The 71,186-nt window shown below is 47.8% G+C and overlaps 2 protein-coding genes across 2 annotated transcripts in view; both read left to right on the top strand.

Annotated features, from left to right (window-relative positions):
• The window catches only part of LOC311099900 (mitogen-activated protein kinase kinase kinase 7-like), a gene marked incomplete at both ends in the record, with an annotated part of 50,237 nt that extends 46,130 nt beyond the window's left edge, over window positions 1-4,107 (top strand). The window contains one exon of the mRNA XM_084140619.1: window positions 3,915-4,107. Within this exon, the coding sequence (XP_083996745.1) occupies window positions 3,915-4,107 (193 nt within the window). The remainder of the gene's footprint in view (window positions 1-3,914) is intronic.
• Window positions 4,108-28,139: 24,032 nt separating this feature from the next.
• LOC311099627 (transcription regulator protein BACH1-like) lies at window positions 28,140-59,394 on the top strand. Its single transcript, XM_084140348.1, has 5 exons — window positions 28,140-28,265; window positions 40,512-40,766; window positions 42,965-44,515; window positions 56,233-56,439; window positions 57,271-59,394. Exons 2-5 carry the CDS (start codon window positions 40,512-40,514, stop codon window positions 57,511-57,513), a joined length of 2,256 nt encoding a protein of 751 aa, XP_083996474.1. The 5' UTR covers window positions 28,140-28,265; the 3' UTR covers window positions 57,514-59,394.
• Window positions 59,395-71,186: the final 11,792 nt, after the last annotated feature.

The raw sequence follows: 71,186 nt of genomic DNA, 5'->3' as shown, positions 1-71,186 counted from the left end.
TGTCGTCCGCCATGCTATGTTTTGTTGTCTTTGCGCCTTTGCGCTGCTGCTGGCGCGGGGCGATGACGTCACGGATAGGCAGACTGAATCGAGTAATGTTTAAAGCCTTTATCATTAAAAGTGCTAAGAAAAAACATCCATATAAAGTCTGACGTGCTTAAATCCAATGGGTTATTTCCTAGTATCGATACAATCGATTTATTACATTTTAAAACGATGTTAGATTGATATATGTTGTCCAAAAGGCCAACTCGCCGAGCACAGATCGATGTAGTTGGATCATAGGAATATAAATCGATACATCGATGTAGTAGATGGATCGTTACACCCCTAGTCAAAATGCAACAATGTTGTAGAAGATGTATTTTCACTACCAAGCTCTGTACAGTCTGCCTCTTTAGGTTACAACAAGCTGTTAAAGGTTAATAATGACACCTGTGAAAACTTGAGAATTGTGGCAAAGGGATTTATTTACGCCTTGAGATAGATCAGAAGACAGGGTTTTATATTAGTTCAGATATTGGGCAAAATGCCAGAGAAGACAAGGGAAAAGGTATACACGTTTTTCATAGATTTTATTTCACTTCCCTAAGGTTACATAGGATGGGATTGTGTGTGTTGGCAATGTGAAGGGGCAAAAGGAACCCTCCTACATGCACTGTGGGTTAGCCTGGTTGTGCACCCCCTATGGGACAAAGCCTTACAGTGCATGGCAGATGGCGTGTGATCCCAGGTACCTAGGTCACCAAGACTGTGTCTGTTGAGTGACAAGTCTGAAATAACAGGGATTAACCAGACAGAATGTAAAATATAATGTTGAGGTATTGTGTTATGGCTGGTCTGAAACATTGTGTCTGTGTTAAGGCTGGTCTGAAACATTGTGTCTGTGTTAAGGCGGGTCTGAAACATTGTGTCTGTGTTAAGGCTGGTCTGAAATATTGTGTCTGTGTTAAGGCTGGTCTGAAACATCGTGTCTGTGTTAAGGCTGGTCTGAAACATTGTGTCTGTGTTAAGGCTGGTCTGAAACATTGTGTCTGTGTTAAGGCTGGTCTGAAACATTGTGTCTGTGTTAAGGCTGGTCTGAAACATTGTGTCTGTGTTAAGGCTGGTCTGAAACATTGTGTCAGTGTTAAGGCTGGTCTGAAACATTGTGTCTGCGTTAAGGCTGGTCTGAAACATTCTGTCTGTGTTAAGGCTGGTCTGAAACATTGTGTCTGTGTTAAGGCTGGTCTGAAACATTGTGTCTGTGTTAAGGCTGGTCTGAAACATTGTGTCAGTGTTAAGGCTGGTCTGAAACATTGTGTCTGTGTTAAGGCTGGTCTGAAACATTGTGTCAGTGTTAAGGCTGGTTTGAAACATTGTGTCTGTGTTAAGGCTGGTCCTGAAACATTGTGTCTGTGTTAAGGCTGGTCTGAAACATTGTGTCTGTGTTAAGGCTGGTCTGAAACATTCTGTCTGTGTTAAGGCTGGTCTGAAACATTGTGTCTGTGTTAAGGCTGGTCTGAAACATTGTGTCTGCGTTAAGGCTGGTCTGAGCCAGTGTTCACGGAGTGGATGAATATGTTGTTAAAAACAACATGATATAAAATCATGTTAGCAAAGAGACTCCAAAAAGATACGGGAACGATTCCTGTGTTTCCTTAAGGGCACATTAAAGACTATCATGGCCATGAAATAGCAGATAATTTATCTGGAAAAAATATCCCTATGTATTTGTGTTTTTTGTTTTGTTTAATGAGTTGGTTGTTTTCTGTTAAAGTGAAATACATTTCCCCCAAAATACAAAATACCATTTTGTTTATAGCGGTTCACAATTTTGTGGCCCCCTCACCTTACATTGGTATCAAAAGTCTGATGGCACTATGGTGTGATAAGAGCATCTGCTAAATTAACTACACTGAGTATACCAAACGTTAGGAACACCTTCCTAATATTGAGTTGCACCCCCCTCTTTTGCCCTCAGAACAGCCTCAATTCATCGGGGCATGGACTCTACAAGGTGTCGAAAGCATTCCACAAGGATGCTGGCCCCATGTTGACTCCAATGCTTCCCACAGTTGTGTCAAGTTGGCTGAATGTCCTTTGGGTGGTGGACCATTCTTGATACACGTAGGAAATTGTTTTGGGTGAAAAACCCAGCAGCGTTGCAGTTCTTGACACAAACCGGTGCGCCTGGCACCTACTACCATACCCCGTTCAAAGGCACTTAAATATTTTGTCTTACCCATTCACCCTCCGAATGGCACACATACACAATCCATGTCTCAATTGTCTCAAGGCTTCAAAAAAAATCCTTCTTTAACCCGTCTCCTCCCCCTTCATCTACACTGACCTGAAGTGGATTTAACAAGTGACATCAATAAGGGATCATAGCTTTTCACCTGGATTCACCGGGTCAGTCAGTGTGTTCCAGAAGCTCTTATCCAGAGAGACAGTTCATTCAACTAAGGCAGATAAACAACAATATATCACTGTCATAGCAAGTAAGAAGGTTCTGTAACGGTAACTGAGAATGTCGTTGCTGTTCGGCCAGCTACGTGTATTTTAATTAAATACAGTACTTTGCAAAAGTATTGTATATTTAATTTTTTATACATTGGTCTTTGGGGTATTTAGTCATTTACACCCATCCCTGAGTATAGTACAGTACAACGCTATGGCGTGTACAACACAATGTTTAGTACCAACCACATAGTCGTATCAATCTGGTTCACCCCATGGTGAGATCTACAATGCAACTCCTCTTGGGGATATTACAGTACAGTAATACTTTTGATTACACAAGAAGTGATGGGAGGGAGATGATACATCATGCATGACTTGTCTGAAAGACTGGTTAACTGTTAGTACCCCCCCCCGTGCACACAGTTAGACTGGTCCCAGATCTGTATGTAGTTTAACTCTCTATGACAATGCCGAAGTGATTACAGGTTACAGAAAGGGGGAAGAGAGAGAGAGAGAGAGAGAGAGAGAGAGAGAGAGAGAGAGAGAGAGAGAGAGAGAGAGAGAGAGAGAGAGAGAGAGAGAGAGAGAGAGAGAGAGAGAGAGAGAGAGAGAGAGAGAGAGAGAGAGAGAGAGAGAGAGAGAGAGAGAGAGAGAGAGAGAGAGAGAGAGAGAGACAGAGACAGAGACAGAGACAGAGACAGAGACAGAGACAGACAGACAGACAGACAGACAGACAGACAGAGAGACAGAGAGAGAGAGAGAGAGAGAGAGAGAGGGCCGAGCGTTAAGGATTGCAACACCCGCTCCGCCTCACATGTCGACACAGAAAACACCTACACACGTTATGTTCTTCAAATTAATTTATATTCAAAGTCCTATTTTCCTAACCTTAAACCTAACCCCTTACCCTAATTCTAACCCTAATTGTATACCTAACCCTAAGCTTAAAATAGCCTTTGTCCTCATGGGGAGAAGTTTCTTTGTTTTACTTTCCTTGTGGGGACTTTTGGGGATTTTAGGTCCCCACAAGGAAATAAGAACCAACCAACCCACACACACACACACACACACACACCCCACTACCACAGTCCAAAGGCCATAGTTTGTTTAGAGAGTGAGATGGCGGTCTGCCAGATCAGGTCACAACCCGCTTGGCTACCAGACGACTTACTTTTATTAGGCTAACCTTCATTTAAACCAGGAAGTCCCGTTCACATAAACATCTGGCATTGGAGGCACTTCCAGTTGCTTTCCAAATGGCACCCTATTCCCTACGAAGTGCCCTACTTTAGACGAAGACCTAATGGCACCCTATTCCCTACGAAGTGCCCTACTTTAGACGAAGACCTAATGGCACCCTATTCCCTACGAAGTGCCCTACTTTTGCCCATGGCCCCACATTTTAATCTGTGAATTCACCTGGTTTCACCACCACCTTTAACCTTTAACCCTCCCCCCCTCCTCTCCAGGCGTGAACTGCTGGCAGAGCTGGTGGAGGAGGAGTTTGTTGCCGTGGAGATGGTCTGTCTGGAGGATGAGTTCCGTGTCCTGTCGGAGGAGAACGCCACGCTGCTCAACGTCCACACTGAGCGCGCTCAGCAGCTGGAGACGCTCAGCTCCACCAATCAGAATCAGACAAGCCAGGACAGCTCCGCCACGTGACCCCTGAATTCGACTTGACCCCAAGAGAGACGATGACCTCGCTCGAGACCTTCCAACTGACGCTACGGCCCGTATTCCAAAAGTGCTGATCTTGGATCTTCTGTTCATATATTAATATTTATTATGATCTAAAATGCCAAACTGATCCTAAATCAGCACTCTTTTTGGATATGGACCCTGATAACATTACTACCGGTAGCTGTCAAGTCCTTGTTTCCTCTGTCCTTGTTTCCTCTGTCCTTGTTTCCTATGACTTTGTTTCCTCTGTCATTGTTTCCTTATCTCCTTTCTAAGAGCATTGGAGAAGAGGATACAAGGTCCCTCGCTTGGACCTTCTCTTCCAATGCACTTTGAGGGGAACTAAGGACCAGGGTTGGGGCCAAATTCCATTTCAATCCCAGTCAGTTCAGGAAGTACACTGAAATTCTAACTCAAATTCTCTTCATTGCGTTTCAATGAGCAAAATCTGGAATCGGAATTTGGTTTTCTTTCTGAATTGAAATGGAATTAACCCCAACCCTGCTAAGGAAACAAGGACAGAGGAAGCAAGGACTTAGTAGTAGTAGTAGGCTCTGTGAGTCTCTGGGCTTGTGGAGACATACAGGTGGTGTGATGTGGTCCAAAATGATTTCAGGGGGGCTCCCCCCCCCCCCCTCTCCCCCTTTCCTCTCCCCTCTCTTCCTCATCCTCCTCCCCTCCATGCAAGGACCTAAGGGATCCTGTCCTTGTTATTAAAAGGAGGAGTGGGCTAGTCAGAATGACAATGTGCTGGTTTTTATGGTAGTTCCCTGTAGAGCGTCTGCTAAATGACGTAAATGTAAATGTAAATGTAGTAACTGCTACTAGCTGTGGTGAGGAAAACACTAATGACAATGACGCACTCTGTATGTGGCACAATAAAGTTCTCTATTATGAATAAATAAATACATTTTATGTGGGTGTCCGTCAGCATGATCATTCAGTTTCATTTCCTGTAGAATGTCTGCTTATTATGACCTCACTACATGGCAACACTTCACTACCATGGAATAAGGAACTGTCCATTTCGCAATGACATTTAATCACTCCAGGATTGTGAAACCAACCATCATCTGTTAGTATTATTTATGACTCTCTCTCTCTCTCTCTCCCCTATTGACTCTCACTTTCTCTCTCTCTCTCCCTCACTATTCCCCCCCTCTCTCTTGCTTTGCCTCTCTCTCTCTCTCTCTCTCTCTCTCTCTCTCTCTCTATCTCTCTCTCTCTCTCTCTCTCTGTCTCTTTCTCTCTCTCTCTCTCTCTCTCTCTTTACCCCTCTCTCTCGCTCTCTCTCTCTCTCATCAACTCATATGGTTGTAGCACTCAAGTACACCAAGCCTGCCATACCTTGGGTATCTTCTAACTCCCCAGGTGAATAACTGTATAATGCCAGTGGAGGAAGGGACCGTAGCAGGTGAATAACTGTATAATGTAAATAATTATTTTAAGAATGTGAAATGTCAGAATAAGAGTAGAGAGAATTATTTATTTCAGCTTTTGGAAATTGCTCCCAAGGATGAACCAGACTTGTGGAGGTCTACCATTTTTTTTCTGAGGTCTTGGCTGATTTCTTTTGATTTTCCCATGATGTCTGTCACGCTCGTCGAACAGAGAGGACCAACGCGCAGCGTTGCGGGTGAACATATTTATATTTATTGACTAGATCACACGATCAAAACAAAGAACGAAACGTGAAGTCCTTCGATACACAAACCGAAAGGAACAAGAAACCACAACACAAAGTGAAAAGACCGATAGTTAAATATGGCTCCCAATCAGAGACAACCAGCTGACACTTGTTGCCTCTGATTGGGAGTCACTCAGGCCAACATAGATATACAAAACATAGACTTACACACCCTGGCTCAACATAACATAGTCCCCAGAGCCAGGGCGTGACAATGTCAAGCAAAGAGGCACTGCGTTTGAAGGTAGGCCTTGAAAATACATCCACAGGTACACCTCCAATTGACTCAAATTATGTCAATTAGCCTATCAGAAGCTTCTAAAGCCATGACATCATTTTCCTGAATTTTCCAAGGCAATTTTTAAAGGCACAGTCAACAGTGTATGTAAATTTCTGACCCACTGGAATTGTGAAATAATCTGTCTGTAAACAATTGTTGGAAAAATTACTTGTTTCATGCACAAAGTAGATGTTCTAACCGACTTGCCAAAACTATAGTTTGTTAACAAGAAATTTGTGGAGTGGTTGAAAAACGAGTTTTAATGACTCCAACCTAAGTGTGTGTAAACTTCCGACTTCAACTGTAAATCTGTCTCGGACAAGGTGACTTTTATCAATATATTTGCCTCTATTTACTCTCAGATTTGAAAATACTAATTAGCATCAAAGTTCTACATATCTACAAATCCCTGCAAGCTCCTGCATGAGAGAGAGTTGAAAACAACAGGTCTGGGACCGGTCAGGCTGTCACGGTTGCGGCCGAGGCGGCTCCTTCTCCTTGTTCGGGCAGGCTTCGGCGGTCGTCGTCTCCGGAGTACTAGCTGCCACCGTTCGATGCTTCATGTTTGATTGGTTTTGTCTGTTTGTCACACCTGTTTATTGTTTAGTGTTCATTAGGCACCCTATTTAGTTCTCTTGTGTTTGGTCAGGTGTTGTGTGTAATTGTTCTACTGTCACGTGTTGTTGTTTGGTCCTCTGTATTGTGCTCTCTTATTTTCGTGTTGTGTAAGAGAGTCCTGCACGTTGTGCGTACTTACTTTGGACAGTCTAGTGTGCGTTTGTTTTCGCCTGTGGCCTGTTGCCGTGTTTGGCGTGTACTACGGACTTCACTAAAGACATTTGGCTTTGAATCTCTGTGTCCTGCGTGTGATTCCACGTTCCACTACACTCCACCTTGACAGAATTACACACCATCTTATGGAATCAGCAGGAGCACCCGCACCCCCCGAGATCATGGAGGAGCGCCTTCGTGGTCAGGAGGATCGCATCAACCAAATCGGGCACGCCCTAGACCGAGTGATGAACACCCTCCATCGATGGGAGACCAGCGGGGTACCCACACCCCCACCTACCGCACCATCACCATCGGTCAGCCCGCCCGTCCAACTACCGGAACCCAGTGGAATTCGGCTCTCACTCCCGAGGGCGTACGACGGCACCGCTGCCCTCGGGACACGAGAGCGTTTCCGCCCTCATCTCCTGTCTCACCGGCAAGGCGTTGGAGTGGGCCAACGCCGAGTGGAGGAGGATAGACGCCGCAACGATCACCTACGCGGAGTTCTCCCGCCGCTTCCGTGCTGTGTTCGACCATCCACCAGAGGGGAAGGCGGCGGGGGAGCGTCTATTCTACCTCCGGCAGGGGATGAGGAGCGCACAGGAATTTGCGCTGGAGTTCCGGACTCTAGCGGCAGATGCAGGGTGGAATGAGCGGGCCCTCATAGACCACTTCCGTTGTAGCCTGGTCTCACCTCTCGGCGGATTTTGTTACCGACCTTCCCTCCTCACAGGGGAATACCACCATCCTGGTCGTTGTGGATCGGTTCTCGAAGGCCTGTCGTCTCCTTCCCATGCCGGGTCTTCCTACTGCCCTACAGACCGATGAGGCTCTATTTACTCACGTCTTCCGGCATTACGGGGTACCCGAGGATATAGTGTCTGATCGAGGCCCCCAGTTTACCTCCAGAGTCTGGAGAGCGTTTATGGAACGGTTGGGGGTTTCGGTGAGCCTTACCTCGGGTTACCACCCGGAGAGTAATGGGCAGGTCAAACGTGTCAACCAGGATGTGGGTAGGTTTCTGAGGTCATATTGCCAGGGCCGGCTGGAGGAGTGGGCGAGATATGTGCCCTGGGCCGAGATGGCACAGAACTCTCTCCGCCACTCCTCCACTAAACTAACCCCTTTCCAGTGTGTGTTAGGGTACCAGCCGGTTCTGGCACCTTGGCATGAGAGCCAGATCGAGGCCCCTGCGGTGGATGAGTGGGTGCGGCGCTCGGAGGAGATGTGGAACGCTGCACACGTCCATCTGCAGCGAGCCATCCGTCGACAGAAGACGAGCGCCGACCTCCACCGCAGTGAGGGGCCAGTGTACGCACCTGGAGATCGAGTCTGGCTCTCAACCAGAAACCTGCCCCTCCGCCTGCCCTGCCGGAAGCTGGGTCGGCGGTTTGTGGGGCCTTTTAAAGTCCTGAGGAGATTGAACGAGGTGTGTTACAGGTTACAACTGCCCATTGATTACAAAAATATTAACCCCTCGTTCCATGTGTCTCTCCTCAGGCCGGTGGTAGCTGGTCCACTCCAGGAGTTTGAGATAGAGGAGACTCCTCCGCCCCATTTGGACATCGAGGGGGCTCCGGCGTACACTGTTCGGGCCATCCTAGATTCGAGACGCCGGATGGGGGGTCTCCAATATCTCGTGGAGTGGGAGGGGTACGGCCCGGAGGAGCGGTTCTGGGTGCCGAGGAGGGACATCCTGGACCCGTCTCTTCTGACCGAATTCCATCGTGGTCATCCTACGCGCCCTGCTCCGCGTCCTCCTGGTCGTCCCCGAGGCCGGGGGCGGCGCACGACTGGAGCCGCGCGTCAAGGGGGGGGGGTACTGTCACGGTTTCGGCCGAGGCGGCTCCTTCTCCTTGTTCGGGCAGGCTTCGGCGGTCGTTGTCTCCGGAGTACTAGCTGCCACCGTTCGATGCTTCATGTTTGATTGGTTTTGTCTGTTTGTCACACCTGTTTATTGTTTAGTGTTCATTAGGCACCCTATTTAGTTCTCTTGTGTTTGGTCAGGTGTTGTGTGTAATTGTTCTACTGTCACGTGTTGTTGTTTGGTCCTCTGTATTGTGCTCTCTTATTTTCGTGTTGTGTAAGAGAGTCCTGCACGTTGTGCGTACTTACTTTGGACAGTCTAGTGCAGGGGTGTCAAACTCATTTTAGCTCAGGGGCCACATGGAGGAAAATCTATTCCCAAGTGGGCCGGACCGGAAAAATCATGGTATATATAACTTAAAAACAACAACTTCAGATTGTTTTCTTTGTTTTAATACGATCAACATACAACATAAAGCTGGAGCCTGAGGACAGTGTGTCCAAAATAGTACAAGCACAACATCACTATTAATCATAAAACACGTCAAGTTTATTTGAAAATTCTAAAGAAAAAGAACACACAAACACACAATGCCTCAGTGATTAACAGAACTGTTTCACAGATCACAGAACTATATCAGGGTGTCATTTCTCAGGCAGAAATGTAGATAAAAATAATGAAATCCTGTTCCCCAAACAAGTGCAAGAACCACAGAGTCAAGAACAGGTTAAATATACAAATAAAATAAAATCAATTAAAAACAATAGCACATCAACATAAAAACATATAAACATAAAGCTGGAGCCTGAGGACAGTGTCCAAAAGCACAACATCACTATTAATCATAAAACACCTCAAGTTATTTGAAGTTCTGAGGACAAAGAACACACAAACACACAATGACTCAGTGATTCACAGAAGTATATCACAGATCACAGAACTATATCAGGGTGTCATTTCTCAGGCAGAAATGTAGATAAAAATAATGAAATCCTGTTCCCCAAACAAGTGCAAGAACCACAGAGTCAAGAATAGGTTAAATATACAAATAAAATAAAATCAATTAAAAACAATAGCACATCAACATAAAAACATATAAACATAAATCTGAAAGCGTTGCTCAAACAGTCCAGTTATTTTATCTTTGAACCGCTTCATGTCTGCCACATGTTGGGTCGCGCACACATTTTTCAGACAGGGGAAGTGAGCTGCATCACCACCGGCAAGTTGCGTCTCCCACAATGACAGCTTCAACTTGAAAGAACGTATGCTGTCATAATGCTGCGTGACAACTTTGTTGCACCCTTGCAGCTGTTTGTTCAAGTTATTCAGGTGCTCTGTAACATCCACCATAAATGCAAGGTCCGGCATCCATTCTGCGGAATGAAATTCTAACACTGGTTTGCCCTTTTCTTCCATGAACTGTTCAATTTCTTCTCGTAAATCAAAGAAACGCCTCAGCACAGCACCTCGGCTTAACCATCTTACCTCAGTGTGGTATGGCAGGCCATAGATGTGGTCTTTCTCTCTGAGAAGGCTGTCAAACTGACGGTGATTCAGGCTTCTGGATCGGATGAAATTAACAGTTTGGATGACCACCTTCATGACGTTATCCATCTTTAATGACTTGCAACACAAAGCCTCCTCGTGCAAAATACAGTGAAAAGTCAAAAAATCACGTCCTCCATTTGCAGATTGCACTTTCTCTCTGAACTTTGTCACAACGCCTGCTTTTTTCCCGATCATTGAGGGCGCACCATCTGTAGCCAGGCTGACAGTGCGGGACCAGTCCACTCCGACCCTGTCCAGCGCGCCGACGAGTGCGGTAAAAATATCAGCTGCTGTCGTTGTATCTGTCATCGGCACCAACTCCACGAACTCCTCGTGACGGTCAATGTGTCATCAACTCCGCGGAGGAAAAAATGGCCAGTTGTGCAACATCTGTAATGTCCGTGCTTTCATCAATTGCAACCGAAAACGCAATAAATGACTTTACTTTTTGCTTCAACTGGCTGTCCAAATCCACTGAAAGATCGGAAATCCTGTCTGCAACTGTGTTTCTTGTCAGGCTGATATTTGCAAAAGCCTGCCGCTTTTCAGGCCACACAATCTCCGCTGCCTTCATCATGCATGTTTTAACAAATTCACCCTCACTAAATGGTTTGAAGCCACTGCGATTTCATTAGCAATGAGGTAGCTAGCTTTCACTGCAGCGTCACTGATGTCTCGGCTGTGAGTAAACACAGACTGCTGTTTCTTCAGACCCGCCAACAGTTCATTTACCTTCTCTCATCTCCGCTATCCTTGAAAGTTGTCATATTTGTCGGCATGAAGACTCACATAGTGGCGACGAAGGTTATATTCTTTCAGCACTGCAACATGCTCTGAACACACCAAACATACAGCTTTCCCATTCAATTCCGTGATTAAATAGGATGACAATTTTTCTTGGAACACTCTGCACTCTGCGTCCACTTTTCTCTTTTTTGACAGAGACATATTGGGGCAATGAGGGTGCCAAAGCACATAATGTTAAAAGTAGAAGCCGTAATAAATATCGCGGGCAAAACAAAGTAGCTCATTGGCTGCACGTGCTTGACCTACTTGCTCTGCCCCGGTATAAACAGTTTGCTTGCTTAACACAATTGCTATTGCGCCATCCAGTGGACGCAATTGGAACAGCATTTTATTTTATTGAATTATTATTTTTTTTTATCATCTCGCGGGCCGGATTAAACCCGTTTGCGGGCCTGATCCGGCCCGCGGGCCGTACGTTTGACACCCCTGGTCTAGTGTGCGTTTGTTTTCGCCTGTGGCCTGTTGCCGTGTTTGGCGTGTACTACGGACTTCACTAAAGACATTTGGCTTTGAATCTCTGTGTCCTGCGTGTGATTCCACGTTCCACTACACTCCACCTTGACACAGGCTTCCATAAACGCAAGCAGAAGAGTTGAAACTGGAGCAGCAGCACAACCAGGTGGACTGGGGACAGCAAGGAGTCATCAGGCCAGGTTGAACTAAATGTAATTAAAATTAGATAGTTATTCCAGAGATTCTTACCTTTGCCTCGATTCAGCAGTCTCATCCAGAGCATCATGGCGTTTGTAGTTCTGTATGATAGCCGCATTTCTTTTTTTTTTTTTGGGGGGGGGGGGGGGGGGGGGGGTAAATACAGGCAAATATATTGATAAAAGTCTCCTTGTCCGAGAGAGATTTACACGGTTATCAAAACGTCACGCCAGTGTAAGCCTACACAAAACACAGCCCTTATTTAAAGTGTTTCTAAAATCCCCTATGAAAAACATGAATGGTGGAAAAACTATTGGAACATTTCCCTGTTTGACCGCTAGGTTTTATGGGTACTCATATTGTGGTACTCTGTATTCATTTGCAGAGAAAAACAATTATTCATTTGTTTGATAAGATTACAGATTTTCTCAGGAGAGCCCATTTCAAATTCAGGGACCCCCCATTTGGTCCTGACCCCAGGTTTGCTAAACACCCATCAATAACGACCAACCATGGCACTAATTGCCTGGATGTGGACATGTTTGAGCAGCAATACACTGCCAACATTTAGCTACTTTGCTTGCAAAGTATTACAGCTTGCTAATAATGATTAGCTAAATTACTGTATGGAGAAGAAACTAGCTACACTAACGATGTTTGCTATTATTAGCTAATGTTATAAAGGCTAGCCAACATAGCTAGCTAACAATGTTGATGACAGGATAACAGCTAGTTAATAACAATAGCTAGCTAGCTTGAAGATAATGAACATAGCATGTAATTTAGCAACACATGTTAGCCAGCCAGTTAACTAGCTAGCTAGTACATTATCTTCAAGCTCCAGACAATCCCCGTCATCGTCATCCTCATCATCGGTGTCTGCGCTATCCAGGACCACCGATAGATGGGTTGTTGGTCAAACGCCTAACACACTGTCCAGAACATAAAAAAGTGGACATGCAACCCTTCCATTCCCGCTCCGATTGTTATCGTCTTTTGCCTTCTTGTACACCCATTGAATTGTTGAATCTTTCGCTGGCACTGGAGCGCCGTATCCTTTCCCCTCCATCTTCCTGGCGATGCCCTCATATATGGCCATTTTCGGTAACTACTGTCAAGTAGTGTCTGACAACAAGGTTTGGTCTCCAACTTTGTCCAAGGTCTCCTACCATTGTCGTCCATTTTATTAGCTAGCTAGCGGCCTTTCAAGCAGAGAGGCGATCTTTCCTTCAAGTGCAACAGTAAAGTTGGTGGCAGAAAAGAAAACGGAAGTTGTCACATGACACGTTACACACTCTTGGACCTGTCAGTAGCCTGACTGCATCCAGACGGAGGAAAAATCTGTCCCTGACCAGCCAGATCTGAACACAATCAGACCACAATGCAACTTTTGTGCATCTAGACCTGTCTTTTCAATGCGATCATCGCAGAAGTCGCATGTGTACAAAACATTATGCAAAAGGCAGTGGCGGCTGGCCGATAGAGGGCGCTAGGGCGCCGCCCCCTTAAATAAAATTATTTAAAAAAATAAAATAAAAAATAAATAAAAATAATAATAATAATAATAAAAACATCAGTATGTCAATATTTGTGTGTTTGAAATATGGAATGCACACAGTAATATGTGTAAGATATGATAGAAAATCATATTCGCAACCTTTCCTCTGCCTGTCAAACGCCTCGTCAGCTCTGGGCGATACAGAAAGTGCCCCGAGGAGGCGGGTCTACGTAGCAGTTAAGCCAATTGCTAATTTAAGATATGAATGTATGACATAAAATGTAGCCAATCAGCGATCTTAAATCGAATCCAAGGAGGGCGATTATTTTATCGCCCCAAGCTCGCCCCTGATAAAATAAGGACCGAGCTCCAGTGGCGCCATTTTTACTAGACGACAATGGCGAGCGCAAACGTTACTCCTCCAAGACCCAACCCTAACTCGGTGAAATCTCTCCTCCAAGATCCGTTTGAGAGGAGAACTTTGTCAGAGAAAGTTCGGGTGAAAGAGCTGGGCCCAGATCAACCTGACCTCTCAATCAGACAGCAGGCTAGCGAGAAAGGGAAGCAGTATATGCGCGGCTTCTCCCGTAGCTGGTACACCAGGAAGGCTTGGCTAGCTGGGTGCACTGATGCTAATGCTTTATTTTGCTTTCCGTGCTTGCTTTTTAAAACGACGGGGTCAGATTCAGCATGGACAGGTACCGGAGTGAGGGATATGAAGCACCTGTCAGAGAAGGTAAAGAAACATGAGAACACCAGGGCACACATGGACAACTCTGTAAAGCTAGCTGTATTAGGAAGGGTGAACATTGCTACGCAGCTGGATGACGGCCACAGGATTGCGGTGAGGAAACACAATGAGGAGGTGGATAAAAACAGGCACATTCTATCCAAAATTATCGATTGTGTGAAGTTCTGTGGGGCTTTTGAGTTGGCCTTGCGTGGGCACGAGGAGACTGACTCCTCGGACAACCCCGGCATTTTCCGGGGCTTAGTGGATTTTGTTGCCTCCCTCGACAGTGTGCTGGAGGAGCACCTGAAGACAGCTACCGTTTTTAAGGGCACGTCAAAGACGATACAGAACGAGCTGTTGGACTGTATGCTGTCAGTGCTTAAAGAGTGCTGATTTTATCGCCATTCAAGCTGACGAGACGACTGACGTTTCCACCCACTGCCAGTTGGTGCTTGTGATACGCTACATCGATGCTAAAAGTAACGTCCAAGAGCGTTTTTTCGAGTTCATTTTGATCGAGAACGCAACCGCCAACACCATCGCTACAGCGCTGCTGGAGAGGCTCAGCACCATACTCTCACATGGACAAAAGGCCAAACTTATTGCCCAGGCTTACGACGGAGCAAGTGTGATGAGGGGAGCCACCGGCGGAGTGCAGCGTAAAATAGTGGATGTGTACGAAAATGCGCACTACGTCCACTGCTATGCACATCAGCTGAACCTCATCATGCAGCAGGCTACTTCACGCATCCCCAGGATCGGCACTTTCTTTTCCGACCTTGCAGGATTTTCTGCTTTCTTCTCCAGGTCTCCCAAGCGAACCACCGTGCTTGACGAAGTGGTTGCGCATAGACTCCCCAGAGCCTCTACAACACGGTGGAACTTCCACAGTCGCGCTGTAAACACTGTGTACGAGTACAGGGATGACCTCCTAACGTGTTTCCAGACCATCAGAGACTCTGGGAACTTTGATGCCCCGACTGTCAGAGAGGCGGGGGGCTTTGTGAGGATGCTCGAAGACGAGGCTTTCTGTTTTTTCCTGGCACTGTTCCACAAGATCATGCCAAATGTGGACATGCTTTTCAGCCAGCTGCAGAAGAGGAACATCGACCCTGTCTTCATTAAAGCACTTGTCCAGAGGTTCACAGACAGCATGCTAACAATCAGGTAAATAACTATATTTACTATTGGCTGATAAAGATGTTGTTAGAAAGATGAATAGTTCACTTACAACAGTTTAAAAGCCTAAATGTGTCTGGTCATCAAAGTGAGTGATTATCATAGAGCCGTCACAATTATATTTGTTTTAGTATTTTAAAAGGAAAGAGAAGACACAATCAGACGTTGATAATAATGCAGGAAAGTACTACACAGTTTGTAATAATTATTCAGGTGTCCACCAGGTCAATTTCTAGAAGAGGCCTAGTTGTTATTGAAGATTAACTTTATTGCTAAGTGCACAGCAGAACAAAATGATGTTGCATCCCTCTCACAAATGTAATAGAAAAAGGCTTTAAAACGTAATAACATCAGTTAATTATGTACATCACAGGTTAAAAGCAGTTACTAGACATAGTTTGTGTGTATATACACACTATCTGTCTGTCTGTCTGTCTGTCTGTCTGTCTATATATATATATATATATATATATATATATATATATATATATATATATATATAAAAGTCACTGGTTGTGTGTTGAGGGGGAATTACAGTGAGTTAAGAAGTCTGATTGCAAGTTATCAAATTAAACTTAATTTTTTGGACCCAGGGCCTCAATTCCCTCTTTGTGTGGGGACACAAATCTGACGAGCAGCAACAGCCCATCAAGCGACGGAGGATGCTGGGACCAGGAGAACAACAGAGGTTGGCTATAGAGGTAAGTTGTGATGTAATTGTCAGTGTTTCCCCCTAGAACTTTTTTCAGGCCTGGTAGTATGTAGCCAAAACCCTGAACAATCAGCACCTTGGTAATCATATACTTGAGTTGGACATAGGCATGTGTCAGTCAGGATCACTTGCATCAAAATAGCTTAATTGCAAATTAAAGCTGATGATGTATCTTTTACAGGTATGTGATACCATCCTGAGTCATGCCAAAGAGAGGTTCTCCTTCACCCAGCACCTCATCAGCGCAACACTATTGCACGGAGAGTTGTTCCCACAACACAGTGTGAAGTTCCCCGATACAGCGCTTGAAACAACCGTGGAGGCGTACCCCATGTTGAACAAGGCCAAGCTCAAAACCGAACTGTCCCTCATCTATGAGAACAGTGAGTTCAAGGCTTGTAGTGGTGCAGTGCCCCTGTACCAGTTCTTCATGGAGAACAACCTTCAGAGCACTTTCACAGAGACTGCCAGCCTCCTCAAGATCCTCATCACCACACCCATGACAACTGCTGAGTCAGAAAGGTGCTTCTCTACACTGAAAAGGATCAAGACCTTCCTGAGAAACAGCATGACACAGGATCGCCTGAACGCTCTGGCCATGCTCTCCATGGAGAAGAAACTTGTCAGGGACATTCCTGACTTTAATCAAAGGGTCATTGAGAGGTTTGCCACTCAGAAGGACAGACGGGCAAAATTCCTGTACAAATAAGATGACAGACACACACACACAGAGCAGCTCTGGCCGCATGTTTCTTTGTATATAGTTGACCTTAGCATAAAAAATCCAGTTATATATGGTACTCTAGAAAGTCTTAATAGTGTCTTTGCTAATATTACTGTATATATGTTGTTTTGTATCAATTAATTGTTGCAGTTCTGGAGCACATTAACAATTAGTCACATTTAGTATGATCATAAAATACTGTATGCTATTCTTCCAGTCAAAGGTTTGAGTTCATCCACTTGATATCCATTTCTATATTATACATCCTTTTATACAGTGTAAGATTTCCTATAAACTTTATAATAATTTCATGTTATTGTCCACTTTCCACTCTGTTCTGACAGCATGCCTGTTGCGTTGCCTGTTTACTACCAATGGTGAAAAGTTCACTTTAAATGCAAATGAAAGGCTTGGGTTTGTGTAATATGTTTTTGTGTAAGAATGCCTCAACTTTTTAATATTGGCATTAAATAATTACTGAATGTTTCACTGAGCACTGCTGTCCTGCAGTTTGTGTTAAAATATATCGCGATGGTTACAGGAAAAAAAAAGTATGGCACAGCCCCACCGAGAATATTTTTCACCAGCCGCCACTGGCAAAAGGTATAAGAGAGGTGTGCAACTCAATATTAGGAAGGTGTTCTTAATGTTTTGTACACTCAGTGTAAGCGTGTATGGCCTAAATGACGTTTAAATCCTCTCTGTTAAACACACACACACACACACACACACACACACATACACATACACACACACACACACACACACACACACACACATACACACACACACACACATACACACACACACACACACACACACACACACACACACACACACACACATACACACACACACACACACACACTCACTCACACACACACACACACACACACACACACACACACACATACACACTTGATCAAAGGAACTCCATTCACAAAATCCATGTCAAACACTAACTAGTATGCCCTGAAATCTTAGAGAGAAATAGTAATGGTGCCTTTTTGTAGGCACTAACTCCGCCATGGTTCGCTGGACAATGGACTACAAAGGGAAACCCAGCTGCGGGCTGCCCAGTGACGCGAGCCTACCAGACGGGCTAAATGCCTTTTAATGCTCGCTTCGAGGCAAGCAACACTGAAGCATGCATGAGAGCACCAGCTGTCCCGGACGACTGTGTGACCACGCTCTCCATAGCCGATGTGAGCAAGACCTTTAAACAGGTCAACATTCACAAGGCCGCAGGGCCAGACGGATTACCAGGACGTGTACTCCGAGCATGCGCTGACCAACTGGCAAGTGTCTTCACTGACATTTTCAACCGGTCCCTGACTGAGTATGTAATACCTACATGTTTCAAGCAGACCACCATAGTCCCTGTGCCCAAGAACACTAAGGTAACCTGCCTAAATGATTACAGACCCGTAGCACTCACGTCAGTAGCCATGAAGTGCTTTGAAAGGCTGGTCATGGCTCACATCAACACCAACATCCCGGAAACCCTAGACCCACTCCAATTCGCATACCGCCCCAACAGATCCACAGATGACGCAATCTCAATCGCACTCCACACTGCCCTTTCCCACCTGGACAAAAGGAACACCTATGTGAGAATGCCATTCATTGACTACAGCTCAGCGTTCAACACCATAGTGCCCACAAAGCTAATCACTAAGCTAAGGACCCTGGGACTAAACACCTCTCTCTGCAACTGGACCCTGGACTTCCTGACGGGCCGCACCCAGGTGGTAAGGGTAGGCGTGCTCAGTCCCCTCCTGTACTCCCTGTTCCCCCATGACTGCGTGGCCAAGCACGACTCCAACACCATCATTAAGTTTGCTGACGACACAACGGTGGTAGGCCTGATCACCGACAACGTTGAGACAGCCTTATAGGAAGGAAGTCAGAGACCTGGCCGTGTGGTGCCAGGACAACAACCTCTCCCTCAACATGAGCAAGGCAAAGGAGCTGATTGTGGACTACAGGAAAAGGAGGGCCGAACAGGCCCCCATTAGCATCGGCGGGGCTGTAGTGGAGCAGGTTGAGAGCTTCAAGTTCCTTGGTGTCCACATCACCAACAAACTATCATGGTCCGAACACACCAAGACAGTCGTGAAGAGGGCACGACAAAGCCTTTCCCCCTCAGGAGACTGAAAAGATTTGGCATAAGTCCCCAGATCCTCAAAAAGTTATACAGCTGCACCATCGAGAGCATCCTGACTGGTTGCATCACTGCCTGGTAACTGCTCGGCATCCGACCGTAAGGCGCTACAAAGGGTAGTGCGTACGGCCCAGTACATCACTGGGGCCAAGCTTTCCGGCCATCCAGGACCTATATACTAGGCGGTGTCAGAGGAAGGCCCAAAAAATGTCAAAGGCTCCAGTCACCCAAGTCATAGACTGTTCTCTCTGCTACCGCATGGCAAGTGGTACCGGAGCGCCAAGTCTAGGTCCAAAAGGCTTCTTAACAGCTTCAACCCCCAAGCCATAAGACTACTGAACAGCTAATCAAATGGCTACCCGGACTATTTGCATTGCTAGGCTAGCAGGCCAAGGGCTAGTAGGCCTTAGGCTATAGGGAATAGCACACAGTAGTATGAACAGTAAGGGCAAGTTAGCATCAGTGTTGGCAGCTACAAAGGCTAACATGCTAACAAGTGGCCATGTTGGATGTGGCTATGACCATATCAGGAAGTGACCGGGCTGTGAGGATGTCACTGGTCGGCCATTTTAGGAAAGGATATACAATGACATGACTGGCAGCCATCTTGGCCATATGGGTAGATTTTCCCTCATGGCTGAACACAAAGGTAAACAGAACTATGCCAAAGGGCAGACTGTGTGAAGTATGTAACATTGGATTACAGAAGGAGGCATTCCTGACATAGACAGATGTTAAGGAAGGAAGCATATAGCATATACTAACAAAGCAATAACAGAATATAATATGTATACAGACCAAATACACACAAACCCCTAACAAAAATCCACTTACTGATTGACGCACTAACACATGGTTGGGGAAGTCAAGGGAAGGCTTGTCCGTTCAGGAAAGATGACGAGATGTAGTGACTCAATCACGGACACGCTTACTGACAGTTGTGGCTGCTTTCGCGTGATGTATTGTTGTCTCTACCTTCTTGCCCTTTGTGCTGTTGTCTGTGCCCAATAATGTTTGTACCATGTCTTGTGCTGCTACCATGTTGTGCTGCTGCCATGTTGTGTTGCTACCATGTTGTTTTCATGTTGGGTTGCTACCATGATGTGTTGTCGTGTGTTGCTGCCATGGTATGTTGTTGTCTTAGGCCTCTCTTTATGTAATGTTGTGTTGTCTCTCTTGTTGTGATGTGTGTTTGGTCTTATATTTATAAATATACAGTACCAGTCCAAAAGTTTGGACACACCTACTCATTCAAGGGTTTTTCTTTATTTTTACTATTTTTTACATTGTAGAATAATAGTGAAGACATCAAAACTATGAAATAACACATATGGAATCATGTAGTAACCAAATAAGTGTTAAAAAAATCAAAATACATTTTATATTTGAGATTCTTCAAATAGCCACCCTTTGCCTTGTTGACAGCTTTGCACACTCTTGGCATTCTCTCAACCAGCTTCATGAGGTAGTCACCTGGAATGCATTTCAATTAACAATTCTTCAAAGTTAATTTGTGGAATTTATTTCCTTCTTAATGCGTCTGAGCCATTCAGTTGTGTTGTGACAAGTATATCTGACCAAATTATGAAAGACAAGCATTGTAATTTTGAATTCTGTAAAGTGAGTGCGGAAGAGGTGAAAGAAGTATTGCTGTTTATCAACAATGACAAGCCACCGGGGTCTGACAACTTGGATGGAAAATTACTGAGGATAATAGCGGACGATATTGCCACTCCTATTTGCCATATTGTCAATTTAAGCCTACTAGAATGTGTGTGCCCTCAGGTCTGGAGGGAAGCAAAAGTCATTCCGCTACCTAAAAATAGTAAAGCCCCCTTTACTGGCTCAAATAGCTGACCAATTAGCCTGTTACCAACCCTAAGTAAACTATTGGAAAAATGTGTTTTGGACCAGATACAATGCTATTTTACAGTAAACAAATTGACAACAAACTTTCAGCATGCTTATAGAGAAGGACATTCAACAAGCACAGCACTTACACAAATGACTGATGATTGGCTGAGAGAAATTGATGATAAAAAGATTGTGGGGGCTGTTTTGTTAGACTTCAGTGCGGCTTTTGACATTATCGATCATAGTCTGCTGCTGGAAAAACATACGTGTTATGGCTTTACTCCACCTGCCATATTGTGAATACAGAGTTACCTGTCTAACAGACACAGAGGGTGTTCTTTAATGGAAGCCTCTCCAACATAATCCAGGTAGAATCAGGAATTCCCCAGGGCAGCTGTCTAGGCCCATTACTTTTTTCAATCTTTACTAATGACCTGCCACTGGCTTTGAGTAAAGCCAGAATGTCTATGTATGAAGATGACTCAACACTATACACGTCAGCTACTACAGCGACTGAAATGACTGCAACACTTAAGAAAGAGTTGCAGTTAGTTTCAGAGTGGGTGGCAAGGAATAAGTTAGTCGTAAATATTTCAAAACTAAAAGAATGGTATTTGGGACAAATCATTCACTAAACCCTAAACCTCAACTAAATCTTGTAATAAATAATGTGGAAATTGAGGTGACTAAACTGCTTGGAGTAACCCTGGATTGTTATCTGTCATGGTCAAAACATATTGAAGCAACAGTAGCTAAGATGGGGAGAAGTCTGTCCATAATAAAGCGCTGCTCTACCTTCTTAACAACACTACCAACAAGGCAGGTCCTACAGGCCCTAGTTTTGTCGCACCTTGACTACTGTTCAGTCGTGTGTTCAGGTGCCACAAAAAAGGACTTAGGAAAATTGCAATTGGCTCAGAACAGGGCAGCATGGCTGGCCATTGGATGTACACAGAGAGCTAATATTAAGTGGAGGAGAGATTGGCTTCATCACTATTTGTGTTAACGACAGGTGTTGACGTGTTGGGTGCACCGAGCTGTCTGTTTGAGCTACTGGCGAACAGCTCGGTCACCCATGCATACCCCCACAAGACATGCCACCAGAGGTCTCTTCACAGTCCCCAAGTCCAGAACAGACTATGGGAGGTGCACAGTACTACATAGAGCCATGACTACATGGAACTCTATTCCACATCAGGTAACTGATGCAAGTAGTAAAATTTGATTTAAAAAAAACGGATGAAAAAACACCTTATGGAACAGCGGGGACTGTGAAGCAACACAAACATAGGCGCAGACACATGTATACACACACACACACACACACGATAACATGTGCACTATACACACACACGTACACATGGATTTTTATACCGTAGAGATGTGGTAGTAGAGTAGGGGATATATATATATATATACACTACCCGTCAAAAGTTTACTGTTTACTTTAAGGTACTGTATATATTGTAATGTACTTTAACACATTTATGTTGTGCATTATGAAGGCTTTATGAAGCCTTTATAAGCTGAACGTCATTTAAAGCGGGACAGGTGACTATTTTTACTTATTTATCTTTAAAAGGTTCAATATCAGGGGATATCTATATCTACATATTTCAGGATATCTGACATTTTATTAGATATAAGGAGTAGACATGTTCCAGTTACGTATGTTCTTAATTTCATATACGAAGCTAGGATATTCTCCGTAATAGGACAGTTTCTACATGCATCCAATCCGGACCTCTGAAATCTCCCTGCTACCAGGGAGATATCTGGGGTGAGATACGTTCAAGACACGCACCTGATGAAATATTCTAACTCCAGAAAGGGTACGTGTTAACATGCTGACATACACTCACCTGGACATTTTATCAGGTACACCCCCCTGTTCACGAAAATGGATCGCCCCTACAGACGGTGAGTCATGTGGCTTGCTATATCAAGCAGACAGGCATGGAGGCATTCAGTTACTTTTCAATTGAACGTTAGAATGGGCAAAACGAGTGACCTAAGCGACTTTGAGCGTGGTATGATCGTCGGTGCCAGGCGCGCCGGATCCAGTATCTCAGAAACAGCCGCCCTCCTGGGCTTTCCACGCATGACAGTGTCTGGGGTTTACCGAGAATGGAGCGACAAACAAAAAAAACATCCAGTCAGCGGCAGTCCTGTGGGCGAAAACAGCTCTTTGATGAGAGGTCGAAGGAGAATGGCAACAATCGTGCAAGCTAACAGGCGAGCCACAAACGGCTAAATAACTGCACAGTACAACAGTGTGCAGAACGGCATCTCGGAAAGCACAACTCTGCTATCTGTAGTCATTACCTGATCATTTATGTATTTGTATATTTAACAAATCCATAATTTCAATAGATATCCTTACATGAAATGTAATATTCATCCTCGTATGTCTGATCGAAAATTGGCTAAATCTGCGCCCAAATAATTTTACCCGTTCAGGCCCCGAAAAATCATTGTGCTTCTTCACATGAAGGTGACATATCTTTGCATACATTTGCACCACATTCAGTAGTAGGCTATACAAGGCACGGAAATGCAAACTTCGTCATATTTAATCCAAGTTGCTATTTCCAAAGCATATCTTTGCTATTTCTGTTTAGAAAATGCAGCATAGCAAATCCCCAATCGCAACCCGTTTTCTGGAAAGATGCAAAAGTAGGCCAGTGTGCACGCAATTTTTATTTTTTATTCATTTAACTGAAAATAAAAGTTGCCCACCTTAAATACCCCCCCCCCCCCTAGTTCTAGTTACTAAGATACATTAAACATCTGAAATGAGTTACTCACCTTAGCGTTAACTTCTTTCAGGTAACGGTATTTTCTTCTCACGTCTCAGTTTCTCCAGTTGTCAGAGCGACCACACCGTTTACACACTAATTTGTGGCTCCAGAAAATGTCATTCTTGTTGCTAGGCTACCAGTTACAGTGCTTTTTGCTTGCGGTTTGTGCACACCTTTATCCAGAGGGAATACAAAAATTATAATGTCTGAAAGAACGATATGGATTTAATATTTGTCAAATTATTGAGCATTTCCTCAACTCAAATAATCAGAAATTGTCCTTATTTAGCATATCAAAATACATATCTAGATCCTGATATGGACCTCAGTCAAGAGCATATGCATTGTATGTGCTGATAAAATATACTATGTAGGCCTACTGTCAGTATTTGTCATCAAATAGAGAAAATAAGATGTCCACATAGGCCTATCTCAGGATATCTAATGAGTCAATATCCGGCCATACCATGCATGAAAGAAAAATATGTACAGTGCATTCGGAAAGTATTCAGACCCCTTGACTTTTTCCACAATTTGTTACGTTGTTTGCAAACTTATAAAAAATAAAAAACTGAAATACCTTTTATTTACATAACTATTTAGACCCTTTTCTATGAGACCCGAAATTGAGCTCAGGTGCATCCTGTTTCTATTGATCATCCTTGAGATGTTTCTACAACTTGATTGGAGTCCACCTGTGGTAAATTCAATTGATTGGACATGATTTGGAAAGGCTCACACCTGTCTACATCAGGTCCCACAGTTGACAGTGCATGTCAGAGAAAAAACCAAGCCATGAGGTCGAAGGAATTGTCCGTAGAGCTCTGAGACAGGATTGTGTCGAGGCACAGATCTGGGGAAGGGTACCAAACATTTCTGCAGCACTGAAGGTCCCCAAAAACACAGTGGCTTCCATCATTCTTAAATGGAAGAAGTTTGGAACTACCAAGACTCTTCCTAGAGCTGTCCGCCCGTCCAAACTGAGCAATCAAGGGGAAGGGCCTTGGTCAGGGAGGTGAACAAGAACCCGATGGTCACTCTGACAGAGCTCCAGTTCCTCTGTGGAGATGGGAGAACCTTCCAGAAGGATAACCATCTCTGCAGCACTCCACCAATCAGGACTTTATAGTAGAGTAGCCAGACGGAAGCCGCTCCTCAGTAAAAGGCACATGACAGCCCGCTTGGAGTTAGTCAAAAGGCACCTAAAGGACTCTCAGACCATGAGAAACAAGATTTTCTGGTCTGATGAAACCAACATTAAACTCTTTGGCCTGAATGCCAAGCGTCACGTCTGGAGGAAACCTGGCACCATTCCTACGGTGAAGCATGGTGGTGGCAGCATCATGCTGTGGAGATGTTTTTCAGGGGCAGGGACTGGGAGACTAGTCAGGATCGAGGGAAAGTACAGAGAGATCCTTGATGAAAACCTGCTCCAGAGTGCTCAGGACCTCAGACTGGGGCAAAGGTTCACCTTCCAACAGGACAACGACCCTAAGCACACAGCCAAGACAACGCAGGAGTGGCTTCGGGACAAGTCTCTGAATGTCCTTGAGTGGCCCAGCCAGAGCCCGGACTTGAACCCGATCTAACATCTCTGGAGAGACCTGAAAATAGCTGTGCAGTCCCATCCAACCTGACAAAGCTTGAGAGGATCTGCAGAGAGGAATGGGAGAAACTCCCCAAATACAGGTGTGCCAAGCTTGTAGCGTCATATCCAAGAAGACTCAAGGCTGTAATCGCTGCCAAAGGTGCTTCAACAAAGTACTGAGTAAAGGGTCTGAATACTTATATAAATGTGTAATTTCAGTTTTGTATTGTTAATACATTTGCAAACATTTCTAAAAACCTGTTTTTGCTTTGTCGTCATTGGGAATTGTGTGTAGATTGATGAGGTAAAAAACAATGTAATCCATTTTAGAATAAGGCTGTAACGTAACAAAATGTGGAAAGAGTCAAGGGGTCTGAATACGTTCCGAATGCACTGTAAATATCTCCTGTGAATCGATAAAAAGGCAGACACATTTTGAGGATTGATCGAAAATATCCACATTTATTTAATGGTCCTTTATCTGGCTTCCGTACGTTGGTGTTTTTGGTGGGCTGTGGAAGCAGAGTGCTTGTGGTAAATGGTCTTGGCCCGTCTGCGGTGTACGGCCAGCTGGATAAGACTGCCATATGTGTATGGCTCGTAGACCTTAACCACCAACCGTTTGGACCTCTTGGAGAAGATGTGTTACCATTTTACACAGTGTGAAAGGGAGGTAGGGCAACATGCCTTTGTTGGTAATGCTGTCAACCCACTGGGACCTAAGTGTTTAGAGACAGACAGGCGTATTGTTTAGGGACAATGAGTGACATTGGGAGCTGCTTTTGAGAGAAAAGCTCAGTCAATAAAGTCAATGGGCTGGGGGGGGGGGGGGCAGCAGAATGTGTGAAAAGTCTTAACTCATTTTCATGCTTGTTTGCACAGCCAGGCACACGACACCAGAGGGGCATGATGACAAACGCTTAAAAAAGAAATGCCCAGTGAAGTTCTGAGATGACTGTGTGTTGGTCAACAACGGCATGAAGCAGGTGTGTTGGCACGCCGCTTCTACCTAGCGGGGCGGTATCTGCATTCACTATGAATGCTGGACTTTGTGGATCACTATGAGCCGACGAATTCACAGGGAAGTTGAAACTTTTTTTCCGCGATTCTACCAGTGAAATGAAAAAAATGTGTTCGTTCTAGTTTGTGGTTTGGATAATGTTGATGTTCATGACGAAAACATAATGTTGTTAATATAGTAATGACTTAATGCTGTGGCAGAGCCAGGGTGAAATTCCCCTTTAAAAGCCAGCAGCAGTCCTTTGCAACACAGTCACCCTCCACAGTCACCCTTTGGTTAGTAGAGACCCTACTGCAGGGTTCTTCAATTCCGGTCCTGGAGGGCCGAAACACCTCTGTTTTTCATCCTCTCCTTCTAATCAGGGGCTAATTCAGACCTGGGACACCAGGTGAGTGCAATTAACTACCAGGTAGAAATAAAAAAACAGAAGTGATTCGGCCCTCCAGGACCGGAATTGAAGAACCCTGCGCCTACTGAGTATTTTCCCACACCACTTTAGCTGAGACATGTAGAAAAGTTATCTACAGGGCAAGATTTTTTATTTTATTTATTTTATTTCACCTTTATTTAACCAGTTGAGAACAAGTTCTCATTTACAACTGCGACCTGGCCAAGATAAAGCAAAGCAGTGCGATAAAAACAACAACAACACAGAGTTACATATGGGGTAAACAAAACGTACAGTCAATAACACAATAGAAAATCTATATACAGTGTGTGCAAATGTAGTAAATTATGGAGGTAAGGCAATAAATAGGCCATAGTGCAAAATAATTACAATTACAATTTAGTATTAACACTGGAGTGATAGATGTGTAGAAGATGATGTGCAAATAGAGATACTGGGGTGCAAATGAGCAAAATAAATAACAATGTAAATAACAATATGGGGATGAGGTAGTTGGGTGGGCTAATTACAGATGGTCTGTGTACAGGTGCAGTGATCGGTAAGGTGCTCTGACAACTGATGCTTAAAGTTAGTGAGGGAGATAAGAGTCTCCAGCTTCAGAGATTTTTGCAATTCGTTCCAGTCATTGGCAGCAGAGAACTGGAAGGAATGGCGACCAAAGGAGGTGTTGGCTTTGGGGATGACCAGTGAGATATACCTGCTGGAGCGCATACTACGGGTGGGTGTTGCTATGGTGACCAATGAGCTAAGATAAGGCGGGGATTTGCCTAACAGTGATTTATAGATGACCTGGAGCCAGTGGGTTTGGCGACTAATATGTAGTGAGGGCCAGCCAACGAGAGCGTACAGGTCACAGTGGTGGGTAGTGTATGGGGCTTTGGTGACAAAACGGATGACACTGTGATAGACTACATCCAATTTGCTGAGTAGAGTGTTGGAAGCTATTTTGTAAATGACATCGCCGAAGTCAAGGATCGGTAGGATAGTCAGTTTTACGAGGGCATGTTTAGCAGCATGAGTGAAGGAGGCTTTGTTTGCGAAATAGGAAGCCGATTCTAGATTTAACTTTGGATTGGAGATGCTTAATGTGAGTCTGGAAGGAGAGTTAACGGTCTAACCAGACACCTAGGTATTTGTAGTTGTCCATATATTCTAAGTCAGACCCGCCGAGAGTAGGGATTCTAGTCGGGCGGGCGGGTGCAATTAGCGTTGGATTGAAGAGCATGCATTTAGTTTTACTAGTGTTTAAGAGCAGTTGGAGGCCACGGAAGGAGCTCGTTTGGAGGTTTGGCATTGAAGCTCGTTTGGAGGTTTGTTAACACACTGCGTAGAGGTGGATCTGAGAGTCACCAGCAGCAAGAGCGACATCATTGATATACACAGAGAATAGAGTCAGGCCGAGAATTGAACCCTGTGGCACCCCCATAGAGACTGCCAGAGGTCCAGACAACAGGCCCTCCCTCAAAATACCAGTGCCAACATAGTATTTTTTCCATTATTGGTCTTAATTTGTATTTCTTAAACCATCATATTTAAAATATTAATTTTCTGAAATTACTTATTTCCTTTTCTTGTTGGCACAATAAAAGTGGCTATTGATTCAAATTAATTATATTTTGAATGAGTTATCCACGTTGCAGTATTTTGAAATGCAACCTTTTATTTTGAAGGTTTCTTCATTACCATACAAAGTGACGTCATCATTTGTGCTTCTTGGCAGAATACTAGTTTGAAAAGTCATATGACTGTGGTTCCGCATAATTGGCTACAGGCATCAACAACAGTCGACGTTGCCTTCGGGAGGTTTAATCTGAGTTTGGAGTTCTCACACTGAATATGTCAGCCTCATAAACCTGTTTAGGATTTCAGCTCGTCGTCGTCCTAGGATAACCAATGTCAGGTTAGTTCTATTTATAGTTGTAGTTGTACTTTTGTTTTGGGAAACACGTGATGCGTCGGATCTCGTATCGCACAAAGTTTATTTGTTTTGGAGGTTGGTTGATATGTCCGTTTTTAGGCGATACAATCTTACACATTTGTTGTGTTTGCCTTAGTATTAACAATGTCCATTATTGGAAATATCACTTAAATTATGTGACAACGTGCTACGGTAAGACTAGTTAACATGATTTCTAGTTTTGAAACATATGCCAGACAGGCTAGACAGAGGGTGTGACCAACTCACGACGTTTTACAAATTTGTTGATTTGACAAAAACGGCTAACACCTGTGTAAAAATTATTCTTTATTCCCATACGTGTCAAATGAAAGCTAAGAGTATATTTGAGAAATTAAGGCATGTTACATTTAAGTCATTTAGCAGACGCTCTTATCCAGAGCGACTTACAGTTAGTGAGTGCATACATACATTTTTCATACTGGCCCCGCATATACACACACACACGTTTAATTTTTCAACAATTTTCCATCCTAAAAATGTAGAATAAGCAAAGGCTTTGATTTTTGGTCAAACAGATTGAAAAAGGGGTCTTAGACAACATCTACCTTAAAAAAGGTATTAGAAATACATCAAAACACAATGTTGAAGTAAAGCCCCCTGCCAACTAATATCAACACACATATTTAGTTTTTGGAGAAATTATTTGACTCCCTCCAGTTAAATGTCACCGCTTGTAACGCCAGGGTAGTGGGTTCGATCCCCGGGACCACCCATACGTAAAAATGTATGCGCACATGACTAAGTCGTTTTGGATAAACGCGTCTGCTAAATGGCTTATTATTATTATTATTATTATTATTATTATTATTATTCTGGCTCTTATTGACCCCCTTTCCATTTACTGTAACAAGCAGACAGACCACCTGACAGCCATTGAAAAATAGTTGAGATTTGGTCAGTCCGCCCTGGCCGGACAAAATCTGAACCAATCATAGACATTACAGTAGAGTACTAGGGTAGAGTTTAAAATCTGAACCAATCACAGTAGAGTTTTAAAAAGAGTAATAGACAGGGTAAAGTGACGAGGCATCAGGATAGATAATAATAAGGTATTTGAGGTAGATATGTACATGAAGGCAGGGTAAAGTGACTAGGCATCAGGATAGATAATAATAAGGTATTTGAGGTAGATATGTACATGAAGGCAGGGTAAAGTGACTAGGCATCAGGATAGATAATAATAAGGTATTTGAGGTAGATATGTACATGAAGGCAGGGTAAAGTGACCCAGCATCAGGATATATAATAATAAGGTATTTGAGGTAGATATGTACATGAAGGCAGGGTAAAGTGACTAGGCATCAGGATAGATAATAATAAGGTATTTGAGGTAGATATGTACATGAAGGCAGGGTAAAGTGACTAGGCATCAGGATAGATAATAATAAGGTATTTGAGGTAGATATGTACATGAAGGCAGGGTAAAGTGACTAGGCATCAGGATAGATAATAATAAGGTATTTGAGGTAGATATGTACATGAAGGCAGGGTAAAGTGACTAGGCATCAGGATAGATAATAATACGGTATTTGAGGTAGATATGTACATGAAGGCAGGGTAAAGTGACTAGGCATCAGGATAGATAATAATAAGGTAGTTGAGGTAGATATGTACAGTTAAAGTCGGAAGTTTACATACACTTAAGTTTGAGTCATTTAAACTCGTTTATCAACCACTCCACACATGTATTGTTAAGTCGGTTAGGACATGTACTTTGTGCTTGACACAAGTAATTTTTCCAACAATTGTTTACAGACAGATTATTTCACTGTATCACAATTCCAGTAGGTCAGAAGTTTACATACACAAAGTTCACTGTGCCTTTAAACAGCTTGGAAAATTCCAGAAAATGTCATGGCTTTAGAAGCTTCTGATAGGCTAATTGACATCATTTGAGTCAATTGGAGGTGTACCTGTGGATGTATTTCAAGGCCTACCTTCAAACTCAGTGCCTCTTTGCTTGACATCATGGGAAAATCAAAAGAAATCAGCCAAGACCTCAGGAAAACAATTGTAGACCTCCACAAGTCTGGTTCATCCTTGGGAGCAATTTCCAAATGCCTGAAGGTACCATGTTCATCTGTACAAACAATAGTAAGCAAGTATAAACACCATGGGACCACGCAGCCGTCATACCGCTCAGGAAGGAGACGCGTTCTGTCTCCTAGAGATGAACGTACTTTGGTGCGAAAAGTGCAAATCAATCCCAGAACAACAGCAAAGGACCTTGTGAAGATGCTGGAGGAAACAGGTACAAAAGTATCTATATCCACAGTAAAACAAGTCCTATATCGACATAACCTGAAAGGCCGCTCAGCAAGGAAGAAGCCACTGCTCCAAAACCGCCATAAAAAAGCCAAACTACGGTTTGCAACTGCACATGGGGACAAATATCGTACTTTTTGGAGAAATGTCCTCTGGTCTGATGAAACAAAAATAGAACTGTTTGGCCATAATGACCATCGTTATGTTTGGTGGAAAAAGGGGGTCGCTTGCAAGCCGAAGAACACCATCCCAACTGTGAAGCACGGTGGTGGCAGCATCATGCTGTGGGGGTGCTCTGCTGCAGGAGGGACTGGTGCACTTTACAAAATAGATGGCATCATGAGGAAGGAAAATTATGTGGATATATTGAAGCAACATCTCAAGACATCAGTCAGGAAGTTAAAGCTTGGTCGCAAATGGGTCTTCCAAATGGACAATGACCCCAAGCATACTTACAAAGTTGTGGCAAAATGGCTTAAGGACAACAAAGTCAAGGTATTGGAGTAGCCATCACAAAGCCCTGACCTCAATCCTATAGAACATTTGTGGGCAGTACTGAAAAAGCGTGTGCGAGCAAGGAGGCTTACAAACCTGACTCAGTTACACCAGCTCTGTCAGGAGGAATGGGCCAAAATTCACCCAACTTATTTTGGGATGCTTGTGGAAGGCTACCCGAAACGTTTGACCCAAGTTAAACAATTTAAAGGCAATGCTACCAAATACTAATTGAGTGTAACTTCTGACCCACTGGGAATGTGATGAAATAAATAAAAAGCTGAAATAAAATCATTCTACTACTATTCTGACATGTCACATTCTTAAAATAAAGTGGTGATCCTAACTGACCTTACAGGGAATTTTTACTAGGATTAAATGTCAGGAATTGTGAAAAACTGAGTTTAAATCTATTTGGCTAAGGTGTATGTAAACTTCCGACTTCAACTGTACATGAAGGCAGGGTAAAGTGACTAGGCATCAGGATATATAAGAGTAAAATTAACAGAGTAGCAAATGATGAGTCTAGACTAGAGTAATGTACTGGGCATATTTACTACATTTACATTTTAGTCATTTAGCAGACGCTTTTATCCAGAGCGACTTACAGTTAGTGCATACATTATTTTTATATTTTTCATACTGGCCCCCCATGGGAATCGAACCCACAACCCTGGCGTTGCAAACGCCATGCTCTACCAACTGAGCTACATCCCTGCCGGCCATTCCCTCCCCTACCCTGGACGACGCTGGGCCAATTGTGCGCCGCCCCATGGTTCTCCCGGTCGCGGCCGGCTACGACAGAGTATTCGAACTGGATTCGAACCAGGATCTCTAGTGGCACAGCCTTAGACCACTGCGCCACTCGGGACTCTGCTTTACCCTACTGTCCAAACTTATTAAACAGACGTCTATGACTGGTTCAGATGTGGTCTGGCCCGGACCAACCAAATGTGGTCATGTTGGGGGCGGAGCTCATTAGAATAAATACCCAAATATGCAAAATAAGGATATTGCCTATTCATGATACATCACCATGACGATAATGGCATTCCTATCCATAAATGATGCATTTCAGTATAGTACGGATTACATTTAAGTCATTTAGCAGATGCTCTTATCAAGAGTGACTTACAGTCAGTGCATTCATCGTAAGATAGCTGGGTGGGCCAACCACATATCACAGTAAGTACATTTTCCCCTCAAAGTAGCTATCAGCAGAGTCAGAGCAAGTAAGAGGGGAGAAAAAAAAGGCAAGAGAGAGTGCTAGTTCATGAAAAGGTACATTATTTTATTTTTGGGGGTGCTGTGGGATTATTTAAGATACTCTGAAGGAGTGTAGGGTTTTAGGAAGATGGGCAGGGACTCTGCTGTCCTAGCTTCAGGGGGAAGTTGGTTCCACCATTTTGGGGTGCCAGGACAGAGAAGAGCTTGGACTGAGCTGCCCTCCCGTTGGGGTGAGAGGGCCAAGAGACCGGAGGTGGCAAAACAGAGTATTTGGGTTGGGGTGTAGGGTTTAAGGATAGCCCAAGTTCCTCTTGCTGCTCCGTAGGAATGTATCATGGCCTTGTAGTGGATGCGAGCTTTGATTTGAAAGCCAGTGGAGTGTGCAGAGGAGCGGCGGTGACGCGGGAGAATTTGGGAAGGTTGAACACCAGGTGGGTTGAAGCGTTCTGGGTAAGTTGCAAGTGTTGGATGGCACAAGCAGGAGCCCAGCCAACAGATAGGCTAAGACTGGAGGAGATGACAAGTGCCTGGATAAGACCTGCGCCGCTTGCTGTGTGAGGATGTTGTAGAGCACGAACCTGCAGGAGCGAGTGTTTGCAGGAGCGAGTGTTTGCAGAGAACAACAGGGTGTTGTCCAGGATCACACCAAGGTTCTTTGCACTCTGGGAGGGGGGGCCACAGTGGCGTTGTCAACCATGATGGAGAGGTCTTGGAGCGGGCAGGCCTTCCTCGGGAGGAAGAGCAGCACCGTCTTGTCGAGGTTGAGCGCGTGGTGGTGGGCTGACATCCAACGGAGATATCTGCCAGGCATGCAGAGATGCGTGTCGCCATCTGGGTGTCAGAAGAGGGGAGAAGGAGAAAAGTAGTTGTGTCATCCGCATAGCAATGATAGGAGAGACCATGTGAGGATATGATGGAGCTGAGTGACTTGGTGTATAGAGAGAAGAGGAGAGGACATAGAACCGAGCCCTGGGGGACACCAGTAGTGAGAGGACGTGGTGCAGACAAAGATCCTCTCCAAGTCACCTGGTAGGAGCGGCCTGCCAGGTAGCATGCAATCCAAGAGTGTGCAGAGCCTGAGACGCCCAGCCCTGAGAGGATGGTGTCACAGTGTCGAAGGCAGCGGATAGATTTAGGAGGATGAGAACAGAGGAGAAAGAGTCAGCTTTGGCAGTGCAGAGAGCCTCTGTGATACAAAGGAGAACAGTCTCGGTTGAGTGACCTGTCTTGAAGCCCGACTGGTTCTGAGAGAGATAACGAGAGAGTTGGTCAGAGACAGCACACAAGTGTTTTTGGAAAGAAAAGGAGGGATACAGGTCTGTAGTTTGACGTCAGAGGGGTTGAGTGTTGGTTTCTTGAGGGGAGCGACTGGTCATTTTGAAGTCTGAGGGGACGCAGCCAGTGGTCAGGGAGGATTAGTGGGATAAGGCCTCCAGAGATAGGATGGGGTCGAGCGGGCATGTTGTCGGGCGGCCAGACCTCACTAGTCGCAGGATTTCATCTGGAAAGAGAGGGGAGAAAGAGGTCAAGGCATAGGGTAGTTCTGTGTGAGTGGGACCAGTGGACTCAATAGGCTGAGTGAATGAAAAGCGGATGTCGTCAACCTTTTTTTCAAAGTTGTCCGCAAAGTTGTCCGCAGAGGGGGTGGTGGATTAAAGAGGTAGGAGAAGGTGGAAAATAGTTTTCTAGGGTTAGCTTAGAGTGCTTAGCTTTACATTTAGAGTGATAGAAAGTGGCTTTAGCAGCAGATAGAGGAAGAGAAGGTAGAGAGGAAGAGAAGGTAGAGAGGGAGTGAAAGTATGATAGTTCCTACGGAAGTTTCGCTCTGCTGCCCGCAGCCCTTTTCTGTTAGCTCTTCAATGAGTCACTCAGCACAAGGGGAGGGCTGAGCCGGCCAGGAGGAAAGGGAACAGTGCGTGTCATAGATGCAGAAAGAGGAGAGTCAGAGGTCGAATCAGGAGACACGATGGAGAAGGATTTAGCAGAAGAGAGGGATGATAGAAGGGGAGAGAGTAGTGGGAGAGAGAGAGCAAAGATTGCGACGGCGCATGACTATCTGGGTAGGGGCTGAGTGGCTAGGGTTGGAGAAGAGGGAGACAAATGGAAACAAAGTAGTGATCAGTGACAGAGGGGGATTGCAGTGAGATTAGTAGGCGAACAGCCATCTAGTAAAGATTAGGTCATGCCTATTGCCTGCCTTGTGAGTGGGAGGGGACTGGGAAAGGGTGAGGTCAAGAGACGAGGGGAAAGAAAGAGGTGGAAATAAATTAATTGAAATCAGATGTCGGGAGGTTGAAGTCGCGAAGTACATTGTCAGGAAATGTGCTTATCAAGGTGTCAAGCTCATTGAGGAACTTTAAGGGCACCTGGTGGGTGATAGACAATGTTAAGCTTGAGTGGACAAGTGACAGCATGGAATTCAAATGACGAGATGGACAGTTGGGTGAGGGATAGAAGAGAAACTCTCCACTTAGGAGAAATGAGTAGCCCTGTGCCACCACCGAGACGACCAGATACTCCGACTAAGAGAGAACACGTAGGCGGATGAACAAAGAACAGCTGGAGTAGCAGTGTTCTCTGGGGTGATCCATCAGGGCCGCCAAAAAGTCTAGGGACTGAAAGGCAGCGTTGGTTGGAGATGAACTTGACCGCATTCTTGATCGGCAGTTCCAAACGCTGCCGGAGACCAGGAATTCCACATGGGGTTGTGCGTGGAGGGTACACTAAGTTAGAAGGGTTGCAGCCAAGGGGTGGGGAGCGTCTGTAAAGCCTACTGGGAGAGGAGAGAGAACAGGTACAGAAAACACACACACACACACACAGTTGACAAAGCTACAAAAGAGCAAAATGGGGTCATCAGAAAATAACTAGGGAAGATACTCAAGTCAGAGGCTTCCTTTATTTACTTCCTCCAATCTCTCCGCAGAACAATTCAGCATAATTTTGTCGACGAGGCTGACAAGCTAAAAAAAAAAAAAAAGAGCAAAATGGGGTCATCAAAATCAAAATGGCTGACACGGCCGCCGCTGAGAAACCAGGGGATACTGAAGTACTAATACTAATTGCTAATTGCCTAGCAGAGGTGAAGAGCACGCCTCCCTGTACTAATTGCTAATTGCCTAGCAGAGGTGGAGAGCACGCCTCCCTGTACTAGTTGCTAATTGCCTAGCAGAGGTGGAGAGCATGCCTCCCTGTACTAATTGCTAATTGCCTAGCAGAGGTGGAGAGCACGCCTCCCTGTACTAATTGCTAATTGCCTAGCAGAGGTGGAGAGCACGCCTCCCTGTACTAATTGCTAATTGCCTAGCAGAGGTGGAGAGCACGCCTCCCTGTACTAATTGCTAATTGCCTAGCAGAGGTGGAGAGCACGCCTCCCTGTACTAATTGCTAATTGCCTAGCAGAGGTGGAGAGCACGCCTCCCTGTACTAGTTGCTAATTGCCTAGCAGAGGTGGAGAGCACGCCTCCCTGTACTAATTGCTAATTGCCTAGCAGAGTTGGAGAGCACGCCTCCCTGTACTAATTGCTAATTGCCTAGCAGAGTTGGAGAGCACGCCTCCCTGTACTAATTGCTAATTGCCTAGCAGAGTTGGAGAGCACGCCTCCCTGTACTAATTGCTAATTGCCTAGCAGAGGTGGAGAGCACGCCTCCCTGTACTAATTGCTAATTGCCTAGCAGAGGTGGAGAGCACGCCTCCCTGTACTAATTGCTAATTGCCTAGCAGAGTTGGAGAGCACGCCTCCCTGTACTAATTGCTAATTGCCTAGCAGAGTTGGAGAGCACGCCTCCCTGTACTAATTGCTGATCGCCTAGGAGAGGTGAAGAGCACGCCTCCCTGTACTAATTGCTGATCGCCTAGGAGAGGTGAAACCACTCCCACTCCCAATATAGACACTGATTACCAAAACAAGTCACAAATTGCCCTGCCCCTTAATCCTGGTTGATGTGTCAACAATCATCTGCAAGTTATGAGCAGTCAGCAGTTCACACACCAAGTAGGCTACTGGGAAGACAGGAAGCACTTAAAGTAGATGGCCCTAGTTAGCAACAAGACAGCACTAGACAATAACAGATTAAGACAAATGATGCATATCACTCCTGGAGATATCAGGAGTCGTCTAGCTATAGATTGAAGCTCCCATGTAATTCCGTTACCGTATGAAAATCCACTTCACCTACTGTAGTTCAATAACCAAAATATATATTTTTAACTGAAGGTCTCATATCATAGCTGACACCCCCATACTTTCTGCAGACGTCTTTTTAATCTTAATTCGTAGCAGATATTTAACAGTTTCTTGAAAAGACGTGGTCGCATTAAAAACGTAGGGAGATTTTACCGTAATTCTGTTATCAAACTTTGCATCTGCATTGCCATTTTAAATGTGTTTTTGTGAAATGTTCTGTGTAAATTGTTCAAAAGTAGTCCATAGAGTGCATAGAGTTGGTTTGTTAAACTTTGAAATCAATGGTTTTTTGTCTGGCGTACATTTTTAAATGGACAAATCTGAGTCAAAAGCGTAATTCCGTTGTAGTGGTATTGTTAGAGATGGTAAAGATAAAGATTGTTGTTGTGTCGCCAGGCAGGTATTACCCTGCCGATAGAAGAAGAAGATGGAGTGAGTACCACTAACAGACACACATCAGCAGAACAGACAGACTACAGTGTAGCCTGTTGGCCAGATAGCCAGTGGAGACTAGTGTGTAGCCTGTTGGCCAGATAGCCATTGGAGACTAGAGTGTAGCCTGTTGGCCTGATAGCCAGTGGAGACTAGAATGTAGCCTGTTTACCAGATAGCCAGTGGAGACTAGAGTGTAGCCTGTTGGCCAGATAGCCAGTGGAGACTAGAGTGTAGCCAGATAGCCAGTGGAGACTAGTGTAGCCTGTTGGCCAGATAGCCAGTGGAGACTAGAGTGTAGCCTGTTGGCCAGATAGCCAGTGGAGACTAGTGTGTAGCCTGTTGGCCAGATAGCCAGTGGAGACTAGTGTAGCCTGTTGGCCAGATAGCCAGTGGAGACTAGAGTGTAGCCTGTTGGCCAGATAGCCAGTGGAGACTAGAGTGTAGCCTGTTGGCCAGATAGCCATTGGAGACTAGAGTGTAGCCTGTTGGCCAGATAGCCAGTGGAGACTAGTGTAGCCTGTTGGCCAGATAGCCAGTGGAGACTAGAGGGTAGCCAGATAGCCAGTGGAGACTAGAGTGTAGCCTGTTGGCCTGATAGCCAGTGGAGACTAGAGTGTAGCCTGTTGGCCAGATAGCCAGTGGAGACTAGTGTAGCCTGTTGGCCAGATAGCCAGTGGAGACTAGAGGGTAGCCAGATAGCCAGTGGAGACTAGAGTGTAGCCTGTTGGCCAGATAGCCAGTGGAGACTAGAGTGTAGCCTGTTGGCCAGATAGCCAGTGGAGACTAGTGTGTAGCCTGTTGGCCAGATAGCCAGTGGAGACTAGAGTGTAGCCTGTTGGCCAGATAACCAGTGGAGACTAGTGTAGCCTGTTGGCCAGATAGCCAGTGGAGACTAGAGGGTAGCCAGATAGCCAGTGGAGACTAGAGTGTAGCCTGTTGGCCTGATAGCCAGTGGAGACTAGAGTGTAGCCTGTTTACCAGATAGCCAGTGGAGACTAGTGTAGCCTGTTGGCCAGATAGCCAGTGGAGACTAGAGTGTAGCCTGTTGGCCAGATAGCCAGTGGAGACTAGAGGGTAGCCAGATAGCCAGTGGAGACTAGAGTGTAGCCTGTTGGCCTGATAGCCAGTGGAGACTAGAGTGTAGCCTGTTTACCAGATAGCCAGTGGAGACTAGTGTAGCCTGTTGGCCAGATAGCCAGTGGAGACTAGAGTGTAGCCTGTTGGCCTGATAGCCAGTGGAGACTAGAGGGTAGCCAGATAGCCAGTGGAGACTAGAGTGTAGCCTGTTGGCCTGATAGCCAGTGGAGACTAGAGTGTAGCCTGTTGGCCAGATAACCAGTGGAGACTAGTGTAGCCTGTTGGCCAGATAGCCAGTGGAGACTAGAGGGTAGCCAGATAGCCAGTGGAGACTAGAGTGTAGCCTGTTGGCCTGATAGCCAGTGGAGACTAGAGTGTAGCCTGTTGACCAGATAGCCAGTGGAGACTAGTGTAGCCTGTTGGCCAGATAGCCAGTGGAGACTAGAGTGTAGCCTGTTGGCCAGATAGCCAGTGGAGACTAGAGTGTAGCCTGTTGGCCAGATAGCCAGTGGAGACTAGAGTGTAGCCTGTTGGCCAGATAGCCAGTGGAGACTAGAGTGTAGCCTGTTGGCCAGATAACCAGTGGAGACTAGTGTGTAGCCTGTTGGCCAGATAGCCAGTGGAGACTAGAGTGTAGCCTGTTGGCCAGATAGCCAGTGGAGACTAGTGTGTAGCCTGTTGGCCAGATAGCCAGTGGAGACTAGTGTGTAGCCTGTTGGCCAGATAGCCAGTGGAGACTAGAATGTAGCCTGTTGGCCAGATAGCCAGTGGAGACTAGAATGTAGCCTGTTGGCCAGATAGCCAGTGGAGACTCGAATGTAGCCTGTTGGCCAGATAGCCAGTGGAGACTCGAATGTAGCCTGTTGGCCAGATAGCCAGTGGAGACTCGAATGTAGCCTGTTGGCCAGATAGCCAGTGGAGACTAGAGTATAGCCTGTTGGCCAGATAGCCATTGGAGACTAGAGTGTAGCCTGTTGGCCAGATAGCCATTGGAGACTAGAGTGTAGCCAGATAGCCAGTGGAGACTAGTGTGTAGCCTGTTGGCCAGATAGCCAGTGGAGACTAGAATGCAGCCTGTTGGCCAGATAGCCAGTGGAGACTAGAATGCAGCCTGTTGGCCAGATAGCCAGTGGAGACTAGAATGTAGCCTGTTGGCCAGATAGCCAGTGGAGACTAGAATGCAGCCTGTTGGCCAGATAGCCATTGGAGACTAGAGTGTAGCCAGATAACCTGTCTCTCCACTGGCTAACACACATATAACCACTAGTCATAGCACAGGGTAACCCAACCAAAAATACCTCATACAATAATAATGATTAGAGGGAATCAACAAATGATTTGCAATAATCTGTATTCATGTCCAGCTGGAGGAGTGAAGGTGTGGGTGTAGACAAAAAACAAAAATCCTTAAAAATGGGCCAGAAAACCATAGTCACGGGAGGGGGAGAGAGAGGGGGAGAGAGAGGGGGAGAGAGAGGGGGAGAGAGAGAGAGAGAGAGGGAGAGAGGGAGAGAGGGAGAGAGGGAGAGAGAGAGAGAGAGAGAGAGAGAGAGAGAGAGAGAGATGCTGAATAATGACATTGAGATGTCGTCAACGCGTTTCCAGAGTCCGATGGCGGCGAGCTTTACACCACTCCAACCAACACTTGGCATTGCGCATGGTGATCCTAGGCTTGTGTGCGGCTGCTCTGCCATGGAAACCCATTTCATGAAGCTCCTGATGAAAACTTATTGTGCTGACGTTGCTTCCAGAGGCAGTTTGGAACTCGGTAGTGAGTGTTGCAACCGAGGACAGACGATTTTTACACGCTACGCACTTCAGAACTCGGCGGTCCCGTTCTGTGAGCTTGTGTGGCCTACCACTTCGTGGCTGAGCCGTTGTTGCTCCTTGACGTTTCCACTTCACAATAACAGCACTTACTACTTTTTTTACATAAATACATTGTAATTTTAAGCTTTTAAACTGCAACATTTTCTCTGCCTCATGGGGAAAAATGTGTAGAATTGCAGGATATTAGCTTGGAAGCAGCATGTACTGCAGACGTCGTAAAACTCCTTGGAGGTCATTTTTATCTCACTTGTGTTGCTCAATAATAGGTTGGGCTACAGCTGTTTGACTGACACCACTGCAACGGTACCCCCCTGTATATATAGCCTCCCTACTGTCACTTTATTTTACTGTATATATAGCCTCCCTACTGTCACTTTATTTTACTTCTGCTCTTTTTTTCTCAACACTTTTTTTGTTGTTGTTTTATTCTTACTTTTTTTGTTTAAAATAAATGCACTGTTGGTTAAGGGCTGTAAGTAAGCATTTCACTGTAATGTCTGCACCTGTTGTATTCGGCGCATGTGACCAATAAAATTTGATTTGATTTGATTTTAAGGCAGTAGTATAAGATTGTCATAATCTTTTCTCTCTGTCTGTCTGTCTCTGTCTCTGTCTCTGTCTCTGTCTCTGTGTGTGTGTGTGTGTATGTTTTTGTGTGTATCTTCCACAGATGTCCGTCGCCATGTCTAGTCTGGAGAGCCCACGGTCCTCTGTCTTTACCTTTGAGTCCTCAGTGCACAGCTGCCACGTGCTGCGTTGCCTGGACGACCAGCGGAGGCGTGACCTGCTGTGTGACATCACTGTGGTGGCCGAGGGGAGGAGTTTCAGGGCCCACCGCTCTGTGCTGGCCTCCTGCAGCGACTATTTCACCCACAGGGTCTCCTCCCACGCGCCACAGGGACTTGTCATCACCCTGCCTCAGGAGGTGAGAAGGGACCAAAAGCCTAGGACTTAGGAAGGAAGCTACAGTCCAGGACCACATTAGTCCACATAGGCCAGGATGATTCAAATCTTACTCTACGAGGTCCGGAGCACTGCTGGTTTCTGCTCTACCTGATAATTAATTGTGTCCCAGGTCTAAATCAGTCCCTGATTTAAAGGGAAATAATGAAAAATCAACAGTGGAACTGGCTTCCAGATCTGAATTTGACTGGTTTAGGTGTTAGCCCACTGAGCTAATGCCTATTTAACACAAGTATTAGTATTTGTATTTATTACGGATCCCCATTAGTTTCTGCCAAGGCAGCAGCTACTCTTCCTGGGGTCCAGCAACATTAAGGCAGTTATATAACATTTTACAAACATTACAATATATTAATTACAGATTTCACAACACACTAAGTGTGTGCCCTCAGGCCCCTACTCTACTACCACATATCTATAACACAAAATCCATGTGTATGTGTGTGTATAGTGTGTATGTTATTGTGTGTGTGTGTGCATGTGTCTGTGCCTATGTTTGTGTTGCTTCACAGTCCCCGCTGTTCCATAAGGTGTTTTTGTATCTGCTTCAATATGCTTTGACCATGACAGTTTACAATCCAGGGTTACTCCAAGCAGTTTAGTCTCCTCAACTTGCTCAATTTCCACATTATTCATTATAAGATTTAGTTGAGGTTTAGGGTTTAGTGAATGATTTGTCCCAAATACAGTGCTTTTAGTTTTGGAAATATTTATGACTAACTTATTTCTTGTCACCCATTCTGAAACTGACTTCAGCTCTTTGTTAAGTGTTGCAGTCATTTCAGTCGCTGTAGTAGCTGATGTGTATAGTGTTGAGTCATCCGCATACATAGACACTCTGGCTTTACTCAAAGCCAGTGGCAGGTCATTAGTAAAGATTGAAAAAAGTAAGGGGCCTAGACAGCCGCCCTGGGGAATTCCTGACTCTACCTGGATTATGTTGGAGAGGCTTCCATTAAAGAACACCCTCTGTGTTCTTTTGGATAGGTAACTATCGATCCACAATATAGCAGGCGATGTAAAGCCATAACACAAGTTTTTCCAGTAGACTATGAGCGATAATGATTGATAATGTCATCAGTCATTTGTGTAAGTGCCGTACATGTTAAGTGTCCTTCCCTATAAGCGTGCTGAAAGTCTGTTGTTTAATTTGTTTACTGTGAAATAGCATTGTATCCGGTCAAACACCATTTATTCCAAAAGTTTACTAAAGGTTGGTAACAGGCTGATTGGTTGGCTGTTTGAGCCAGTAAAGGTTGCTTCGCTATTCTTGGGTAGCGGAATGACTTTAGCTTCCCTCCAGGCTTAAGGACACACACTGTCCTGTAGGCTTAGATTGAAGATATGGCGAATAGGATCGGCAATATAGTCTGTTATCATCCTCAGTAATTTTCCATCCAGGTTGTCAGACCCAGGTGGCTTGTCAATGTTGATAGACAACAATACTTTTTCACCTCTTTTTCACTTACTTTACGGAATTCAAAATGACAACGCTTGTCTTTCATAATTTGGTCAGTTATACTTGGATGTGTAGTGTCTACGTTTGTTGCTGGCATGTCATGCCTAAGTTTGCTAATCTTGCCATTGAAAAAAATCATTCAAAGTAGTTGGCAGGCAACTGGCAGGCAGCTGAGTGGTTGGCAGGCTACTGGCAGGCAGCTGAGTGGTTGGCAGCGTACTGGCAGGCAGCTGAGTGGTTGGCAGGCTACTGGCAGGCAGCTGAGTGGTTGGCAGGCTACTGGCAGGCAGCTGAGTGGTTGGCAGGCTACTGGCAGGCAGCTGAGTGGTTGGCAGGCTACTGAGTGGTTGGCAGGCTACTGAGTAGTTGGCAGGCTACTGGCAGGCAGCTGAGTGGTTGGCAGGCTACTGGCAGGCAGCTGAGTGGTTGGCAGGCTACTGGCAGGCAGCTGAGTGGTTGGCAGGCTACTGGCAGGCAGCTGAGTGGTTGGCAGGCTACTGGCAGGCAGCTGAGTGGTTGGCAGGCTACTGAATGTTCTTTCATCACGTGAGTATAGTTTGTCTAAGAGATGAGATGAACTCTGTCAGATAGGAATGATATATACTGAGTCAACAGTAGTGTTGAGTGTGGTGAAATATAGGCTGGACTGCTGTGTCATAACCATCCTGTCCTTTTTGTCTGTTTCTCTGTCCTTCTCTAAGGTGACGGTGAGTGGCTTTGAGCCTCTGCTGCAGTTTGCCTACACATCCAAGCTGCTCTTCAGTAAAGCTGACGTCATGGAGATCCGACACTGTGCCTCTGTTCTGGGTTTTAGGGATCTGGACTCGGCCTGTTTTGACTTCCTGTTGCCCAAGTTCTTCAGCAGCAGCACGTCCTCCTTCCAGAGGAAGACCTGCTGTAAGACACGGTGCAGGACACAGTCCCCCAGGGCAGAGCTTAGCGACATAGACACTAACAAGGATGTCTTAGATGATGACAAAGGGGTCAAGAAGGTGGTTTCTGATTCGCCCGTTGAACAGGATGTGGGTGGCCAACCGGCAAATGACGAGACGGGAAGCGAAAGCAAAAATCCCGCCCATCCTCCTGAAGCCAATATGCAATCAGATGGCCAGACTGACTACTCCCTGCAGTGGCCCAAGTACCGTAAATTCCAGCAGGCTTGTGGGAAGGTGAGGTTGTGTCTGGAGGTCTGTGTCCCAGAAACAAACCCTGATTCCTCAGTGGTGACGGAGGAGGGCTACCCTCTACACTTTCCCCAGTCCTGTCCACCCTGCTCCAGTGGTGGCGGCTTTAGGGAGGGTTCTGCCGTGGAAACTTCTGGAGAAAAAAACTCCTCACTTCTCTCACAGACTGACCAGGAAAGAGAGGTGGAGGAGAAGATAGGAGAGGAGGGTGATGAGGGGAAGTGGGATGAGAGAAGTAGCGAGGCAGATGAAGAGAACCTAGAGGGGTATGAGACGATAGGAGAGGGGGAGAGGGCTTCTGGAGTCGACTGGCTTAGCTCCCTTCTTCCTCTCATGGAGGTGTCCAGAGGTAGGCCTGTCAACTGTGAAGAGAGCCCAGGGTTGGGTGACGGGACAGCGGGTACACCACCACACCGATGCCCCCTGGAGGTACCTGGGCTGGGCAAGCATAGCCCTGGAGTTGTGGGGGGAGGGGTTTGTGTTCTAGGGAGTAGAGGTCACCATGAAGGGATAAATCCAGCTATCTCCAGCCAGCCACAGACAGAACAGGAGCAGGGAGGGAGAGCGAGGAGAAAGGTGGAGAGAGGGAGAGAACATGGAGGTAGCGAATGCGGAGAGGGAGAGAGGAGAGAGCGAGGACGGGAAGAGAGGAGCAGTGTGGAAAGAGAGGTGGCTGAACACTTGGCCCATGGCCTCTGGTCAGAGCTCTCCTCTCCTCCTCCTCCTCCCCTCCTCCAGGACTTCCTCCCTGGGACTGAGCCTGGGAACCTCCGGAGCAGCAGCCCCCCCTTGGACAGACTCAACCAGCTGGACATCAGCTCCAGTACTGGGGACTGTCCCTTCCTCCACGGCCTGGACAGGGGGACAAAAAGAGGGACGGACAGAGGGACAGGGAAGGGGACGGACAGGGGGACAAAGAGGGGGACTGGGCTGGGGTGTGAGGGGTCATCCCAGTCAGAGAAGAGTCCCTGTGTGTCCTCCATGACCTCTGGAGACGATGGAGACTCAGACTGCTTCGACACGGAGGGAGACAGTGAGTCCTGTTCCTACAGCCAGAGGGTCAAGGAGGTGAGTCCTGTTCTATAGAGAGAGGGCTGGGGAGAGGGCTGGGCTGGGTTGGAGAGGGGGCTGGGTTGGAGAGAGGGCTGGGCTGGGTCAAGGAGGTGAGTTACTAGAGGGAGACCGTGAGTCCTGTTCTATAGAGAGAGGGCTAGAGAGAGGGCTGGGGAGAGGGCTGGGCTGGGTTGGAGAGGGGGCTGGGTTGGAGAGAGGGCTGGGCTGGGTCAAGGAGGTGAGTTACTAGAGGGAGACCGTGAGTCCTGTTCTATAGAGAGAGGGCTGGGGAGAGGGCTGGGCTGGGTTGGAGAGGGTGCTGGGTTGGAGAGAGGGCTGGGCTGGGTCAAGGAGGTGAGTTACTAGAGGGAGACCGTGAGTCCTGTTCTATAGAGAGAGTGCTGGGGAGAGGGCTGGGCTGGGTTGGAGAGGGGGCTGGGTTTGGTTGGAGAGGGGGCTGGGCTGGGTTGGAGAGAGGGCTGGGCTGGGTTGGAGAGAGAGAGCTGGGCTGGGCTGGGTTGGAGAGGGGGCTGGGTTGGGTTGGAGAGGGGGCTGGGCTGGGTTGGAGAGAGAGAGCTGGGCTGGGCTGGGTTGGAGAGAGAGAGCTGGGCTGGGTTGGAGAGGGGGCTGGGCTGGGTTGGAGAGGGGGCTGGGTTGGAGAGGGGGCTGGGTTGGAGAGGGGGCTGGGTTGGAGAGGGGGCTGGGTTGGAGAGAGAGCTGGGCTGGGTCAAGGAGGTGAGTTACTAGAGGGAGACACTGAGTCCTGTTCTATAGAGAGAGGGCTGGGGAGAGGGCTGGGTTGGAGAGGGGGCTGGGTTGGAGAGAGAGCTGGGCTGGGTCAAGGAGGTGAGTTACTAGAGGGAGACACTGAGTCCTGTTCTATAGAGAGATGGCTGGGCTGGGTTGGAGAGGGGGCTGGGTTAGAGAGAGAGCTGGGCTGGGTTGGAGAGAGAGCTGGGCTGGGTTGGAGAGAGGGCTGGGTTGGAGAGAGAGCTGGGCTGGGTCAAGGAGGTGAGTTACTAGAGGGAGACCGTGAGTCCTGTTCTATAGAGAGAGTGCTGGGGAGAGGGCTGGGCTGGGTTGGAGAGGGGGCTGGGTTTGGTTGGAGAGGGGGCTGGGCTGGGTTGGGTTGGAGAGAGGGCTGGGTTGGAGAGAGAGAGAGAGCTGGGCTGGGTTGGAGAGGGGGCTGGGCTGGGTTGGAGAGGGGGCTGGGTTGGAGAGGGGGCTGGGCTGGGTCAAGGAGGTGAGTTACTAGAGGGAGACCGTGAGTCCTGTTCTATAGAGAGAGGGCTGGGGAGAGGGCTGGGCTGGGTTGGAGAGGGGGATGGGTTGGAGAGAGGGCTGGGCTGGGTTGGAGAGAGGGCTGGGCTGGGTTGGAGAGGGGGCTGGGCTGGGTTGGAGAGAGGGCTGGGCTGGGTTGGAGAGAGGGCTGGGCTGGGTTGGAGAGGGGGCTGGGCAGGGTTGGAGAGGGGGCTGGGTTGGAGAGAGAGAGCTGGGCTGGGTTGGAGAGAGAACTGGGCTGGGTTGGAGAGAGGGCTGGGCTGGGTTGGAGAGAGGGCTGGGTTGGGTTGGAGAGAGAGAGGGCTGGGCTGGGTTGGAGAGAGGGCTGGGTTGGGTTGGAGAGAGGGCTGGGTTGGAGAGAGAGAGCTGGGCTGGGTTGGAGAGAGGGCTGGGTTGGGTTGGAGAGAGGGCTGGGCTGGGTTGGAGAGAGAGAGCTGGGCTGTGTTGGAGAGAGAGAGCTGGGCTGGGTTGGAGAGAGAGAGCTGGGCTGGGTTGGAGAGGGGGCTGGGCTGGGTTGGAGAAAGGGCTGGGCTGGGTTGGAGAGAGGGCTGGGTTGGGTTGGAAAGAAGGCTGGGTTGGGTTGGAGAGAGGGCTGGGTTGGGTTGGAGAGAAGGCTGGGTTGGGTTGGAGAGAGGGCTGGGTTGGGTTGGAGAGAGAGCTGGGCTGGGTTGGAGAGAGAGCTGGGTTGGGGACAGGGCTGGGCTGGGTTGGAGAGAGGCCTGGGCTGGGTTGGAGAAAGGGCTGGGTTGGAGAGAGAGCTGGGCTGGGTTGGAGAAAGGGCTGGGCTGGGTTGGAGAGAAGGCTGGGTTGGGTTGGAGAGAAGGCTGGGTTGGGTTGGAGAGAGCTGGGCTGGGTTGGAGAGAGAGCTGGGTTAGGTTGGAGAGAGAGCAGGGTTGGGTTGGGGAGAGATCTGGGTTGGGTTGGAGAGAGAGCTGGGCTGGGTTGGAGAGAGAGCTGGGTTGGAGAGAGAGCTGGGTTGGAGAGAGAGCTGGGTTGGGTTGGAGAGAGAGCTGGGTTGGGTTGGAGAGAGAGCTGGGTTGGGTTGGAGAGAGAGCTGAGCTGGGTTGGAGAGAGAGCTGGGCTGGGTTGGAGAGGGGGCTGGGTTGGAGAGAGGGCTGGGCTGGGTTGGAGAGGGGGCTGGGCTGGGTTGGAGAGAGAGCTGGGCTGGGTTGGAGAGAGGGCTGGGCTGGGTTGGAGAGAGGGCTGGGTTGGAGAGAGAGCTGGGCTGGGTTGGAGAGAGGGCTGGGCTGGGTTGGAGAGGGGGCTGTGCTGGGTTGGAGAGGGGGCTGGGTTGGAGAGAGAGAGCTGGGCTGGGTTGGAGAGAGAACTGGGCTGGGTTGGAGAAAGGGCTGGGTTGGGTTGGAGAGAGGGCTGGGCTGGGTTGGAGAGAGGGCTGGGTTGGGTTGGAGAGAGGGCTGGGCTGGGTTGGAGAGAGAGAGCTGGGTTGGGTTGGAGAGAGGGCTGGGCTGGGTTGGAGAGAGAGAGCTGGGCTGGGTTGGAGAGAGAGAGCTGGGCTGGATTGGAGAGAGAGAGCTGGGCTGGGTTGGAGAGGGTGCTGGGTTGGAGAGAGAGCTGGGCTGGGTTGGAGAAAGGGCTGGGCTGGGTTGGAGAGAGGGCTGGGTTGGGTTGGAGAGAAGGCTGGGTTGGGTTGGAGAGAGGGCTGGGTTGGGTTGGAGAGAGAGCTGGGTTGGGGACAGGGCTGGGCTGGGTTGGAGAGAGGGCTGGGCTGGGTTGGAGAAAGGGCTGGGTTGGAGAGAGAGCTGGGCTGGGTTGGAGAAAGGGCTGGGTTGGAGAGAGGGCTGGGTTGGGTTGGAGAGGGGGCTGTGCTGGGTTGGAGAGGGGGCTGGGTTGGAGAGAGAGAGCTGGGCTGGGTTGGAGAGAGAACTGGGCTGGGTTGGAGAAAGGGCTGGGTTGGGTTGGAGAGAGGGCTGGGCTGGGTTGGAGAGAGGGCTGGGTTGGGTTGGAGAGAGGGCTGGGCTGGGTTGGAGAGAGAGAGCTGGGCTGGGTTGGAGAGAGAGAGCTGGGCTGGGTTGGAGAGAGGGCTGGGCTGGGTTGGAGAGAGAGAGCTGGGCTGGGTTGTAGAGAGAGAGCTGGGCTGGGTTGGAGAGGGGGCTGGGCTGGGTTGGAGAGGGGGCTGGGTTGGAGAGGGGGCTGGGTTGGAGAGAGAGCTGGGCTGGGTCAAGGAGGTGAGTTACTAGAGGGAGACCGTGAGTCCTGTTCTATAGAGAGAGGGCTGGGGAGAGGGCTGGGCTGGGTTGGAGAGGGGGCTGGGCTGGGTTGGAGAGGGGGCTGGGCTGGGTTGGAGAGAGGGCTGGGCTGGGTTGGAGAGAGGGCTGGGCTGGGTTGGAGAGAGAGCTGGGCTGGGTTGGAGAGGGGGTTGGGCTGGGTTGGAGAGAGAGAGCTGGGCTGGGTTGGAGAGAGAGAGCTGGGCTGGGTTGGAGAGAGAACTGGGCTGGGTTGGAGAGAGGGCTGGGTTGGGTTGGAGAGAGAGAGGGCTGGGCTGGGTTGGAGAGAGGGCTGGGTTGGGTTGGAGAGAGGGCTGGGCTGGGTTGGAGAGAGAGCTGGGCTGGGTTGGAGAGAGGGCTGGGTTGGGTTGGAGAGAGGGCTGGGCTGGGTTGGAGAGAGAGAGCTGGGCTGGGTTGGAGAGAGAGAGCTGGGCTGGGTTGGAGAGGGGGCTGGGTTAGAGAGAGAGCTGGGCTGGGTTGGAGAAAGGGCTGGGCTGGGTTGGAGAGAGGGCTGGGTTGGGTTGGAGAGAAGGCTGGGTTGGGTTGGAGAGAGGGTTGGGTTGGAGAGAGAGCTGGGCTGGGTTGGAGAGAGAGCTGGGTTGGGGACAGGGCTGGGCTGGGTTGGAGAGAGGGCTGGGCTGGGTTGGAGAAAGGGCTGGGTTGGAGAGAGAGCTGGGCTGGGTTGGAGAGAAGGCTGGGTTGGGTTGGAGAGAAGGCTGGGTTGGGTTGGAGAGAAGGCTGGGTTGGGTTGGAGAGAGCTGGGCTGGGTTGGAGAGAGAGCTGGGTTGGAGAGAGAGCAGGGTCGGGTTGGAGAGAGAGCTGGGTTGGGTTGGAGAGAGAGCTGGGTTGGGTTGGAGAGAGAGCTGGGTTGGAGAGAGAGCTGGGTTGGGTTGGAGAGAGAGCTGGGTTGGGTTGGAGAGAGGGCTGGGCTGGGTTGGAGAGGGGGCTGTGCTGGGTTGGAGAGGGGGCTGGGTTGGAGAGAGAGAAGGCTGGGTTGGGTTGGAGAGAGCTGGGCTGGGTTGGAGAGAGAGCTGGGTTGGAGAGAGAGCAGGGTCGGGTTGGAGAGAGAGCTGGGTTGGGTTGGAGAGAGAGCTGGGTTGGGTTGGAGAGAGAGCTGGGTTGGAGAGAGAGCTGGGTTGGGTTGGAGAGAGAGCTGGGTTGGGTTGGAGAGAGGGCTGGGCTGGGTTGGAGAGAGGGCTGGGTTGGAGAGAGAGCTGGGCTGGGTTGGAGAGAGGGCTGGGCTGGGTTGGAGAGGGGGCTGTGCTGGGTTGGAGAGGGGGCTGGGTTGGAGAGAGAGAGCTGGGCTGGGTTGGAGAGAGAACTGGGCTGGGTTGGAGAAAGGGCTGGGTTGGGTTGGAGAGAGGGCTGGGCTGGGTTGGAGAGAGGGCTGGGTTGGGTTGGAGAGAGGGCTGGGCTGGGTTGGAGAGAGAGAGCTGGGTTGGGTTGGAGAGAGGGCTGGGCTGGGTTGGAGAGAGAGAGCTGGGCTGGGTTGGAGAGAGAGAGCTGGGCTGGATTGGAGAGAGAGAGCTGGGCTGGGTTGGAGAGGGTGCTGGGTTGGAGAGAGAGCTGGGCTGGGTTGGAGAAAGGGCTGGGCTGGGTTGGAGAGAGGGCTGGGTTGGGTTGGAGAGAAGGCTGGGTTGGGTTGGAGAGAGGGCTGGGTTGGGTTGGAGAGAGAGCTGGGTTGGGGACAGGGCTGGGCTGGGTTGGAGAGAGGGCTGGGCTGGGTTGGAGAAAGGGCTGGGTTGGAGAGAGAGCTGGGCTGGGTTGGAGAAAGGGCTGGGTTGGAGAGAGGGCTGGGTTGGGTTGGAGAGGGGGCTGTGCTGGGTTGGAGAGGGGGCTGGGTTGGAGAGAGAGAGCTGGGCTGGGTTGGAGAGAGAACTGGGCTGGGTTGGAGAAAGGGCTGGGTTGGGTTGGAGAGAGGGCTGGGCTGGGTTGGAGAGAGGGCTGGGTTGGGTTGGAGAGAGGGCTGGGCTGGGTTGGAGAGAGAGAGCTGGGCTGGGTTGGAGAGAGGGCTGGGCTGGGTTGGAGAGAGAGAGCTGGGCTGGGTTGTAGAGAGAGAGCTGGGCTGGGTTGGAGAGGGGGCTGGGCTGGGTTGGAGAGGGGGCTGGGTTGGAGAGGGGGCTGGGTTGGAGAGAGAGCTGGGCTGGGTCAAGGAGGTGAGTTACTAGAGGGAGACCGTGAGTCCTGTTCTATAGAGAGAGGGCTGGGGAGAGGGCTGGGCTGGGTTGGAGAGGGGGCTGGGCTGGGTTGGAGAGGGGGCTGGGCTGGGTTGGAGAGAGGGCTGGGCTGGGTTGGAGAGAGGGCTGGGCTGGGTTGGAGAGAGAGCTGGGCTGGGTTGGTGAGGGGGTTGGGCTGGGTTGGAGAGAGAGAGCTGGGCTGGGTTGGAGAGAGAGAGCTGGGCTGGGTTGGAGAGAGAACTGGGCTGGGTTGGAGAGAGGGCTGGGTTGGGTTGGAGAGAGAGAGGGCTGGGCTGGGTTGGAGAGAGGGCTGGGTTGGGTTGGAGAGAGGGCTGGGCTGGGTTGGAGAGAGAGCTGGGCTGGGTTGGAGAGAGGGCTGGGTTGGGTTGGAGAGAGGGCTGGGCTGGGTTGGAGAGAGAGAGCTGGGCTGGGTTGGAGAGGGGGCTGGGTTAGAGAGAGAGCTGGGCTGGGTTGGAGAAAGGGCTGGGCTGGGTTGGAGAGAGGGCTGGGTTGGGTTGGAGAGAAGGCTGGGTTGGGTTGGAGAGAGGGTTGGGTTGGAGAGAGAGCTGGGCTGGGTTGGAGAGAGAGCTGGGTTGGGGACAGGGCTGGGCTGGGTTGGAGAGAGGGCTGGGCTGGGTTGGAGAAAGGGCTGGGTTGGAGAGAGAGCTGGGCTGGGTTGGAGAGAAGGCTGGGTTGGGTTGGAGAGAAGGCTGGGTTGGGTTGGAGAGAAGGCTGGGTTGGGTTGGAGAGAGCTGGGCTGGGTTGGAGAGAGAGCTGGGTTGGAGAGAGAGCAGGGTCGGGTTGGAGAGAGAGCTGGGTTGGGTTGGAGAGAGAGCTGGGTTGGGTTGGAGAGAGAGCTGGGTTGGAGAGAGAGCTGGGTTGGGTTGGAGAGAGAGCTGGGTTGGGTTGGAGAGAGAGCTGGGCTGGGTTGGAGAGGGGGCTGGGTTGGAGAGGGGGCTGGGCTGGGTTGGAGAGAGGGCTGGGCTGGGCTGGGTTGGAGAGGGGGCTGGGTTGGAGAGGGGGCTGGGCTGGGTTGGAGAGAGGGCTGGGCTGGGTTGGAGAGAGGGCTGGGCTGGGTTGGAGAGAGAGCTGGGCTGGGTTGGAGAGGGGGCTGGGCTGGGTTGGAGAGGGGGCTGGGTTGGAGAGAGAGAGCTGGGCTGGGTTGGAGAGAGAACTGGGCTGGGGACAGGGCTGGGCTGGAGAGAGGGCTGGGTTGGGTTGGAGAGAGGGCTTGGCTGGGTTGGAGAGAGGGCTGGGTTGGGTTGGAGAGAGGGCTGGGCTGGGTTGGAGAGAGAGCTGGGCTGGGTTGGAGAGAGGGCTGGGTTGGGTTGGAGAGAGGGCTGGGTTGGAGAGAGAGAGCTGGGCTGGGTTGGAGAGAGAGAGCTGGGCTGGGTTGGAGAGGGGGCTGGGTTGGAGAAAGGGCTGGGCTGGGTTGGAGAGAGGGCTGGGTTGGGTTGGAGAGAAGGCTGGGTTGGGTTGGAGAGAGGGCTGGGTTGGGTTGGAGAGAGAGCTGGGCTGGGTTGGAGGGAGAGCTGGGTTGGGGACAGGGCTGGGCTGGGTTGGAGAGAGGGCTGGGCTGGGTTGGAGAGATGGCTGGGCTGGGTTGGAGAAAGAGCTCGGCTGGGTTGGAGAAAGGGCTGGGCTGGGTTGGAGAGAGGGCTGGGTTGGGTTTGAGAGAGGGTTGGGTTGGAGAGAAGCCTTGTTTGGGTTGGAGAGAGCTGGGCTGGGTTGGAGAGAGAGCTGGGTTGGGTTGGAGAGAGAGCAGGGTTGGGTTGGAGAGAGAGCTGGGCTGGGTTGGAGAGAGAACTGGGCTGGGTTGGAGAGTGGGTTGGGTTGGAGAGAGGGCTGGGCTGGGTTGGAGAGAGGGCTGGGTTGGGTTGGAGAGAGGGCTGGGCTGGGTTGGAGAGAGAGAGCTGGGCTGGGTTGGAGAGAGGGCTGGGTTGGGTTGGAGAGAGGGCTGGGTTGGAGAGAGAGCTGGGCTGGGTTGGGGAGAGGGGGCTGGGTTGGAGAGAGAGCTGGGCTGGGTTGGAGAAAGGGCTGGGCTGGGTTGGAGAGAGGGCTTGGTTGGAGAGAGAGCTGGGCTGGGTTGGAGAGAGGGCTGGGTTGGGTTGGAGAGAAGGCTGGGTTGGGTTGGAGAGAAGGCTGGGTTGGGTTGGAGAGAGCTGGGCTGGGTTGGAGAGAGAGCTGGGTTGGGTTGGAGAGAGAGCAGGGTTGGGTTGGAGAGAGAGCTGGGCTGGGTTGGAGAGAGAGCTGGGCTGGGTTGGAGAGAGAGCTGGGTTGGGTTGGAGAGAGAGCTGGGTTGGGTTGGAGAGAGGGCTGGGCTGGGTTGGAGAGAGGGCTGGGCTGGGTTGGAGAGAGGGCTGGGCTGGGTTGGAGAGAGAACTGGGCTGGGTTGGAGAGAGGGCTGGGCTGGGTTGGAGAGGGGGCTGGGCTGGGTTGGAGAGGGGGCTGGGTTGGAGAGAGAGAGCTGGGCTGGGTTGGAGAGAGAACTGGGCTGGGTTGGAGAGTGGGTTGGGTTGGAGAGAGGGCTGGGCTGGGTTGGAGAGAGGGCTGGGTTGGGTTGGAGAGAGGGCTGGGCTGGGTTGGAGAGAGAGAGCTGGGCTGGGTTGGAGAGAGGGCTGGGTTGGGTTGGAGAGAGGGCTGGGTTGGGTTGGAGAGAGGGCTGGGCTGGGTTGGAGAGAGAGGGCTGGGTTGGAGAGAGAGAGCTGGGCTGGGTTGGAGAGGGGGCTGGGTTGGAGAGAGAGCTGGGCTGGGTTGGAGAAAGGGCTAGGCTGGGTTGGAGAGAGGGCTTGGTTGGAGAGAGAGCTGGGCTGGGTTGGAGAGAGGGCTGGGTTGGGTTGGAGAGATGGCTGGGTTGGGTTGGAGAGAAGGCTGGGTTGGGTTGGAGAGAGCTGGGCTGGGTTGGAGAGAGAGCTGGGTTGGGTTGGAGAGAGAGCTGGGCTGGGTTGGAGAGAGAGCTGGGCTGGGTTGGAGAGAGAGCTGGGTTGGAGAGAGAGCTGGGTTGGGTTGGAGAGAGAGCTGGGTTGGGTTGGAGAGAGAGCTGGGTTGGGTTGGAGAGAGGGCTGGGCTGGGTTGGAGAGAGAGAGCTGGGCTGGGTTGGAGAGAGGGCTGGGTTGGGTTGGAGAGAGGGCTGGGCTGGGTTGGAGAGAGAGCTGGGCTGGGTTGGGGAGAGGGGGCTGGGTTGGAGAGAGAGCTGGGCTGGGTTGGAGAAAGGGCTGGGCTGGGTTGGAGAGAGGGCTTGGTTGGAGAGAGAGCTGGGCTGGGTTGGAGAGAGGGCTGGGTTGGGTTGGAGAGAAGGCTGGGTTGGGTTGGAGAGAAGGCTGGGTTGGGTTGGAGAGAGCTGGGCTGGGTTGGAGAGAGAGCTGGGTTGGGTTGGAGAGAGAGCAGGGTTGGGTTGGAGAGAGAGCTGGGCTGGGTTGGAGAGAGAGCTGGGCTGGGTTGGAGAGAGAGCTGGGTTGGAGAGAGAGCTGGGTTGGGTTGGAGAGAGAGCTGGGTTGGGTTGGAGAGAGGGCTGGGCTGGGTTGGAGAGAGGGCTGGGCTGGGTTGGAGAGAGAACTGGGCTGGGTTGGAGAGAGGGCTGGGCTGGGTTGGAGAGGGGGCTGGGCTGGGTTGGAGAGGGGGCTGGGTTGGAGAGAGAGAGCTGGGCTGGGTTGGAGAGAGAACTGGGCTGGGTTGGAGAGTGGGTCGGGTCGGAGAGAGGGCTGGGCTGGGTTGGAGAGAGGGCTGGGTTGGGTTGGAGAGAGGGCTGGGCTGGGTTGGAGAGAGAGAGCTGGGCTGGGTTGGAGAGAGGGCTGGGTTGGGTTGGAGAGAGGGCTGGGTTGGGTTGGAGAGAGGGCTGGGCTGGGTTGGAGAGAGAGGGCTGGGTTGGAGAGAGAGAGCTGGGCTGGGTTGGAGAGGGGGCTGGGTTGGAGAGAGAGCTGGGCTGGGTTGGAGAAAGGGCTGGGCTGGGTTGGAGAGAGGGCTTGGTTGGAGAGAGAGCTGGGCTGGGTTGGAGAGAGGGCTGGGTTGGGTTGGAGAGAAGGCTGGGTTGGGTTGGAGAGAAGGCTGGGTTGGGTTGGAGAGAGCTGGGCTGGGTTGGAGAGAGAGCTGGGTTGGGTTGGAGAGAGAGCTGGGCTGGGTTGGAGAGAGAGCTGGGCTGGGTTGGAGAGAGAGCTGGGTTGGAGAGAGAGCTGGGTTGGGTTGGAGAGAGAGCTGGGTTGGGTTGGAGAGAGAGCTGGGCTGGGTTGGAGAGAGAGCTGGGCTGGGTTGGAGAGGGGGCTGGGTTGGAGAGAGGGCTGGGCTGGGCTGGGTTGGAGAGGGGGCTGGGTTTGGTTGGAGAGAGGGCTGGGCTGGGTTGGAGAGTGGGCTGGGTTGGGTTGGAGAGAGGGCTGGGTTGGGTTGGAGAGAGAGCTGGGCTGGGTTGGAGAGAGAGCTGGTTTGGGGACAGGGCTGGGCTGGGTTGGAGAGAGGGCTGGGCTGGGTTGGAGAAAGGGCTGGGTTGGAGAGAGAGCTGGGCTGGGTTGGAGAAAGGGCTGGGCTGGGTTGGAGGGTTGGGTTGGAGAGAAGGCTGGGTTGGGTTGGAGAGAAGGCTGGGTTGGGTTGGAGCGAGCTGGGCTGGGTTGGAGAGAGAGCTGGGTTGGGTTGGAGAGAGAGCAGGGTTGGGTTGGAGAGAGAGCTGGGTTGGGTTGGAGAGAGAGCTGGGCTGGGTTGGAGAGAGAGCTGGGTTGGAGAGAGAGCTGGGTTGGGTTGGAGAGAGAGCTGGGTTGGGTTGGAGAGAGAGCTGGGCTGTGTTGGAGAGATAGCTGGGTTGGGTTGGAGAGAGAGCTGGGCTGGGTTGGAGAGAGAGCTGGGTTGGGTTGGAGAGAGAGCTGGGTTGGGTTGGAGAGAGAGCTGGGTTGGGTTGGAGAGAGAGCTGGGTTGGGTTGGAGAGAGAGCTGGGTTGGGTTGGAGAGAGAGCTGGGCTGGGTTAAGGAGAGAGCTGGGCTGGGTTAAGGAGAGAGAGAGCTGTGCTGGGTTAAGGAGAGAGCTGGGCTGGGTTGGAGAGAGCTGGGCTGGGTTGGAGAGAGAGCTGGGTTGGAGAGAGAGCTGGGCTGGGTTGGAGAGAGAGCTGGGTTGGGTTGGAGAGAGAGCTGGGTTGGGTTGAAGAGAGCTGGGTTGGGTTGGAGAGAGAGCTGGGTTGGGTTGGAGAGAGAGCTGGGCTGGGTTAAGGAGAGAGCTGGGCTGGGTTAAGGAGAGAGCTGGGCTGGGTTAAGGAGAGAGCTGGGCTGGGTTAAGGAGAGAGAGAGCTGGGCTGGGTTAAGGAGAGAGCTGGGCTGGGTTGGAGAGAGAGAGCTGGGCTGGGTTGGAGAGAGAGCTGGGTTGGGTGGGAGAGAGAGCTGGGCTGGGTTGGAGAGAGAGCTGGGCTGGGTTGGAGAGAGAGCTGGGCTGGGTTGGAGAGAGAGCTGGGTTGGGTTGGAGAGAGAGCTGGGTTGGGTTGGAGAGAGAGCTGGGCTGGGTTAAGGAGAGAGCTGGGCTGGGTTAAGGAGAGAGCTGGGCTGGGTTAAGGAGAGAGCTGGGCTGGGTTAAGGAGAGAGCTGGGCTGGGTTAAGGAGAGAGAGAGCTGGGCTGGGTTAAGGAGAGAGAGAGCTGGGCTGGGTTAAGGAGAGAGCTGGGCTGGGTTAAGGAGAGAGAGAGCTGGGCTGGGTTGGGGACAGGGCTGGGCTGAGGGAGAGGACTGGGGGTGAATTCTGTGGGGACAGAGGGAGGGGCAGAGAGTGAGGGGGACAATGAGTGTACCCCTACAGCCAGAGAGGTTAGGACTGAATGGGACGAGAGCTGCTGAATGAGAGGTATGCGTATATTCGGGATTGTCTTATAAAACAAAAGCCAAATCTATCTATATATACATATTGTTAGAGCACGGTATTTCTGTTATCTTTCCTACTAGCACTGACTTTGCTGATTTTAACTTTTTTATGGAGTATGTGATTTGTGGTTGTCATGAATTCACTAACTGTAATTTGCTCTGGATAAGAGCGTCTGCTAAATTACTAAAAAGTAAAATGTCTGATCCTGTCCCCATGTTTTCAAGGTGCAGCTCCCGTTCTCTGTGGGTCGTATCGTGGGGTTGAGCAGGAATGACTTCCAGCTGATGTTGAGGCACCAGGTTCTGACCAGAGAGCAGCTGGACTTTGTCCACGACGTCCGACGCAGGAGTAAGAACCGCAGCGCAGCGCAGCGCTGTCGCAAGAGGAAGCTGGACTGCATACACAACCTGGAGTGTGAGATAGACAAACTGGTGAGGGGGGGAAATGACTTCCTAAAATGACTTCCTAAGACGGTGTTTCTTTATCCTGGTCCTGGGGACCCAAAGGGGTGCACATTATTTGTTTTTGCTCTAGCACTACACAGCTGCCTCCAATAATCAACGCATCATCAAACTATTGATTAGTGGAATCAGGTGTGTGGTGCTGAAACCCTCTGAAAACATCTACAGTACTTTTATTGATTTGGAACATTGTTATGAATAGGATGAGACTCATTACACTGTCTGTCTCTCTGTCTGTCTCTCTGTCTGTCTCTCTGTCTGTCTGTCTGTCTCTCTGTCTGTCTCTCTGTCTGTCTGTCTCTCTCTCTGTCTGTCTGTCTCTCTGTCTGTCTCTCTCTCTCTCTGTCTGTCTGTCTCTCTGTCTGTCTGTCTGTCTCTCTCTCTGTCTGTGTCTCTATCTGTCTGTCTCTCTGTCTGTCTCTCTCGGTCTGTCTCTCTGTCTGTGTCTGTCTGTCTCTCTATGTCTGTCTCTCTCTCTATGTCTGTCTCACTGTCTCTCTCTGTCTGTCTCTCTCTCTCTGTCTGTCTCTCTCTATGTCTGTCTCTGTCTGTCTGTCTCTCTGTATGTCTCTCTCTCTGTCTGTCTGTCTGTCTGTCTCACTGTCTCTCTCTGTCTGTCTGTCTCTCTGTCTGTGTGTCTCTGTCTGTCTGTGCATGTGTTTGTGTAATGTCTTCATGTGTTTGTGATTTCTGCTTGGTGTCTCTGTGTCTCCATGTGTCTACATGGTGTCTCTGTGTCTACATTGTGTCTCTGTGTCTCCATGTGTCTGCTTGGTGTCTCTGTGTGTGTGTGTCTCCCAGAGGACAGAGAAGGACCAGCTGATATCAGAGAGGACCCATCTGAACCAGATGAAGCTGAATACTTGGCACAGTGTGTCTGCTCTGTGTCAGAGGGTCTGCAGCGAGGCCGCCCTGAGACCAGAACAACTCCAGGTCCTAGCCAAGTACACCTCTCCAGACTGCCCTCTGTCTGCTCTCATATCCCCCACAGACCCTCCCTCCCCTGGGCTAGGAGGACTACTACAACCCCAGGACTCTCCCTAGGCCTGCTCCTCCTCAAGGCCTAGCCTCGGATACCTGTCAGAACCCTTTGGAACCCTCAGCCAGCTGCTCCAGGGACACACCCACAGGGGAGGAGCTCTCAGGTGATTGGTCAAGCCCTCCAGGTATATATAGCTGTGATCAGGTGACTGATGCCCCGCCCATGGAACAGTGTGACCAACACAGGTGTTAGTCTGGACACCTTCATCACCACTATCATCATCATCATCATCATCATCATCATCATCATCATCACTTTATGGACTTTCTTCTACAGGCAAAGACCTTCCTCAGGTGTGCACTCTGTTACTACTCCCCACAAATGTAAAAGCATTGAGCAAGGACGATGGAAGCGGGGGTTCGGGAAAGTGCAATCTTTTCCCGCGATTGACACGGTTACATAAAAGCTGACCAGTATTTCAACCACAGAAAATATCTCGTTTGGACACACCTACTCATTCAAGGGTTTTTCTTTATTTTTACTATTTTCTACATTGTAGAATAATAGTGAAGACATCAAAACTATGAAATAAAACATATGGAATCATGTAGTAAACAAAAAAGTCTTAAACAAATCAAAATATATTTTATATTTTAGATTCTTCAAATAGCCACCCTTTTGCCTTGATGACAGCTTTGCACACTCTTGGCGTTCTCTCAACCAACTTCACCTGGAATGCTTTTCCAACAGTCTTGAAGAAGTTCCCACATATGCTGAGCACTTGTTGGCTGCTTTTCCTTCACTTTGCCGTCCGACTCATCCCAAACCATCTCAATTGGGTTGAGGTCGGGTGATTGTGGAGGCCAGGTCATCTGATGCAGCACTCCATCACGCTCCTTCTTGGTCAAATAGCCCTTACACAGCCTGGAGGTGTGTTGGGTCATTGTCCTGTTGAAAAACAAATGATAGTCCCACTAAGCTCAAACCAGAGGGGATGGCGTATCGGTGAAGAATGCTGTGGTAGCCATGCTGGTTAAGTGTGCCTTGAATTCTAAATAAATCACAGACAGTGTCACCAGCAAAGCACCCCCACACCATAACACCACCTCCTCCATGCTTTACGGTGGGAACTACACATGCGGAGAGCATCCGTTCACTCACACCACGTCTCACAAAGACACGGCGGTTAGAACCAAAAATCTCCAATTTGGACTCCAGACCAAAGGACACATTTCCACCGGTCAAATGTCCATTGCTCGTGTTTCTTGGTCCAAGCAGGTCTCTTCTTCTTATTGGTGTCCTTTAGTAGTGGTTTCTTTGCAGCAATTCGACCATGAAGGCCTGATTCACACAGTCCCCTCTGAACAGTTGATGTTGAGATGTGTCTGTTACTTGAACTCTGTGAAGCATTTATTTTGGGCTCCAATCTGAGGTGCAGTTAACTCTAATGAACTTATCCTCTGCAGCAGAGGTAACTCTGGGTCTTCCATTCCTGTGGTGGTCCTCATGAGAGCCAGTTTCGTCATAGCGCTTGGTGGTTTTTGCGAATGCACTTGAAGAAACATTAAAAGTTCTTGAAATGTTCCGTATTGACTGACCTTCATGTCTTAAAGTAATGATGGACTGTCGTTTCTCTTTGCTTATTTGAGCTGTCCTTGCCATAATATGGACTTGGTCTTTTACCAAATAGGGCTATCTTCTGTATACCCCCCCTACCTTGTCACAACACAACTGATTGACTCAAACGCATTAAGAAGGAAAGAAATTCCACAAATTAACTTTTAACAAGGCACACCTGTTAATTGAAATGCATTCCAGGTGATTACCTCATGACGCTGGTTGAGAGAATGCCAAGAGTGTGCAAAGCTGTCATCAAGGCAAAGGGTGGCTATTTGAAGAATCTCAAATATAAAATAGGTATGTCCAAACATTTGACTGGTACTGTGTGTATATATATATATATATATATATGAGAAGCACTTTATTTAGTGCTACAGGTTATGACAGAAGAGAAGCTGCATGTAAAGTTGTGGTCAAAAGTTTTGAGAATGACACAAGTATTGGTCTTCACAAAGCTTGCTGCTTCAGTGTTTGTAGATATTTTTGTCAGATGTTACTATGGTATACTGAAGTATAATTACAAGCATTCCATAAGTGTCAAAGGCCTTTATTGACAATTACATTAAGTTTATGCAAAGAGTCAATATTTGCAGTGTTGACCCTTCTTTTTCAAGACCTCTGCAATCCGCCCTGGCATGCTGTCAATTAACTTCTGGGCCACATCCTGACTGATGGCAGCCCATTCTTGCATAATCAATGCTTTGAGTTTGTTAGAATTTGTGGGTTTTTGATTGTCCACCTTCCTCTTGAGGATTGACCACAAGTTCTCAATGGGATTAAGGTGTGGGGAGTTTCCTGGCCATGGACCCAAAATGTCGATGTTTTGTTCCCCGAGCCACTTAGTTATCACTTTTGCCTTATGGCAAGGTGCTCCATCATGCTTGAAAAGGCATTGTTCGTCACCAAACTGTTCCTGGATGGTTGGGAGAAGTTGTTCTCGGAGGATGTGTTGGTACCATTCTTTATTCATGGCTGTGTTCTTAGGCAAAATTGTGAGTGAGCCCACTCCCTTGGCTGAGAAGCAACCCCACACATGAATGGTCTCAGGATACTTTAATGTTGGCAAGACACAGGACTGATGGTAGCGCTCACTTTGTCATCTCCGGACAAGCTTTTTCTGGATGCCCCAAACAATCGGAAAGGGGATTCATCAGAGAAAATGACTTTACCCCAGTCCTCAGCAGTCCAATCCCAGTACCTTTTGCAGAATATCAGTCTGTCCCTGATGTTTTTCCTGAAGAGAAGTGGCTTCCTCGCTGCCCTTCTTGACACCAGGCCATCCTCCAAAAGTCTTCGCCTCACTGTGCGTGCAGATACACTCACACCTGCCTGCTGCCATTCCTGAGCAAGCTCTGCACTGGTGGTGCCCCGATCTCACAGCTGAATCAACTTTAGGAGACGGTCCTGGCGCTTGCTGGACTTTCTTGGGCGCCCTGAAGCCTTCTTCACAACAATTGAACCTCTCTCCTTGAAGTTCTTGATGATCTGATAAATGGTTGATTTAGGTGTAATCTTACTAGCAGCAATATCCTTGCCTGTGAAGCCGTTTTTGTGCAAAGTAATGATGACGGCACATGTTTCCTTGCAGGTAACCATGGTTAACAGACGAATAACAATGATTTCAAGCACCACCCTCCTTTTAAAGCTTCCAGTCTGTTATTCTAACACAATCAGCATGACAGAGTGATCTCCAGCCTTGTCCTCGTCAAAACACTCTCACCTGTGTTAACGAGAGAATCACTGACATGATGTCAGCTTGTCCTTTTGTGGCAGGGCTTCCAATATACCAGTCCTTTCCTTTCAAACCCATGAAGAGGGAGTTTCAATATACCAGTCCTTTCCTTTCAAATCCATGAAGAGGGAGTGAACAAGTGCACACTTATGTGTGAAAGAAGACCACATGACAGTATGACAATGCCAACCACACAACCTGTGCAACTTAATTCATATGATTATTTGTTGAACATGAGTAATGTAATTACTGCTACTCTATTTCTCTATACCTGCTTCACACCTCCACCCACTAATTTAGCGTTTAGTAATCGTGCGTTATTTTGTTATGATGAGCATTCCTTTGTAAGAAGTTAATCAGAATTGTATGCCATGCTTTTCCCAAGAACTCTGAAAGGAATCCCGCTGGACTTTCTTTCACATTTCACAGGACTTTCCTCTGGACATGTTCAATAGCACACTAAGCCAAGGTAACCTTTGGTCAACTTCAGGTAACCTTTGGTCAACTTCAGGTAACTTTTTTTTGGTCAACTTAAGGTCAGCTGTGGTCATTGATCAGAGCGTATGACCGTTCAGAAGACTAGCAATATCTATCTCAGGAGACCGCTGTGTTCTAGAACTCTGAAGGATTCCCGACTTCCGTTGCACTTTCTCTCCAACCTTCGATGTAACCTCCGGTCAACCTCCCGATTAACTGTCAGAGCCTATGACCAGGGTTGGGGGACAATTCTATTTTTAAATTCTGGAACATTCTGGTACGCACCAAAACATACAACACTTCTCATGGAGAGTGCCTTCTCAGGTATAGCAATACAATGTACAGAACTTTCTCATTGTCCCTCTCTCTCCCTCATTCTCTATCTCTCTTTCCTTAATCTGACCTCGACCTACTTCCTGTCTCTGTGCTTACTGTGTAATGCCACAGTCACGTGCTAGTCGGACCTAGGAAACTCCGAAATTTCTGACTTGCTAACTCGTTATAAAAATATGTTCCAGAGTTTCCCACTTGGGGAAGTATCAGAATCAACCAATAGGAAGCTCTACGCAAATAACTTGCATTCATTTTAACTCGGAGATCCCCAGTTCCGACTAGCATGCGAACACGGCAAAAGTGGGCGCGTTCGAGAGCACCAAAAACCGTGACCTTGACCCTCCTGGCTGCGATGGGGTCAACAGAGGAACCAACCACCAATGGCACCTTTTTAAACTTGACTACCAAGAAATAATTTTGTATCTGTGAATGGAATGTCTTTTTAAATGATTGATTGTGGAATAAATGAATATATAATTTTTTCAATTTACCTAACCTTATCAGGATTTATTTTTTTAATCAGGCGGAGAGATTGGATCATTAATCTTCCTCTTGTATTATTTGTATTCATTCTGCCATTCAGTCATTTAGGCAAAGAAAATGGCCTGGCTGACGGACTACATAGATGTTTCATATCACTTTTTTTCTAAGGAAAACTAGTCAGCATTTTAGCAGCTTACTGTGAGGCCTACTGTACATGTAGATATTTAGTTATTTATAGTTGATATTACTACGACCCCTAAAGGACAGTCAGGGATACACTACAAGACATGGACACAAACTCTCTCTCTCTTCCCCTCGCTTTCACTCTCTGTCTCTGTCTCTCTCTCTCTCTCTCTCTCTCTCTCTCTCTCTCTCTCTCTCTCTCTCTCTCTCTCTCTCTCTCTCTCTCTCTCTCTCTCTCTCTCTCTCTCTCTCTCTCTCTCTCTCTCTCTCTCTCTCTCTCTCTCTCTCTCTCTCTCTCTCTCTCTCTCTCTCTCTCTCTCTCTCTCTCTCTCTCTCTCTCTCTCTCTCTCTCTCTCTCTCTCTCTCTCTCTCTGTCTCTCTCTCTCAATTCAATTCAATTTCAATTTAATTTCAATTTCAATTTAAGGGCTTTATTGGCATGGGAAACGTGTGTTAACATTGCCAAAGCAAGTGAAGTAGATAGTAAACAAAAGTGAAATAAAATAATAAATAATAATATAATATAATATAATATAAATAAATAAAATCTCTCTCTCTCTCTCTGTGTCTCTCTCTCTCTGTGTCTCTCTCTCTCTGTGTGTCTCTCTCTCTCTCTGTGTGTCTCTCTGTCTGTGTCTCTCTCTCTCTCTCTCTCTGCCTTGCTCGCACACACAACTAGACTGCATATCTAGAGGGTTCCACTCCTGACCCGTACCTGTTCTGTAAGAGATACAATCACATTACTGCATTCAGAAAGGATTCACACCCCATTTACTTTTTCCATAGAGATTTTTTTTTGTCACTGCCCTACAGACAACATCCCATAATGTCAAAGTGGAATTATGGTTTTTATATACACCACTGGTCAAAAGTTTTAGAACACCTACTCATTCAAGGGTTTTTCTTTATTTTTACTATTTTCTACATTGTAGAATAATAGTGAAGACATCAAAACTATGAAATAACACATATGGAATCATGTAGTAACCAAACAAGTGTTAAACAAATCAAAATATATTTTATATTTGAGATTCTTCAAATAGCCACCCTTTGCCTTGATGACAGCTTTGCACCTCTCTTGGCATTCTCTCAACCAGTTTCATGAGGTAGTCACCTGGAATGCATTTCAATTAACAGGTGTGCCTTGTTAAAAGTTAATTTGTGGAATTTCTTTGCTTCTTAATGCATTTGAGCCAATCAGTTGTGTTGTGACAAGGTAGGGGGGGTATACAGAAGATATCCCTATTTGGTAAAAGACCAAGTCCATATTATAGCAAGAACAGCTTAAATAAGCAAAGGGAAACGACAGTCCACCATTACGACATGAAGGTCAGTCAATACGGAAAATGTCAAGAACTTTGAACATTTCTTCAAGTGCAGTCGCAAAAACCATCAAGCGCTATGATGAAACTGGCTCTCATGAGGACCTCCACAGGAAAGAAAGACCCCGAGTTACATCTGCTGCAGAGAATAAGTTCATTAGAGTTAACACCCTCAGAAATTCTAGCCCAAATAAATGCTTCGCAGAGTTCAAGTAACAGACACATCTCAACATCAACTGTTCAGAGGAGACTATGTGAATCAGGCCCTCATGGTCGAATTGCTGCAAAGAAACCACTACTAAAGGACACCAATAAGAAGAGACTTGCTTGGCCAAGAAACACGAGCAATGGACATTTGACCGGTGGAAATGTGTCCTTTGGTCTGGAGTCCAAATTTGAGATTTTTGGTTCCAACTACCTTGTCTTTGTGAGACGTGGTGTGGGTGAACGGATGATCTCCGCATGTGTGTTTCCCACTGTAAAGCATGGAGGAGGAGGTGTTATGGTGTGGGGGTGCTTTGCTGGTGATACTGGCTGTGATTTATTTAGAATTCAAGGCACACTTAACCAGCATGGCTACCACAGCATTCTAAAGCGATACGCCATCCCATCTGGTTTGGGCTTAGTGGGACTATCATTTGTTTTTCAACAGGACAATGACCCAACACACCTCGAGGCTGTGTAAGGGCTATTTGACCAAGAAGGAGCGTGATGGAGTGCTGGATCAGATGACCTGGCCTCCACAATCCCTTGACCTCAACCCAATTGAGATGGTTTGGGATGAGTCGGACGGCAAAGTGAAGGAAAAGCAGCCAACAGTGCTCAGCATGCCAAGAGTGTGCAAAGCTGTCATGAAGGCAAAGGGTGGCTACTTTGAAGAAACTCAAATATAAAATATATTTTAATTTGTTTAACACTTTTTTGGTTACTACATGATCCCATGCGTGTTATTTCATAGTTTTGATGTCTTCACTATTTTTCTAAAATGTAGAAAATAGTAAAAATAAAGAAAAACCCTTGAATGAGTGGGTGTTCTAAAACTTTTGACTGGTAGTGTATATTTTTCAAATAAATAAAAAATGAAAATCTGAAATGTATTGAGTCAATAAGTATTCAACCCCTTTGTTATAGCAAGCCATAATAATAATAATAATAATAGCAATATTAATAATGATAGCAATAACAGGGTTTAATATGATTTTTGAATGACATCTCTGTACCCAACACATACAATTATCTTTTCCAATGCCTCACAAAGAAGGGCACCTATTGGTAAATGTTTTTTTTTTTTTTTTAAGCAGACATTGATTATCCCTTTGAGCATGGTGAAGTTATTAATTACACTTTGGATGGTGTATCAATACTTCCTAACTCAGTTGCCGGAGAGGAAGGAAACTGCTCAGGGATTTCGCCATAAGGCCAATGGTGACTTTAAAACAGTTACAGAGTTTTAAAACTGATATAAAACTGACGATGGATCAACAACATTGTAGTTACTCCACAATACTAACCTAATTGACAGAGTGAAAAGAAGGAAGCTTGTACAGAGTAAAAATATTCAAAAACATGCATCCTGTTTGCAATAAGGCACTGAAGTAAAACTGCAAAAAATGTGGTAAAGAAATTAACTTTATGTCCTGAATACAAAGCGTTATGTTTGGGGCAAATCTAACACAACACATCACTGAGTACCACTCTCCATATTTTCAAGCATGGTGGTGGCTGCAGCATGTTATGGGTATGCTTGTCAACGGCAAGGACTAGGGAGTTTTTTGGGGGGATAAAAATAAATGGAATAGAGCTAAGCACAGGCAACATCCTAGAAATACTAGAGGAAAACCTGGTTCAGTCTGCTTTCCAACAGACACTAGGAGATATTCACTTTTCAGCAGGACAATAACCTAAAACACAAGGCCTAATCAACACTTGAGTTGCTTACCAAGAAGACGGTGAATGTGGCCGAGTTACAGTTTTGACTTAAATCTGCTTGAAAATACACTGCTCAAAAAAATAAAGGGAACACTAAAATAACACATCCTAGATCTGAATGAATGAAATAATCTTATTAAATACTTTTTTCTTTACATAGTTGAATGTGCTGACAACAAAATCACACAAAAATGATCAATGGAAATCAAATTTATCATCCATGGAGGTCTGGATTTGGAGTCACCCTCAAAATTAAAGTGGAAAACCACACTACAGGCTGATCCAACTTTGATGTAATGTCCTTAAAACAAGTCAAAATGAGGCTCAATAGTGTGTGGCCTCCACGTGCCTGTATGACCTCCCTACAACGCCTGGGCATGCTCCTGATGAGGTGGCGGATGGTATCCTGAGGGATCTCCTCCCAGACCTAGACTAAAGCATCCACCAACTCCTGGACAGTCTGTGGTGCAACGTGGCGTTGGTGGATGGAGCGAGACATGATGTCCCAGATGGCTCAATTGGATTCAGGTCTGGGGAACGGGCGGTCCATAGCATCAATGCCTTCCTCTTGCAGGAACTGCTGACACACTCCAGCCACATGAGGTCTAGCATTGTCTTGCATTAGGAGGAACCCAGGGCCAACCGCACCAGCATATGGTCTCACAAGGGGTCTGAGGATCTCATCTCGGTACCTAATGGCAGTCAGGCTACCTCTGGCGAGCACATGGAGGGCTGTGCGGCCCCCAAAGAAATGCCACCCCACACCATGACTGACCCACCGCCAAACCGGTCATGCTGGAGGATGTTGCAGGCCTCAGAACGTTCTCCAGGGCGTCTCCAGACTCTGTCACGTCTGTCACGTGCTCAGTGTGAACCTGCTTTCATCTGTGAAGAGCACAGGGCGCCAGTGGCGAATTTGCCAATCTTGGTGTTCTCTGGCAAATGCCAAACGTCCTGCACGGTGTTGGGCTGTAAGCACAACCCCCACCTGTGGACGTCGGGCCCTCATACCACCCTCATGGAGTCTGTTTCTGACCGTTTGAGCAGACACATGCACATTTGTGGCCTGCTGGAGGTCATTTTGCAGGGCTCTGGCAGTGCTCCTCCTGCTCCTCCTTGCACAAAGGCGGAGGTAGCAGTCCTGCTGCTGGGTTGTTGCCCTCCTACGGCCTCCTCCACGTCTCCTGATGTACTGGCCTGTCTCCTGGTAGCGCCTCCATGCTCTGGACACTACACTGACAGACACAGCAAACCTTCTTGCCACAGCTCGCATTGATGTGCCATCCTGGATGAGCTGCACTACCTGAGCCACTTGTGTGGGTTGTAGACTCCGTCTCATGCTACCACTAGAGTGAAAGCACCACCAGCATTCAAAAGTGACCAAAACATCAGCCAGGAAGCATAGGAACTGAGAAGTGGTCTGTGGTCACCACCTGCAAAACCAGTCCTTTATTGGGGGTGTCTTGCTAATTGCCTATAATTTCAACCTGTTGTCTATTCCATTTGCACAACAGCATGTGACATTTATTGTCAATCAGTGTTGCTTCCTAAGTGGACAGCTTGATTTCACAGAAGTGTGATTGACTTGGAGTTACATTGTGTTGTTTAAGTGTTCCCTTTATTTTGTGAGCAGTGTATATAGCAAGACCTGAAAATGGTTGTCTAGCAATTGATCAACAACCAATTTGACAGCGCTTGAAGAATCTTGAAAAAAATAATGGGAAAATGTTTCACAACCCAGGTGTGGAAAGCTCTTAGAGACTTACCCAGAAAGACTCGCAGCTGTAATCGCTGCCAAAGGTGCTTCTAACATGTATTGACTCAGGGGGTTGAATACTTATCTAATCAAAGATGTGTTTTATTTTTCATAAATGTTTTACAAATGTTAGAATTTTTCTTCCACATTCACATTACAGAGTATTTTGTGTAGATCATTGACAAAAAATTACAATGAAATTCATTTTAATCCCACAATAAAATGTGGAAAAAGTCAAGGGGTGTGAATACTTTCTGAAGGCACTGTGTATAGTGCTTACTGCTTGTGATTACAGCTTTTTCCATCCAATGGCTTTGGTGCTATTTTCACAAGTATGTGGTGAATTTTCAAAACTCTTAGAACAAAACTACAAACTGGTTACACTTGTAATGCAGAAAGTCTCATATTCAAAACGTTTTATTGTGCAATAATTTTGTTTGAAGACGTGTCTTGCCACACAACGCATTGATTCAAAATATACATTTACAGTGAAATATCATGAGAACATTGATTTAATCACCAAATCACAACGTAATGAGATATTTTCAATGTAGTTCTTTTACAAGCAGTTAATCCAATAGCCAAAAAATTGCTAAAAAGATGCCACAGTACTGTAAATTACAGTACCTTACACAGTTTTCACTTTAGGCAGAGTACACATGCATTTCCCATTTAAAATTGACAGAACATCACGTTTCCATAAATTCTATCCCATGTGTGACCAAAGGTGTGATCATTGAAGACATCTTTCACAATCATTGATGCAAAAAAAATGTATATATTGTTCAGATGTAATTACAACATAGGTGTACTGTAATCAAACAAATTAAATAAATAAATGAAAGAAAGAAACAATGTTTAGCAGGCACTAGTTTGCATCAAGCCTGTCTGGAGCATTTGGCCATAGGTTCTCATAGATATCGCAGTACATACCCTCATTGTTCATACACCTGGGGAAAAACCTTTGTGGTGTCAGAGACAACGATGCTGATCTATGCTGTGATGATAAGAAGTCCGCTTACACTGTACTTTGATTATAAAGGTTTATTATTTCAAAGTATTCCAGCGCCAATTTACAGACATCTGCAGATATCTGGAGAACAACGGCCCAATCTGTTAATATGTTGTCTCTCCCCGTCCTTTGTTCAAAACATGGTATTTATATCCTATGTAACATAATATGGCGTGATTTTAATAGACCAATCCCCGGGTTCCTACATAGCAGACTCTCCTCTGTTTTAAGGGGCCCCTATAATAATGTTTTACAGATGTTTCCGCAAGCAGAGTAGAGTTCATCCATTACACCATTTGCAAATGTCAGCAAAATCATAGACCCTCAGACACTACACCTTTTGGCATGGTGAATTGAAATCATTGCATGCCTCATCCATGGCCTCATGGGGATGGCAATCATACATCTCCTACCTGTATTGTAATATTGTATTGTATTGTACACTATTGTATTGTCCTTATGTATCGTAGTGGTCCTGTACATGGCTAGGTTTATAAGAGCATGACACTAGCAACACCAGAGTTGTGGGTTCGATTCCCACTGGGATCACATACCAAAATGTGACCCCAGTTTGGTGAAAAGGTGACTACGATTTGGTGTGTTGTACTTAGTCAATTGAAAATGTGCTTGGAGTTTTGAAACAAGTTTTGATGATCTGTTTTGAGTTGTGTACTAACAGTGGTACAGCAAGGATTCCAAACAGATTCATTCATTTTACCTTTTTTAGTCATTTAGCAGACGCTCTTATCCAGAGCGACTTACAGTTAGTGAGTGCATACATTTTCATACTGGCCCCCCGTGGGAATCAAACCCACAACCCTGGCGTTGCAAACGCCACGCTCTACCAACTGAGCTACACAGTAAGTCCATTCATATTACTGGACTTACTGTATACTGGTCTTACTGATTTATGATTAGTACAGCAAGTATTCCAAACCCAGTATCAGAACAATAGAGGAAGAGGATAAGGATACAGCAGGCAAACTGTGACTTCATCGTACTGATGTGAGTCTGTGGTCCTGACTTCTACGTACTGATGTGAGTCTGTGGTCCTGACTTCATCGTACTGATGTGAGTCTGTGGTCCTGACTTCTACGTACTGATGTGAGTCTGTGGTCCTGACTTCTACGTACTGATGTGAGTCTGTGGTCCTGACTTCTACGTACTGATGTGAGTCTGTGGTCCTGACTTCTACGTACTGATGTGAGTCTGTGGTCCTGACTTCATCGTACTGATGTGAGTCTGTGGTCCTGACTTATACGTACTGATGTGAGGCTGTGGTCCTGACTTCTACGTACTGATGTGAGGCTGTGGTCCTGACTTCTACGTACTGATGTGAGTCTGTGGTCCTGACTTCTACGTACTGATGTGAGTCTGTGGTCCTGACTTCATCGTACTGATGTGAGTCTGTGGTCCTGACTTATACGTACTGATGTGAGGCTGTGGTCCTGACTTCTACGTACTGATGTGAGGCTGTGGTCCTGACTTCTACGTACTGATGTGAGTATGTGGTCCTGACTTCTACATACTGATGTGAGTCTGTGGTCCTGACTTCATCGTACTGATGTGAGTCTGTGGTCCTGACTTCTACGTACTGATGTGAGTCTGTGGTCCTGACTTCTACGTACTGATGTGAGTCTGTGGTCCTGACTTCTACGTTCTGATGTGAGTCTGTGGTCCTGACTTCTACGTACTGATGTGAGTCTGTGGTCCTGACTTCTACGTACTGATGTGAGTCTGTGGTCCTGACTTCTACGTACTGATGTGAGTCTGTGGTCCTGACTTCTACGTACTGATGTGAGTCTGTGGTCCTGACTTCATCGTACTGATGTGAGTCTGTGGTCCTGACTTCTACGTACTGATGTGAGTCTGTGGTCCTGACTTCATCGTCTGATGTGACGTCTTCAAGAATCCTGTCGTCCTGCGGAATCCTGTTATCCTGTCCTGTATCCACAGCTTCTGTAAAGCCTGTCTGCGAAAAGAAGGAATCTCTGGAATTTTTATTTTATTTTATTTCACCTTTATTTAACCAGGTAAGCCAGTTGAGAACAAGTTCTCATTTACAACTGCGACCTGGCCAAGATAAAGCAAAGCAGTGCGATAAAAACAACAACAACACAGAGTTACATATGGGATAAACAAAAACGTACAGTCAATAACACAATAGACCATCTATATCCAGTGTGTGCAAATGTAGTAAGTTATGGAGGTAAGGCAATAAATAGGCCATAGTGCAAAATAATTACAATTTTGTATTAACACTGAAATGATAGATGTGCAGAAGATGATGTGCAAATAGAGATACTGGGGTGCAAATTAGCAAAATAAATAACAATGTAAATAACAATATGGGGATGAGGTAGTTGGGTGGGCTAATTACAGATGGTCTGTGTACAGGTGCAGTGATCAGTAAGCTGCTCTGACAACTGACGCTTAAAGATAGTGAGGGAGATAAGAGTCTCCAGCTTCAGAGATTTTTGCAGTTCGTTCCAGTCATTTGCAGCAGAGAACTGGAAGGAATGGCGGCCAAAGGAGGTGTTGGCTTTGGGGATGACCAGTGAGATATACCTGCTGGAACGCATACTACGGGTGGGTGTTGCTATGGTGACCAACGAGCTAAGATAAGGCGGGGACCTGGAGCCAGTGGGTTTGGCGACGAATATGTAGTGAGGGCCAGCCAACGAGAGCGTACAGGTCACAATGGTGGGTAGTATATGGGGCTTTGGTGACAAAACGGATGGCACTGTGATAGACTACATCCAATTTGCTGAGTAGAGTGTTGGAAGCTATTTTGTAAATGACATCGCCGAAGTCAAGGATCGGTAGGATAGTCAGTTTTACGACATGTTTAGCAGCATGAGTGAAGGAGGCTTTGTTGCGAAATAGGA

Source organism: Coregonus lavaretus (genome assembly GCF_964263955.1).
Source record: "Coregonus lavaretus genome assembly, chromosome: 24".
Lineage (NCBI taxonomy): Eukaryota > Metazoa > Chordata > Actinopteri > Salmoniformes > Salmonidae > Coregonus > Coregonus lavaretus.
Note: the sequence above shows the minus strand (reverse complement) of the source record. Positions and strands in the feature narration are given on the sequence as shown.

Excerpts from the sequence above, each read along its gene's own strand:
- LOC311099627 (XM_084140348.1), top strand. The coding sequence starts at position 40,512 with ATGTCCGTCGCCATGTCTAGTCTGGAGAGCCCACGGTCCTCTGTCTTT. Across the intron at positions 44,516-56,232 it reads ACAGCCAGAGGGTCAAGGAG|GTGCAGCTCCCGTTCTCTGT; the intron begins GTGAGTCCTGTT and ends CATGTTTTCAAG. Across the intron at positions 56,440-57,270 it reads AGTGTGAGATAGACAAACTG|AGGACAGAGAAGGACCAGCT; the intron begins GTGAGGGGGGGA and ends TGTGTCTCCCAG.